The 72,089-nt window shown below is 39.6% G+C and overlaps 4 protein-coding genes across 5 annotated transcripts; 2 read left to right on the plus strand and 2 right to left on the minus strand.

Moving 5' to 3' along the window:
* Positions 1-1,645: 1,645 nt before the first annotated feature.
* Positions 1,646-25,545, minus strand: atp6v1h (ATPase H+ transporting V1 subunit H). The gene is made up of 14 exons (XM_083929090.1): positions 25,498-25,545; positions 24,218-24,368; positions 22,559-22,658; positions 21,951-22,040; positions 20,842-20,955; positions 19,510-19,614; positions 17,809-17,868; positions 16,747-16,844; positions 15,320-15,512; positions 12,870-13,048; positions 11,674-11,799; positions 10,326-10,427; positions 8,978-9,091; positions 1,646-2,011 (listed from the first exon to the last, which is right to left on the minus strand). Exons 2-14 carry the CDS (start codon positions 24,319-24,321, stop codon positions 1,942-1,944), a joined length of 1,455 nt encoding a protein of 484 aa, XP_083785216.1. The 5' UTR covers positions 24,322-24,368; positions 25,498-25,545; the 3' UTR covers positions 1,646-1,941.
* Positions 25,546-28,331: 2,786 nt separating this feature from the next.
* rgs20 (regulator of G protein signaling 20) lies at positions 28,332-38,647 on the plus strand (the record flags this gene model as incomplete). Its single annotated transcript, XM_083928382.1, has 5 exons — positions 28,332-28,520; positions 36,019-36,185; positions 36,941-37,015; positions 37,438-37,672; positions 38,459-38,647. 5 exons carry the CDS (start codon positions 28,332-28,334, stop codon positions 38,645-38,647), a joined length of 855 nt encoding a protein of 284 aa, XP_083784508.1.
* A 4,901-nt stretch (positions 38,648-43,548) lies between these two features.
* Positions 43,549-50,512, minus strand: tcea1 (transcription elongation factor A (SII), 1). Of its 2 annotated transcripts, none has more exons than XM_083927963.1 (10): positions 50,246-50,512; positions 48,639-48,701; positions 48,453-48,558; positions 47,400-47,499; positions 47,092-47,237; positions 46,918-46,974; positions 46,159-46,313; positions 45,316-45,462; positions 44,565-44,636; positions 43,549-43,897 (listed from the first exon to the last, which is right to left on the minus strand). In XM_083927963.1, the coding sequence occupies exons 1-10, from the start codon at positions 50,318-50,320 to the stop codon at positions 43,889-43,891; spliced, it is 930 nt and encodes a 309-aa protein (XP_083784089.1). In that variant the 5' UTR covers positions 50,321-50,512; the 3' UTR covers positions 43,549-43,888. The 2 variants fall into 2 exon arrangements, with proteins under 2 accessions (XP_083784089.1, XP_083784088.1); XM_083927962.1 differs by having other exon boundaries at positions 47,092-47,240.
* A 3,959-nt stretch (positions 50,513-54,471) lies between these two features.
* Positions 54,472-63,205, plus strand: LOC310957863 (uncharacterized protein; the record flags this gene model as incomplete). Its single annotated transcript, XM_083928601.1, has 4 exons — positions 54,472-55,143; positions 56,525-56,684; positions 57,300-61,385; positions 61,527-63,205. The coding sequence occupies 4 exons, from the start codon at positions 54,472-54,474 to the stop codon at positions 63,203-63,205; spliced, it is 6,597 nt and encodes a 2,198-aa protein (XP_083784727.1).
* Positions 63,206-72,089: the final 8,884 nt, after the last annotated feature.

Here is a 72,089-nt window from a genome sequence, read left to right on the forward strand (position 1 = left end):
TGTAAAATCATAATAGAGAAGAAGGAAAATCCAGCAGAGACTTTTTTCAATGATCATGGGATTGTTAGGGTGAGTTATGTCAAGCTAACAAAATAATTATTTGGATTTTTTTAAGCAACAACAGAAAATAATCACATAATTACACTCAGGGCCTTCCATGAAAGTGTTTTGATGTAAACAGCAAACTGTATTGTTATTGAGGGTTTAATTAAAGAGAAACATTTATTCAGTACTTAAGTCTTGGTAGAGAAGGTACAAAAAACAGCCTTGGGGGTTGTTTGTTAGTTCAAAGCTTGGATTCAGTCCCTTATCAACACCGTATACAATTAAATCAAAACACTTTCCAACTGCTGCCTCTCCTCCCTATAGGAAGACTACTGTATACCTGACAACCACTGTGTGATTCTGAATGAGCTGAAATAGTGAAGGAAGAATCTGTGTACAGTCAAGGTTGGATGAAAAGAGGGCAAACGCCTTAGATTCAATTTAAATTCTGATAGCATAGCACAACGCACAGCAGTATTTGAAACCTTAGTTACAAAATGGTTTTCCTTTAAGAGCCACTCATCCACAACAAATGGGCTACTGTAATTTTAGGGGATTGTAGATTGTATATAGGAGTGAATAATGTTTCTGACCTTTCTCTTTCAGAAGAAAGAGAACAAAGCTCTGCACTGAGACAGAATTTCCTGCAAGACGTTTGGTTCTGCCATCTTTAAAGTTGCAGTTGGTAATTTTCTATAAAAAATATGTTTCTTTCCATATTTGCTGAAAGTGTCACTATATCCTGAAAGCCCAATGAGACGGGAAATCTGTGAAAACGTAAAATGTAGCTTTCCTTCTGCTCCTTACGTGCTCTCAGAGCCCTCTCTGTGTGCGCCTAATAGAGTTACTGCAGAAATGAGTCATAAAACCCAGAAGTAAGAATTTTTGCACTTATGGTTCCTTCGTTTCAAAGTCAATGGGGTTTTTGAATGGGTTTTCTGTTAGATGTGACGTTAGGGGGGAGGGAGATACGCCCGTCTGGCTATCATATAAATCTGAGGAGAAGTGAGGGCCAGCGGCTAGCTGTAACTCAAGAGACCACGCCCCTAATTATTCATAACCTTTAACCTTTAATAAGACAAAAACTAACCTGTTACAAAAAAATTCACCCCCCTCAGTGTCATGGAGATATGACCTAAACATACAAACTGTAATGTTTTTTTGTACCAGGCCTTAAATAGGTTTAATTATGCTGTGAAAACAGCCTGTTTAACACGGGGGTCAATGAGAAACTACACTATTATGAAACCTGCCCCTAGTGGACACTCTGAAGGCTGCAGTTTTTGGCACTTCCATATTGGATCAACCAGGAAGTCACTGTGCTTAGGGCCGAGGAGTCTCTGATGCAGTGTCATTGACTGCTTGTGATATCCGATCAAACTGTGAAACTAGGCAGCGCTGATCAAATACGAATCATTATTCCGTTTCTCTATTGCCTATTTCGTGCCGTTTAACTGTAAAATGAAAGTTTATTACCAAGTCAAGCCAAAACCAGGCAGACTGGCTTAACTGCAAGATCAATAATCTAACCAATCCAATATCAGTAAATCTCTTTGTTATTCAGCAGATGTAAGACACAGGAACACCATAGATACACTTCTTTATTTTGATACATACAATGTTTTACACATAAGACTTAAATAGGTTGCAGTTTTTGTACATTATCACAGACGTAAAGTGCGACTCTAATCACCACACACCATCACTTAGCTGAGAGGGCACAACACGAAGCACAACAGTCATATCATAACAGCGAGGATCGAGGAAACCACACAGTTTGATTTTCAAGTCGTTACACAAAATGAACAGCTGATTATTAAAATGGAAAAGAACAATGGACATACAGTACACATTCATCCACTCAGTAATACTCAAACGCACATGCACAGGAACAGTTTAGCTTCGGGCTGCCACCGCTGGAGCTTGCTGCTGATCACTGGACTGCAGCTGTCTTCCCAGGTACTCCCTGCAAAAAAACAAAGTACAATAAATTACACATCAGCACTCCCAACAGGGACCCACTTCATGCTGAATTAGATGTAGTTTCATTCCCATCCACCTGTTGGATATTAGTATCCTTTAAAAGGATGCAGTGTTTACATTTTACATACACTGCTACTATATAATGTCAAGGAAAGCTGTAATCTTGGTTACAGATGTTGTTTAATTCTCCCCAGTTTCAGGCCACATTCCCACTGGAACATGCTGGTTGTGTAGGTTGTGCAGTTTTTGGTTTACATTGGTTTGGTTTTGGTTTATTGGTGATTTATCCCAGTAGAAAGTGCTGCTGTAGTGCATTACAGTCAGTTGCCTGGCTGCAATGACGTAAACTGGTGTCATAGCATGGCTCAGATACCATCCGTCTTAGGCCTAGTCCACACAAACACAGGTATTTTTTAAACTGAACTTTTATGGCCCCCCCGGTTAAAAAAAATCCCATCCACACCAACGGTGTGATAAAAATATCCCTGTCCACATGAAACCACAAAATCCGTCAGCTGTTCACGTCTAGAGTGCTCCATAAGCAGCTTACGGTTTACTGTCGCACAGTGTGACATCAAAAAATGTCGATGTCAAACAATGTCAAACAATTGCGGTTTTCATTGGTTTTCCTGTTCACACATGACTGCTGAAACCAGACTTTTCCAAATAGTTAGACCCGGACTCCGCTTACAAAAACCTCCGGTTTCAGGAGCCCACAACTGCAGTTACATGTGGATGAAAGGCCAAACCATGCAGAGAAACACGCGGTACAGAAAATACCCACGTTCAGTTAGTGAAAGTGTTATTTATGCCTGTCACAATTTCCAATGTGACATCTATAAATGCTTTGTTTTGTCTAACAAACAGCCCCGAACCCAAAAGAAAGGAATTACAATTATATACTGCAATACAACGAAAAGTAGCAGCAAATCCTCACATTTGAGACGTTGGGACTAGAAAACGTTTGGGTTAAAATAGTTGCAGCATAATTTTCTGCCAATTGACAAATCAATTAATGGATTCACAGATACAGCTCTGTATCAGGCTATTTCTTGGCAAACTCAGGGTGTCAACAAGACTACTATACAGATTAAATAAATGACATAACACTAATGAATGATCGGTGAGCTTCAGAGATCTGCTTCATATTGAACAGACAGACATGAGAGTGGTATTAATCTGTTTCCTAACGAAATCTATTTCAATTCCCATCCATCTAATTATTGAAGTGGAAGAGGAGGTTTTAACCGACTTTCAGTAACCAAGCTTCTGACCCAGACATGATGTAAATGTGCAGATATAATACCATTATTTTGAAAGGTCACACTTCTCCTTCAGGTTTCTTCTTGGCAGTAACATTTCTATGATATAAGTCACGGTACCATGGCACTTACCTTACTGCTTACTGAAATATCAAATGCCTCTCACAAACCTAAAGATCGAAAGGGCTGGCAAATACGTTCTGACGATGGAAATTATGTTTTTTAAAAACTCAAACTCAAACCACGGAGTGCTGATAGACATAATCTCTCTATATTTCCTTATATAAACCATTTCCTACTTCCATTTTTACAGGCTGCCATTCCCTCGCTTTTACACTACAAAGACAGCAGCAAAATACCCTTACTGATTCTTACTGTTTCCATTTTTGTCTCTGAAAATGCAGCTGATTTCCAATGAAAAACCCTCCATACCTGCACTTGATTCCTCTCATTGTTGAGAGTCACATATTTTCTTGATAAATCAAGCAGGTATACAAAGTTTCAAACTTCAGGTTTAAAAGCCTGGATCTGCCAGTTTCTGTTTCTGGTAGAAACGGAAACTTGCAGATGCTCCAAGGAACATGATCTCTCACAACTGCTCTAGATTAATTAAACCACAACAGGTTTTTAGCCTTTAAGCTTCACATAACCCCATTTCTATAACTTACTCACATGAGAGCTGAGAAAAATAGGAAAATATATAAGTTAATGAAAAATCTCCACACATCCCTGAAACTCTCAGTTAGACCTTTCACTGGTCCTCAAATAGCAGCTATATATTCATTTAGAATATCACCAGGGAGTTAATAAAGGCAGATGGTAATAACTGGAATGAGTCAGACTTATGAAGTTCATACTTCTGCAGCCAGGGCTCTGTCTGATGCACATACCTGCATCTGCTGTGTTAATAAATACAAAAGGTTCCTGATTTCATTTGAATTAAATCAAAGACTATATGATGCTGTGTTCACACTTAAAAGAGAAGTTTAATTTCGCCTTTACTCGCACAAGTTTGGCCAAGGGATCATATTGGGACCATTTGTGTGTCTCATGCTCCGGTGTAGAGCTGTAGGCACCAACAATGTCTCTTTCAGTCATCAACCATGGCTGAAATAAGCACTATTGCTCCTGGATACATATGAAAACCAAATGCTGTCATGTCTGGGTTCATAACATCATCTGGAGGCACACACAGCTGCAGAGTGTGTTCCTTCTCCAGGAAGTGCTGTTTCCAGTGCTACTTTATGTACAGATTTTTCTGTGATTTAATTCCAATAAACGGATCAAAAGTATGCCAAAACAACTACATCTTGATGTCGATTTGTAAAAAAGTCAGAATTTATCAGGTCTGTCCGTAAAACAAGTAACAACGACAAGAAAACAACTTCTAAAAGGCTTGTTTTCCGAATAGAGCTTGGATCGATCAGTTATGCAAAGTTGGTGTATTCGAGTCATTCCAGTTACCTGGTGCGAATTTGCGTCTATTTACGCTGCATTGACTTTGAATGTGACTATGTGACCTAATTTACAATACGTGGCAGAGGTGCTATATGATCTGAATAGTGTGTTGTTCTTCTCTTTTTCAGTTTATAAAACCAAATAAGTCGAGCGTATTTTGCTCATTTCTAAGAAGCAGTATCAAATATAATGTAAAAGTACAAGACAAAATGAATCCTGAAGCAAAGAGCATCCGGTCAATGGAAATCAACAGAACATTCTGTTCTAAGATTATTTCAGTAAAATGAGAACTGGAGGAGAACAACCCTTGAATTCTTTTACCAAGGTCCATTTCCCGGGCTTGCAATTTTCCCTCTGGCTTTTTAAAGGTGATCAGATATGAACAGAAATGTTGGTATTTCCTGTCCCCAATAGCCTGGGTAGAGCATGAAATGCAATGTCTTAATAAATTGTGAAATCTTCTTCTGTGAAAAGGGCTGTGCTTCATTCGTGACACTGAGACCAGTACAGTTCAGCACAAGGACAGTGACTCTTGATAGCTGATGGATTTGAACGAGGGATGAGCGCGAGTGATCGATTCCTCGAGTAGTTGTCGTTTCAAATTAACTTGATTGGTAAACAACTTCACTCAAGTTTTTTTTTGCAGCATCACCTCTTGCTTCTGCGCTTAACCTGAGACATAAACACCTTCTATTTTTGGAAGCGGCTTGTCGCCTCACCATGCGAGAGAAGTTGTGTGACCTACATGACGGGGTTACTGTGTGAGGCAAAGACAACATGGAGGGGGAAAGCAGTGATGCTCGGGGCTGCACCTTCGCAAGCACAGAGACACTGGACAGCCTCCTCGGGCTCTATGAGATAGAGGCTTATTTCAGTGAGCCATGCACAGTCTACAGACCAGAACTCAGGTCCGCCAAACACCGGGACTCGGACCTACGGAACCTACATCGGTACTGTAAGACGCCAGGGCGACTGTAATATCAACGGCAAAGTAAAGTTGGCCTTTTACTACAGCTTCTGGTTAAGACGTTGGTGATAATTAGGTTCTGATCCGAGTTCTGTTGACAGGCTAATTAGAGCCAGTTTAAGTCTGCCAGTAATATTATAAACCAGCCCCGTAAGTCTGAACTACTCTGGTCTTAAACTTTTTATATCCACATTTAACTCTTCGTCACTCATCTATTCAGTGTTGCACTGTTCTGTATTGTCCTTGCTAGGTAGTCAAATAAATGTTTATAATTTTACGTCGTTGTGAGAGTCTTCCCTTCTGTGCAGAAATTGATGGCCGGATAAGGCTGTGGTACGAACTAACGCGTTCGAGATGAGACTGATAAAATTTAAATAATCAATTACTAACAGGTATTAAACCTTCCCCAAAGTTTAATAAACATCCTGTCTTATTTTGGTGTGGTTCCCTACTTTGAGGTAAATTAAATCCTAAATTTTCCATAATTATCCATATTTCAGCAACTAATATATTCTAATATAATATATACTAATATATTATACCCATAATACGTGTAGGCTTACTCTCCTACAATACCGACATTCTATCACAACTTTTTCAAGTTTCAAAAAACACATTAAAGAAAAAAACTTCTCAAAACAGACTGAAGGGCAAAATGTCATTTCTCATCTGTGCTGTTGTCATGACAGCAGGGCGATTCAGTAAGTAAAGACGAGAAGATCTTGTCATAGAAACAACAGCAAGGCAACCCACTCAAGGTGACAGTGGGAGTGGTGCGCTGCTTTGAAAATATCCTTGATTTGTGGCTGAATGACACCTCACCTTTTACAAAAATAAACTTCTTTCTCATTCTGCAGCAGCATTCAGAAGTCTGTTTTCATGAAGGCCGTGAGTGTAGGCAGCACATGATCAATGTGACGAAACAACCTTGACACATAACCGGCAGTGCCCAGCCCAACAGAATGAAAAACGATGGCATTTTCTCTTTGCCATTATTCTGCCATTATACTAAATAAACACAACATATTATTCATTGTTCTTTTGCGTCCAAAAGTGGTGAATTGACAGCTCTCACTTGCGCAATGTGGTGTGTCATGCTCCACGGTGATAGGCAGTCCGAAGAGATAAGGGGATTGAGGTAAAAAAAACATCACTAATTGTGCAGCCTATTTGATTTTTGGTGCAGGAAAGTCTATCAGATCCTATTTCTCTACATAGCAGCAAATACAAGCTCTTTCATTAGTAGGTCATATGCTCAATCCCCATTGTTTTAAGTTTCTCTTTGATAGTAATTTTAAAGACAATAGACAACAACTTTAAGAAAGAGGCAAAAATGGAGGCAGCGTTGTAGACAATAATGGTCTATGAGACCATTAAATATTATTATAGTTATAGAAAACAGTTTTATATCTATGAAATACATTCTATGCTCCATTCTGGTGCATCGTAGCACAAATTTTTATAACTTTACTAATAACTAAACTTCAAGATTTGATGGTCAAATACTGTATACATTTTCAGGTATCTGGTAACTCTAGTCTCTAGTCTAATTAACACTCCACCAGCCCTTTCTGTTTCTGCAACGGTTATCTGATATTTCAGCCTATAAGATGTCATTATAGATTTAAAAACAAATGTATTTCTTTTTATCTTACTATGGAAGTTGCACTATTCAGGTTGAGGTCGGGAAATGCATCTTGCTTTCTATTGTAGGTCTCTAAATGGCAATCTGCTTTTCTCTCTTCAGCCACTGAAACAAGACTGAAAACATTTGGTTTTCTGCTCACACTTCAGTGAACATATACTTTACGTGGAACATTAAGGTCACTTAGATGGGAAAACAGCACTACACTATGATATGAGACACAATACCCCCATCCACAGTTGCTCAGGGAGCAGAGTGTGTTTTAGATAGTGACAACAAAACAAGCACATTTTCACTTGTTGCTTGATAATTTTTAGTGTTTCCAAGCAATCCAGTAGACAGAAAAAAGCAAACAAAGATAACAGGCATGTTGAGTGTTTGGGGCCGGAGAATATGAGGAGTGGCACCTTAACATTAAAGTATTGACCAATGCTTCAGTAGAATAAATAAATAAATTATATATAGTCTGTGTCATGTTGATGGTCAGATATCTGAATAGAGGCTTTTAAAGCATATACTGATATTGATATATAGTAGTTTATTTATAGACATTTCAAAGTTGTAAACATAAACGTTCTAAAATGTGTCCAAGTTTGATTCCCGTTGCGGTGTATGTGAATGACCTCAGCTAACAGCAAGTTAACAAGGACTAAGGCTGTTGCCTAGCAATGGAATTCCGTTTGAAAAGGTCTCCAGTGTAATATTTCTTCCTTTTTATACACAACACATAACATCAGGATCACTTTGCTAAGCTTACTGGCTGCAGCTTCATATTCATTGGTATAAATCTTCACGTCTAACTCTCGGCAACAAAACAAATGAGCGCATTTCTCCAAAAATGTAAAGCCAAACAGCCTCTCACCAAGCATTAGCATAGTTAGCATAGCATTAGCCTAGTTAGGTAACTGTTGCATGTGCTAAATAAGCTAAACTAAACAAGAAGGACCAGCAAGCAAACGGTTAAGAACACCAAATCAACACTGACTCACTTCTTTGTGAGGAAAACAAAAGCAGGGAAACAAATGTCTTGTATATTTTTTTATGCTTCTGTTGGACATCACTGAAAGGAAGCAACAAATATAGACTTTGAATACTGATGCAATAAACACATATTTAAGTTGTCAGGTCACCTTTAAAGACCTTACCATGGTCCACCCACACAGGTGATTTAACTCATTATGCTTGATTAGACCCTTTTTATTAGGATTGTGTGGGAGCGTGCTGAAAGGGGGCTTGGCGGACATCTATGTGAATCACCTATTGGCTTTGTTGGAGCAACTTCTTATCAGTACACAGTCCATTAACCTAATTGGCAGCATATCTCCGACCAACTTCAAACAGACGTCTAATCAGCCCAAATAACTGAAAATACCTGTGATGATGCGCAGGGCCTTAATCGTTTGTATGCACATGCTTAATGTCAGAAAGCCTGGTTCAACTAATACAAAAAGGTAGGGCTGGGCGACAATTCAATATGATCATTTATCATCTTTCAAAGGAATCAATGGATATCTGGATAAATAGGGCACGTATCACCTGGCCCTACTTTAAGTGTTAGTTTCCCTCATGACAATGTTTGAATGCATGACATCAATGATGCTACGGATGTGTTCTTACCAGTTGTGGACCATGAGCTTCTGCACAGCCAACAGGGCGTTGTAACGGACTAGCTGGTCCTCATGGTGCATATGATTCATCACCAGCTGTTTTCCACCAAGCTGCTCAATCACCCTGAAGCAGGAGGGGTAAAGGAATACTGTGAGAAAGCCTTTATCTACACAGAAAACAGGTGCTATTTTCATGTCATTCAGTGGTTCAGTACCACGTAATTCAATCCAGACTGACTGAAATTCTATATATATCTCATGAAGGATCAAGGGCCTTGCAAAAGGAGAAGTGCTCTGAAGAGGAAAACAGACCAGCATAATGCATGTGACAACACAGTAAATGGTGTGACCAGACAAAGAAAAATAGCGGAACTTAAAGGAACACTGGTGCTGTTACATATGAACTGGGTGCATTAAATGTAGTGTGATCCAATTAGAAATGTACAGCTAGAAAGGTGGCACATCAGCCCTGAGACTACAGGGAAATAAGATTGATATGGGAGACGAGCAAAAACAACAAAGTGTCTTTAGGTTAACAAATGTCAATGGAAACTTAAACAATATGTGGAGAGAATAAGAGGGTGTCCAGACAAGAACTAGCAGCACCAGAGGATTTAAAAAGATGGAAGCGGACACCCTAAATTTCAGCATTATCTGACACAAGTAGACAACATAATCTCATAATTCCTGTGAGGGTTGTGAGGGAACAGAGTGAGCTTTATGTGCGAATGTCACATCAGTCTGTTCAGATATAAACAAACGTGGCCAACAACAGACACATTTGGGCACTGGCTACTTTAAAGTTGAAGTATTTTACCTTTTAAATGTGAGCAGTGTACTACCACAATGGGGTGCCATAGTGTGATACTCTACACATAGGAACTTAAGGCTTTGATTCACATTGGTTTTCGGGTATCGTCGCCGATATTGACTAATTAGCTGGATCGGATATTGGATGAATGAGGTCGATCCAGCATTCCGATCCAGTAATTTATTTTTTATTAATATCATACAAAGCAATACAGTTACAGCGATCTAGTCACGTCAATTTTATGTTGGTAACAACAGTTAGGGTTTTATATTACATTTTAAAATATCTAGTTGCAATGCACTTTACGTGGAAGTTTTATTTATTTATTTTTGCTGCTAATGTACACTTTGTTATTCGTTAATAAATAATAAGTAGATTTATGATTTCAATTTGTTACCTTTTTTTAACAAGGCTAAATGTTTGTCAAGCCTGATGCCTTCACTGGCATGGCAGGTATAAGGTTTATTCATTCATCAGTAGTATCGGGTCGGTATCGGATTGGATGAGAAAAAACTGGATGAGTGCATCTCTATTTTTCATGCCTTACCGTTTGCCACGTGGGTAATGCCGCACGTACTCTCCGATGTCGTGAGCTGCCACCGCTATGACTTGAGGATCATCAGACACCTCCAACAGCCTCGTTAAGATCCTATTGAAGAAAGGTAGATAAAAGAGGAGGCATTTGAATGCGGAAAGCTGTCTACATTGAAAGGCAGATTCCATTCACTCTAGAAAAATCACACAGTCTAAGATTTTTCTAAAACAAACAAACAGAAGATCAGCCAAAAGATTTACAAAGTAAAAAGTTTAGCTACGATTCTTTCATCGATCAATTATCCCAATTTTCAGGTTCATACTTGTACTTTGGGTTTCTATTAGAATGAGTTGGTTTAAATTCTTTAATGTACTAAAAACGTAGTATTTCTCTCAATACTGTCCGTCTGAATATACATCTATTCATCTGTCTGAGATACTCTGTTTTAGCGCGTGTCTCTTTAAGGTCCCCTCACGAAAAAGTCCATTCTGCACTGATTGCTCACGCATTCTATGAAAGATCCGTCATTGCAGCCGGGGAAATGGTTGTAATAGACTACCATGAAAAATCACCAATAAAGGCTTCTGAGCCAAAAACTACACAAATGGACATGTTCCAGCAAGAACGTGATCCAAAACCGGGGAGAAATAACAACATCTGCTACCAAGATTTCAGGTTCCCTGGGTTAGAATGTAGTTACATGTAACAGTAGCCTATATATAATGTAAACACTGCAGTGGCGTGCCTGGAACAGATGACGGGAGGGTTTACACATTCTGAAATCTGAGGTTCTTGCTCCAGGGGTTACTTTGACATATGTTTACTTCATTATTTGAACCTTTGGCCACATTTAATACAACCCTGTTGAAGCGCAACCTGAACTGTAAAATGTAAATAGAAACAGAATGTGATTTGGAAAACATTGTAAGCCCATATTTAATTGAAAATAGCACAAAGACAACATTTGGAAACTGAGAACTTTCTTTTCATTCCTTTCATTTTTGAAAATGATATGTCCATTTTGAATTTTATGCCAACAACACATTTAAAAAAAGTTTTGAATTTGACAACAAGAGACTGGAAAAGTTGTTATATGAGAAAATAAAACCCCTGCTGGAACAGCTCACAATTAATGATTTTCACTGGCAATGGCTTAGTAACATGATTGGTTATACAAAAGGAGCATCAACATTAAGAATAATGTTCTCAAATTAAAACTGCAAAGTAATTGGGAATTTCATTGTCTGCATTCACTTAATTAAAAATGTATTTAATTCACTTCTTTAGTGGCAACATCAACTGTATGGTAAAACATATTTTTTTGCCCTTCTGTCTCGATACAATACACGTTTCATCTTACTTGAGGAGCTCGTAGTTCTTCTCATTTAGGCGGACGGCGTTCTCACGCCAGAACCTCTCAGACTTGTGCACTGGACTCCATTCCAGGCGGCCAGACTTTAATTCAGAGCTGTACTCATCAAATGAGCTGTTGATAAAACAAACAAACAAACACATAAAGCATTAAAGAGTTTTGGTTTCCCAAACAAATAAAAAAGGGCAGCTCAAGGATCACCACTTTTATCTATCCGTCTGTAAAAAAAGAAACTTTCTTTTAAGCCATCTGTTGTGAAAAGCAGTGGTTTGAGAGGTACAGCATATGGTCTAGTTGAAGACACTTTAAGGCAGACAATATAGTATATATATAGACAACAAATAGTTTTCCATCCCCCTAGTGTTCCCAAGTGGTCGGAGCCACTGTAGCAAATGCAGCCAGATAGGGATCACTTTCTGTTTTCCTCGGAGCTAAGTCACCAACAAAACAGGACATACTGCATTTGTTCACAGAAAAACTGCAGTCGCTGGATTAGTTATTTGTTCCTATCATTAGCGACATGGCTACTGTCCAAAGCAAGAAACACCTCTAAGAATTCCGATTTGAACCAGGTCTCAGTGCTGAGGTAGATGCAGAGTAGAACACCTGGCAGTATTAATAAATAGACAGGTTTGATACTTACTGGTTAAGCCTAGTAGAAAACGGCTCTCCCTGTTAATCTGTCCATGTTCTGGTTAATCTTTTGCCAGTATTGTGGTGTTCCGTTGTTCCACCGTCCGTCATTCATGCTACCTGATGATAGCTACTGTTAAGATATTTTTTTGCGTTGTAAGTGTTTTGTTGTTTTGCCTCTTAGCGAACTGCTTCCTGGTAGCATTGATGCAATATAGTGATTTTTTGTGAAAAGTAAGAATTAAGTAGTGAAACGCTGCTGTTGATGATGATGTGGAAGGCAATAAATTTGCTGTCTTGGATCATACTGCAAAGCCTCTGCGTTATTATTTCATTACCTCCATAAATACAGGCACAACTCAAGTGCTTTCCTCTTCTTTTGTGACGTAAAGAATGTCAATATTTTTCCGGGAGCTCGTACCCGATGGTAGAAAGTGGAATTGAGGCTTATTGAGAGCCAATCTAAATGCTTAGATTAATGTACAGCACTGTAACATCCTCTTCTTTGAAAGACTTGTTCCAAGCATTTATTTTAACAGAATAGTGCATACCTGAGATCCTGCACGCTCTCTCCCAGCCTCTCCAGTAGGAACTTAATGTCTTCAGTGATGTCCTCGTCGTCATACTTCTGCTGCTCGAGGTTCTCCAGTTGCTTCAGCACCTTGCACTGAATCATGGCAAGTGCGTACTCCTGACGAGTCTCACGCTCCGATGACTTCTCCAGAAGATTCTGTCAAAGAACAACAGCATGAGGAAGCTTTCTGTCATAATATACAGCGGTGGAAAGTAACTAAATACATTTACTCAAGTACAAGTACAATTTTGAGAAACTTGTACTTTACTTGAGTTTTTACATTTCTGTTACATTATACGTCAGAGGTAAATATTGTACTTACTTCATCCATCAATTTTACTGGTAACATAACAATACAAAATACTTTTAAAAAAAACATGTAGTTTTATAGGTTTGGATAACATAAGATTGTATTGACCCCTGGGGGAAATTCCCAAGCTACCCAGGAGATAAAGTTTATAAAGAAGTTCAAATTTGCATTAATGCATTTATACTTATATTTCAACAGTATAATACACAATATTCTGAAATGGGCCATTGCTGCATACTTTTAATAGAGTATTTCAACACTGTGGTATTGCTACTAAGGTACAAGATCTGAGTACTTCTTCCACCACTGAGAATATACAATTAAATATAGTGTGATAGAGGGGTAAATCCACCCACTCCTAATATGAAATTACATTATCCAACCACTTTGGTCAACTGTGGTTGTTTTAAATGTGCTATACAAATACATTTTGTCTTGACTACAGTTATGAATTTCTTCCAAGGTAGATGAGGCATCTTAAAATACACCTCTTAAACCTAGTTTCAATTCCAGATGTTGTGAGTAAGGCATGAAGGGGATGACTGAAGACCTAGACTCCAATAAGAAAACAATGTCAAGTATTGTGAAAGTTATTTCTGTGGCAAACACCAGTTCAAAAAAACTCAGTCTCAATCAACTCAAACTTCTATTGAGGGCATATCTACAGCCGACTACAATCCTCTGACAATTTCTGCTTGCCTTTGACAGAGTATGGTAAAAGACATTTCATGTTTCTTCAAACAACTTTTAGTTCCAGAGTTTAGTTACTGCAAACACATCACAAACACAGCAGTGCTGCCTTAGAGGATGTGTTCAAGGACTCCCAGAAGGTCCGACTAATTTATATCGCATTGCAAATCCGGTGAGGCGAACAGAATAATATGCATAATTAGGACATTTGGGAAAAACAGCAAAATGCACAACAATGTGGAATATTTTTTGAAAAAAAAAAAAGATTTAGTAAAAAAAGAGCATTCTTATTACATGAGGTAATCACACTTTAGGGAGCCCTGACAAAACATCTTGTTTTCGTAACTCTCCTCACTGTGTCAAACACCGAGACTGCGTGGTATTTTGAACACCTCTCGGGAAAACCCATTCAACGTCAAGATGTTTCAGGGTCTCCCTTGACTGCCCACCATTGCTTTTAATGAGCTTTAACATAGCAGTCAAACTGAAGTACAAACTTCTTTCACCAATTAAAAAAAAACAAGCCCCTTCCTTTTCTGGCCGCATTCACAAATGCTTGACTTGACAGCTCTGCTGGCGTGAGGTGTGATAAATGAGCTTTGGGAAAATTCAAAGCAGGAACACATGCGGTTCACTGAGGCAAACATAATACAGTACAACACATTCTCTAAAATTCAGTGGACAAAAGACACAAGAAAGGTATTCCATCAGGAGCACAGATGCCTATTTACTGAGGTTACAATGACAGTGAAACGCTAATGATGCTGGCTAAGAGAAATGCAAGCAACCTAAAATACCTTCTTTAAAGTTGGGTTCGAAAATCAGCTACAACTTTTCTCCACTAGTAAAAGAGCTCATGTTTCAGTCATGAGATAAATGGCATTCACACCATTGTGCTGTGAGCAAGGTTGCTGAGGCTGTCTGATGTTGCCAGTTTGGACAAACGTTGAATATCACTGAGGTTTTTCCATTTAAAAGTCCATATTTCTTCTTGCTGTAATTCATTTGACAGGAATATTTATTTGTATGCTCAGGGTGGGTGGGTACAGCAGGCTGTTGACTAGACAAATGCAGTGTGTTATAGCAGAGAATTATAACAAAAAAAAAAAATCAATAGCTCCAAGTTTCAACAAACACAAAAGGACTTCAGACAAGTGGTTTCGAAACTTTATCAATGAACAATAAATCATGTGCCCTTAATTACGGTGACAGATCGTTTCATCAGTTGCTCCAACGGGCCCTTCTGCATATTAAACAGGTTTTATATGGTGATTCCAATGGTGTTTATTGTTATTCTACAGTTTGATACTTTGGAAAATGCAATATAAAATGTAGCTAATATAAATGTTACAATGTTTTCTATGTTTTATTCAGCGAAAAATGGCATTTTAGAGATACACACACCAAGTGAGAAATTTTCCACATACCCTGAAGGCAGCCAGAATGATTCGAGTGACCTTCTCTTTGACAGACTCCTGGAGAATGTCGGACAGGGCTGGCACTACGTTGTAGCGTCTCAACTGCTCACAGAGCTGAGGACTGAAGGCCAGGAGCCACACACAGAAGATCATCTGGTACTGGAGCTGGAAGCCACACTTGTTGCTCAGCACCGCTGTGATGCTTAAACAGAAAAACATATTGCAAAAGAAAAAACTCAGATGGACAAAAAATACATTGAATTCTGAGAAAAGAACCCTCATCTGTATCTACCATCCATTTAATACAGTAGCTTTTACTGCTTTTCTGAGAATTAAATATTCAGACGGTCATTAGATAACCGAAGAGCTGCTCAAATACAGAGAACTAAACACTGTAGCTAGGCAGTGACTCATACATTTGAGAAATAGCTGGTAAGTGCAGAGATGTGACATTCATAGATAAGCAAGAATTACAGAATCCATATCAAGCAGTAAGGCAGGTTTTACAATGCTGTATATAGAAATTGAACCCGGTAACCATGGCCAAAGATGGAAGGAATTAATTTCTAAGATATACAATTTGAAAATAAGGAAGTGCTTGATGGTTCTTTTTCATTCACTACAAACTACTAGGGACACACTGATTCATCCGCAGCACATCAGCTTTGGACGATATTTGTCCTATGGCATGATGATAGTGACCAACGTGTGTCTGCTGTGACATGTCAGTTTTGCATTAGCTAAAAATGAAAAAATGTAAAATGATTGCGTTTACAATTTTGACTCTCCACATTATCCCTTTTTTATGTCCATTTATTGGTGGTTGACGATTTCTTTTTTATCATGTTGCTGTTGTTGCATTTTAATGTATAAACATTTGTTTACATATTGCCCTTGTTACATTATAAAAGGACAAACACGGAAGTTAGTCAAAATAATATGAACATAAACAAAACATTCAATTCAATTTTTGGGAGAAAAATGAATCGTTTAGATTAATTGACCGATCGATAAAACAATTGCTATAAAAATAGTCTTTAGTGGCAGCCCTACATCAGAGCCCCAGAGACATGAGAAAGTGAGTTTAATTTGCTTCCACCACTAAGGACATTTCACCTCCCTGGAGATGTGACAGGTACATGAGGTCTTTTTAATCCATCAGTAATTGGCTTTTTATAGAAAATGTAATTTGGCCTGTTACTAGCTTTGGATCTGACAGGGTGGCCCTCCAGTTTTTGGCTTCTCCTTCTCTCTGTTTTCTCTAGATGGTTTGGTGGAGCTGGGTGATGATGACTTTTTTGTACTTATTTAGGTTTTTTATCATTGCTTATGTACTTCATTCTAAACTGATTGCTGTCCAGAGCTAAACTGCCCTACAATAAAATCTAGATCGTGAAGAACTGTAGGAACCCTGTTTATAAGGAGTTATCACTCACCAGTTGACTCCATCAGCCTCCACCCAGGCAAACCTATACTCATTGACCCTCAGCATTAGCTGAAGGCACCCAGCCACACACTGGACGTACTGAGAGCTCTGCAAAGGACAGAGGCAAACATTTACTCAAACAGAAGCGTGATCCTTAGCAGTGCGATCAGGAAAACAAAGCAAATGTTAGAGGGTCAAGTACAATTAGTGCAGTTCTGAAAAACTGGAGTAGTTGACAAGCAGATACAGCACATAGAAGAAGGCCAGTCCAATACTTGCATTAACGCCAGCGATCAAACCTGAGGCATTGCACATGCAGTCTATCGTATTATACATCAACACATGCTAGATCACAGACCCAACAGTACAAAACAGAGCAACAGCAGGGAAAAGTGTCCCATCACACCTGAGCAGAATAATGTAAATTGAGATTAGAGTGGAGGAAGCTGAGAGGAGAAATTAGATCACATTAATCTGTTAATTAACAGAGGTTGCAGGAAAGAAAAGAAGTCCATGAAGAACAACAGACAGCAGTGAGGACAGAAGAGTGGAGGAGTGGACGTTACCTGGTTGAAAATGCAAAGGAAAAGATGACGTTTAATTATCATATAGCGCTCATGACTCATGGCTTTCTGAGCATACACTTCCCTCTCAATAATCACGCTATGCTTCCATGGAGTCTAAAATGGTAGGATGCTGCTGCTGTGCAAATTATTACAATTTCTCCTTGTTATCCAAGTGTACGGGAAACGCTGTTTGGCATGCACTTTCAGCATTAATGAGAAGTGGCTTGCTGCATGCAATTTCTACAGTTAGAACCAATCACTGGCAGCAAACACCATGCTGTCTAAAGGGAGGATTCCTCGCTCTAACAGAACTCGGGACTCCGGCAATCTGCAATTATTCATGAAAAACCGGAGTGCAAGAACAGGATGGGAGAGATAAAGAGGGGGAATAAAAGATGTGAAAGTCGAGTGACACCTAGCAGATGCCAACCCTGTAATTTTCTGTTTGCTTGGGGTTTGGTTTGGAAGCGCCAGATTGACTGAAGATGCACTTCACTCATACTCACTTCACTGGGGGAAATAGTTCCTGCTCCTGAGCCTGATTCTGGACCTGTACCATGTAGGTTCTAATGAGAGATAAACAAAACAAACAGGGGCAAAAGTGTTCACATCCACATCGCTTTGAGCCAAGTTACAGTGCCACTACACTGTATGTGCTGTAAACTTGACCACAAATGCAATTCAGTAAGAGCGGATGCTCACTGATCTGTTGATTGGCTGTTAAGGAGAGAGATGTATAATAAAATGCAGTTTCAAGAAGCAGTTATAGTTTAAGGACATATCTTGCAAAGACACTGTTTAAAACACAGAAAGAGAGACTGACAAATTCTTTCTTTTGGAAGAGCTGACGACTATATCTGAATTGAAGAACACCTCCACCTGTTTTAGAAATACTGGTGTGCAATGCAGAAGCACAAAGGTGGAAAAACTGTGAATCACTATTGAGCCGTTTTATCAGCCCACTCTCTGGTGCATACAACTGCGAAGGCAGAGCCGGCACCTACAGGGCAGCTTTCATCAGACCATCTCAAGGTCTCACAAGCCTGCCTGAACTCAACATGAATAAATGCATTACATTCATTCAGACAAGGTTTTGACCATGAGCCCAAACAATGAAATTTAATGAAGGGAAAATAAATTGAGACAGAAAGAAGACATTACTTTGGATGTTTAGATAATTAAATCACTTTGAAAACCGTTAAAATGTTCAACTACATTTGAGAAAGAAGAAGCCAATGTCTCTCTAAGCAAGAAATAAAAAAATCAGTAATCCATGAAATCGAATTAGTTATTCATTTAAAAACTCAATTATATGGTATACTGTGTATACCAGTGGCGGCTGCCGGTCTTTCAAGGAGCGGAAGCTCATTTTTCCAGCCTACATCATAAATGTGTTTGTTTATTTATGTGTAAATTCTACCTTTCGTTCCTTTTCAGAAAATTATCTGTGACCTTGTCGTACCAACTAGGCGTCTTTTCCAGGCACTTGACCAGTGCCCTCTCAATGGCCAGCAGAGGTAGGCTGCTTAAACGGCCTTGGCCCAGCTGGAGCTGCTGCGCCAGGCTACTGTGAAGTGTGACCGCCTGTGAGTGTGAGTGACGGGGGGAGGAGCTCCGCAGCTGCCGCTGCTCGTTGGGGAGAGAATCCGCAGAGTGACAGAACAGAGTCTCCAAACCCAACGCTTTTTTTTTTTTGGTGAATTTTAGGGGAAGCTGAACTTCCCTTGCAGTCTTAGAGCAATCGCCACTGGTGTATACACAGACACAAAATTTGATTTTTGAAATCATGCCGCCAAAAGGAAAAATCCCAATGAAATGGATCCTTCCAACGGTACAATAATCAAACTTTTATATTTCAAATTAGCATATACTCCACTTCTTGATAATTACCTTGAATATTTTTCTTGAAAATGAATGACCCGGACAAGAATAATCACCTTAAATCGCCACCATCAGGCAACACATTTCCCTTTACCTTATACAACTATTACGAACTGCACTATAGTAGTAGTCTGTTGTTAATCACATGAAACTGTGCACTGTAAAATGATAAAATGTCTGTTTCGCATACAGTTAATGCCCTTTCTGTAGTCTTAAAATCACTGACAAAAGTCACTGAAACCACCTCAGTAATGCAGCTATTTAGATAAACAGATTTTTTATATACACATCAAGATATTTTAGCAACAACATTCAGATTTCCATACCTGGGAACTGAGTTGGCTTTTGATCCAGTTGAAGTAGTAGTTTAGATCACTTCCCTCCATCAGATCACGACCCCAGGCAGCCAGTTTAGCGATGATCCTTGCCGCCTAATTAAGGAAGGATATTTTCAGTCAAAACAAATCATATTATATATATATATATATATATAGACATACACACACAGTTATAGATACACACACAGTTATCAATATTATCCCGGTATTGTTAAAATGTGCTGAAAATTCAAACCTGCACAAATGAAATTGGCTGCACCATGTACTTTTTGTTTTATAAACGGTACACCATGAGTTTTTCAAAGTTTGGTAATCACACATTTTTAATGATAATTAAAATTGAAAACAGTAATACTAACCATCAGGAATTTAAAGGCTGTTAAAACGATAAGTGTTTCCTCCCTGGATATGATTGCTATCATTGTTGTACGGCCTTGTTCAGGTTAAACCTTTTTTATAACACGAACAAATAGAGAATGAATACTGTAGAACATTATTTTATCATCTAGTTTGACAGTCATTCATTACTGAAAAATGAAATAAAAAATACTTAAAATAGATATTTTTTCTGCATTTTCAGCGATATTGGAGGTAATTCAGATACTGGTTACAGTATTGGAACAACTCTTTAATAATCTGCACTAAAAGATCATGTTACATGGTTCAACACCAGGGTGAGGGACAATTACAGAAAATAGAATAAGAATGGAGGCTGGGCACATCGAGATAACAAGTACTTCCGAGTACCCCACCAAAGTACTGACTAAAAAAAAAAAAGCTCTTCTGTACAACCACATCGCGAAATGACTGAAGCCACATCAGCTATTTCATAATCAACCCTCATCAATTCTGGCTTGTAAAGTGCTTCCTGTAATGAAAGAGTTACAAATTCTGTTCTCCAATTTTCCTCTTGTCAGGAGAGGATGTGTAGAAATACCAAGAGCTCTAATTTAAAAGCAAGAGTCAGCATGGAAGTTGGATTGATTTAAACCTGGGGTAGACAGTAACTCAAGTATTCTGAGAGAAAACTAAACTTCTGCAGCTCCTCTTAGCTCTGCTGCTATCACCTCATGTCGGAAATTAAAAATACCATGTGTTTATGTTTTAAGCATGGACTAGAGAAGTTTCTCTACCTTTTCAGAGCCCACTTACTGTGCGTACGTCGACTTTGTTTGATAGATGAACAATGTTCCTCATGATAATCAAAACCATGTTTGCCAGGTTTATGGCATTGTACTGGGTTAGACATGCAATAACTATTCTGATGTTACACGAGCAGCTTGAAATATGCGAGGGCTCAAGAAACAGCTCCTAACTCACCATGTGGACAGTAAAAAGGTCCTGACGATTCAGCATGGGAAGGAAATAGGACCAGGCAGTGTTCTTTGTCTTTTTGGCGTAGTCAAAGAAGATACTGACCCGCTGATGGTTCTCCTGTGTAACAGATGAATTAAGATGGTGGATGAGCTCCTGAATTGTAAAGGCTTGTTTTCTGCACAGCTGGAGTAACTGATTGACTGCATGAAACACAATATATATCTTTACAACCAGCACATTAACCATTTCCACTCCTGTGTCCTACAAATGACTTTTTGTCTTTCAGAGGCTGCAGCAGGCTCAGTATTAAAGATAGCGATTCTGGGTAACAAATGGTATAAACCAGAGACATAGGAGCATGAGAATGGCCTTCATATATATTTCCATCATAATGTTCCAAACCCTTATACTTTATCCCCTGGCTTGAGCCAATACCCATCATATATCATCAGTTGGAAAGTGCAGCTATTAGTGCCAGTCATCCCTCTGGTACCTCAAAGTCTTCTGGCATTGAACTAACCCCTTTAAGTACAAACTTGGTGCAGTTTCTTCAGAATGTGTTTTGAAAGGTGGAGGGAGCTTCGGACTGAAAAATATCACATGCTTCAGAAGAAATGAAGTCCAACTCTGTATAACAGATTACTTAGGTTGTGACTGCATGTTCACTAATTCAACTAATTTACCTTTTCTCTTAACTGTAACTACTGTAAATTATTGAGTACTTATTTGAGCTACATTAATCAAGCCTACTGAAGGTTTGTGTTAACCAATACATTCATACTTGTTTAAAAATGTACTAAATGTAGTAATTGTATGTTTTCATTTTGTGGCCCACAAAAATTAAACCCACCTTCAGTTGTGCCAAAGGCCAAACACAAAGGAGAACTTCAATATTGAATTGCCCCATTTCCTCATTTAAATTATTTAATATCATGACATTGCCCACAACTTCGAATACACATAAAACATAAAGCAAACTTCTTACTTGGTGAGGGAAAATTGTGTGATCCTCATACATTTTTCTGACCATGGTCCTACTGTCTTCTCAAAAAATCTATATAAATATATGTGCATGCATGTCCTATTTGTCCCGAGTCAGTGTGTCTGTGTACCTGCAGAGTGTCATCAATCAGGGTCAGGATGTACTGGACTGTCTGCTCCTTTGAGATGTGAGCCATCAGGTTCAGGAAAGTCTTTGCACACTGAACAAAAACAAAATACATACATACAAAGTCAAAAAGACAAAGCAAACAAAAAAAAAAATCAAGAGATTAATAACTAAGCAAAATACTTCTGTTACAGGATAAGAGTGCTTTCAGATCAAAAATAGCACTACAGCAAAAACAGGGGGTGCGGGTAGAAAATAAAAAATTAACCAGGAATTTTAGTTTAAAAAGCCAACACATTGCATGTCTTTTGAGGTAGAATTGTACAACTGAAACTTTGACGTTGCCTCAATGCTCACATGGTAAATTGTGCATAAGTACAATGCCCAAAAGGTACACACACACTCCTTCCACTTAGTATGTGCATTTTAACACATAGGCACCAGCTCTGTCAGTCCAAAATAAGTTAATGAAGGAAGATACCTGTGTTTTTTGCTGCAATGCCATTATTTATCTTCTGCAACCAGCAGCCTTTATGCTTAGTTTGGAAGGTTGTGGACTTAAGTTAAAAACAACTGTAAAGAACATGAACAAAACAAACAAGTACTCAATACCTGATGTCCTTCATTGGTCAGAATGACCTGTTTCTCCTCAGAGTTGGCAACCTCAAACTTCTTGATGAATTCACAGTCCTCTGCTGAGATCATCTGACTCCTACAAAATCATTCATAAGACAATGATAATTTAGCACAATGCTACTACAATATGTGATACATTATATTTATTTCCTGACTTTGAACAACAGGCATTACTTTATCAGTCCCGCAAGGGGAAATTCATTTTTCACAGGACCTATATACATGCATTAAATGTCGAGCGCCCTATGCCCAGGAGGTGAACTGACACCTTTCCAGCTTGGTCCATACGGGGACTATGGGTTGAGCTACTGTAAGACCCTGTAATGGATTAATAATATAGAGTGATGTTTGTAACAATTTAGCATGAGGAACAAAATATTTTCTTTACCATTGGAACAAGACATACGACATACATGTATGCAACTGACCCTCTCACTAGAGGACAGGGCTTTATTATTAGCATGTTGCTTCTAATTGCAAAAACAGTTTGCACAATAATGGCAATTATATAATCTGGAGATACCACATGTTCTAGTTAGACAAAACACACCATGGAGGGTCCATGGAGGTACCTAGTTATAGTACAAACATGTGTATAATCCAAACTAAATAAACAAAGGAATCGTTTCATCAGATGTTTTTTTAAAGAAATGATAATGTGACTCACAAGTAAGATCTGCTCTATTAAAACATGTGGGCTCAAATAGGAAGTAACACCCAAGACAATGAATCACAACACAGGAACTGCAGCAGCTTTAAGAATGAAACACTGCAATTAGTATGCAGTTATAACACTTATGTATTCAGAAAGATGAATTTCATGAGAGCTTAAAGCTGTGGTCTGTAAGATTTTGATCTAGTTCATTGTCTGTTAAGACATCAGTAAGTAAGTCATCTATCAAAGAGAGAGTTAAAACAATGGCGACTGATCATTTGACCCACTAATGAAAACACTTTGTATTTGCTGCTTCACATAGAAGCGTCTGTGGTGACTTTCCTGCACCTAAAATCAAATGTGCCGCACAGTTAGTGATGCTTTTTACATGGTTCCCCTTCTTCCTTTGGACCTCCTATCAATGTGGAGCATGTGAAGGCATCACGCCACATTGCGCAGCTGAGAGCTGTCAATCTACCGACATCATACAGTCAACACTGTTTTCGGTTTTGAAAGGAACTCTGGGAGGTGAGGTCCCAGATGTGCGCCTGCTATTACATCTTAGCTCTAAAACAACTAATCTCAATTCTTATTTCTTTCGGAATACAACTTTAACTTGTCTTGTCTTGTCTTGTCTTGAAATAACACAGTATCACAAGAAAATATGCAACTTATAGTGTACAAGTGAGCACATAAACATCTCTATATCATTACAAGTAGACTTCAGAAGCAGAAGAAGAATGTGGACACAATATTAGAAATTACTTTTAACTACAATGCAGTCCAGTAAAAAAATCACCACTAAAGAATAAACATTAAGCAGAATTATCACCTTTTGGAGAACTACAAATGAAAATGTATAAGCTTTGTTAAAGTAGAACTCAAGGCAGAGATGCTGTATTAAATTGTATTAGATGTTTACAGTGTGTCTAATAAAGTGTATATTATACATTATATGTATATTAACATGAAATACTTACTGCAGGTAGGACTGCCAGTTGACCTGATTGGCCCGGACCTCAGCTGCCTTTGCAGCAATGATGTTGGTGGGCACAGCAGCGTCCACAGCCCCGCGGATATCCATCCTGTAATATGTCCACTACACCACTACACTATGAAGAAAAACACCACCTGGATGGAAACACCAGAATTAAAATCAGCACAGTGTAACTCAACATCACTCACTTGTTTGGGCCTGTTTGTGTGCACAAGCTGCTTATGGTAGATAGTGCACATTAACCACAAACACATAACTTTAGCCCAAGATACAACTCCGGTTGCTGATCGCCACACCTGAGTCCAATAACAGCCCCTTCAGCATCACACTAAGACCACCGAGAGCACCTCAGGAGCTCTTTTCTACCTGTGACCATCACACTGTACAACTGTGACAGTTACTGAGAATATTAATATCAATATAATGTTCAGTATTACCTTTCATCCTCATGTGCAATGTTTTTCAATTCCAATACCATGGGCTGTATTATGTTCATTATCATGTGCAATATGTCTCGATTACATGATGATATGTCATTTGCACTTTACTCCTTTAGACTATATATTTATATTTCACCTTTCTGCTGCACTTTTATTTTCTCATACTGTTATCTTAAGAATGTCTTTGGGGACTAAGAAAGTTATATCTGATCTTATAATAAATTAAAGACATATTGACTAGTTTGGTTAGCTGGTTTAGCAATCTATTATACAGGAAGCTCTGGATACAACTGGTTTACAGTTGAACTTAACAATACCGTGGATATTCTTGACGTGTGTCAGAAATATTTACCTTACATTTAACCCTCTACGTTTAGCTAATTTTGACGTTAATGAGCTGAAGTTGGAACTGCTAGTTTTCAGCAGGTCATTCGAGATGTAGCTAACGTTAGCTTAACACAATGTCACGACGTGTCATAATGGGTCTTCTCGAGATAAGCCAGCGCAGTGTTTATCATGTGACATTAAGCTATGTTAATGCCGTATAACAAGTGTAAAGCGTACATTTAAAAGGGTCAAATCACGTCGTTAACGGCGACCTAGGTGACGCCGTTAGCTAGCAAAATAAGATGAGGATGCTAACGAAAGCTACTTGTGCTAACCTAGCTTCGCCTCCATTCTGTCGCTAATAGAAAACGACACCGGTTGGTGCACGGGTAATAACATTCACGATCACAGAATCCAACAAATGATATAGTTAGAAAGTGTTAACATGTTAACTGAAAACGAATAACGGAGAAAAATGTGGGTATGAGTTACTCACCTAACTGTCCTGAGCGAACAGCTGACTGACTACAACACGGTCTATCATGTGACAGTCACATGCGCCTCAGCCTGACAGCACCAGACGTTTTTACCTTTAAAGAAAGCATTTCCAACTGAATGTCGATGGAAACCTATATTTTAGGTGTAATTGATACAGTTCATTAATATTAACATACAATAACAGGCAATAGATACGTTTCGAAATAATCATAGAACATATAAACAGAAACAGAAATTGCTACAGGCTTAATGTCAGAGGCGGTTCTAGACTCTGTTGGGGCCCTAGGCAAAAAAATCACATGTAAACAGGTAACTAAAATCTGCATGGTTGGAAATAAAAGAGGGGGGATTTTAGTTATTTTGAAAATGTGAATATTAACATGAAAAAAATAGAATAGAAGAACAATAAAACTTGGGGGGAGTAAGGTGGGGCCCCGATAGGGAGGTCAGGTCTGCTACTGTCATCGCAAACTTTGTACATTGTCACTGATGTAGTTTAAAGTTTGTCTGAGGCTCCCTACCCTTACAGTTGCCTGCCTTGCCTGCTCCCAAGCTGTGCGTCTGCCTTATGTCATTTAACGTTAACATCTCAAACATCAAATTAATAATTAATGTTATCCACCAAGGACCTAGAATCACAAATCCATACCTTCATCTTCTCACGCCTTGACTACTGCAACTTCCTCTTCTTTTACCTCAGTCAAGTAGCCATGTCTCACTTGCAATCAGTGCACAATGCTGCAGCCAGGCTGTTACCCAAATCAAGCCGCAGATCTCACATCACACGAATCCTCGCATCCCTTCATTGGCTCCTCATATTAGAATTCAAGATAATGCTCATCCCATATGAGGCCTCACACAGTCTTGCTCATTCATATACAGTACATATTTCTGAATTCTTTCATCCCTTCACCACCTCTAGACCAATCAGATCATCCGACCGAGGTCTCTTATCCATACCCGGCTCTCTCTGCAAATCCATGGCTAATTGTGCATTTGCTTCTAGGGCCCCGTCCCTCTGGAATAAACTCCCTCTGTTAAATCAGCTGAGTCTGTTAACTCTTTAAAAAAAACAAAAAACTTCTCAAAACCATCTCTATCTACATGCTCTGTGTAAGGGCTGTACTGTAATTCTATCTTTATATGTGTCCTCTCCGTTTGTAGATGTATGCTTCTTATTTTCTTATTTCATCTATAAATCCTGTGACGCACTTTGTAACTTTGTTTTAAAAGGTGCTATATAAAAAAAATCGTACTTGCTCACTACGTATATAGGCCCATCTATGAAAAAGTAGCATACAGATATCAGTCAAAAAGTGGTTTTGTGCACATACCTGTAGGGTAAGAGGGATATTTTATGAGCGTTTTTATGGAACATTATAGAAATATTAATGTCAGTTTGTGTTTGACAAATAAATATTATTTGATTAACTATTTATAGTGCTGTGACCAGAATTGGCTATAAGCATATCAACATATCCTTATTTTATTCCTTTTTTCAGTCTCCTAAAACGCAATCTACCTGTATAAACATGGTGAAAATACAATGCTGTTGTCTGATGTCAATATTCCATTTCATATAGGTGCTGTTGAGTCCTGCAGGACAATAAAGGCTACAGCAACTTTTGCAGCCGCAATATGTTGTCTCGGCACCTTGTGATAATAAGAAATTTACTCGTGTAGCACTTGTCAGTAGGAAACCACAGTGTTGGGCATAGGAAAAAGAACTGTTAAAATGAGTCTAAAGTAGTTATTTAAAAGTTGTTACAGATATGGCTTGTCTAAGATGGCGGGGAATTTCATAGCTGAGGAGTCCAGACTGAAAAGGCCCAGACACACAACTATTGTCTGTGGTAGTTAACACCATGTAGAAATTAAGCATTTGTGTGTAATTAGGATCTACGTTTACAACCACAAGTCAGTGACTTACAGCAAAATATGATTACAAGGTTGAAATGACCACTTGGGAGTTCTAAATCTGTCTAAGTCTATGTGAATGATTCAGAAACCTTTTTTTTAAATAATTTATTGCTCAAAAATCTCATAGGGGGGAAAAAGTGAGGGCTTCTGAAGTGAAATATGAAATTGATATAACCAAAGGCACTTTCTGTAAATAGTCCTGAGACAACAGCCAACATCCTGGGGCTCCAGTCAATCAATTACAATCTGCTGTGTTATCATTTAAGGGTGGACTTAAAGTTTGTGGCTTTGTGAGGATGACAGAGAGCTGAAGTCTCAGTGCTCACACTGAAGAGCTTTGACCAGTGTTTATCGTTGTGGGTCTGTAATAAATGAGTGACACGACCAAGTACAACACGTTAGAAGCTTCTCAGTAAAACGCATCGGCACCACTAACTGTCTATCTATATTAACGGTGCTGGCCATATGTTTTCCCTACAAAGTCCATTTACCAATGTGTTTTAATCCATTCTATTACATAGGAGTTCATCAAGGAGCATATACTATCACAAATGAATCCACGTCTGTCTTCCTCTCTGTCCAGCTCACTCAGACACTAAGACCTCCTGGCTTAATCTGGCCTAAGCTGGTGAGACGCAGTAAAGCATAGAGGAATCAGGATTGCATCCAGTGGGGACATTGCCCTAATCCCCTTCTGCCCTCTCCTTTGTAAACACTCTCCTCTGCGTCAGGGTCACTGATGCTTCTTCCTCTCTCTCTCTCTCTTTCTCTCTCTCTCTTTCTCTGTGTGTCACAATGTGCTTCAAAACGGACTTCGGAAAAACATAGAGGAGAGGAGCAAGGAGTGTGGATTTCTCATGATCTCAGAGAGACTTGAGCCTCACGTGGCGAGTGAGGCCTCATGGTCGGAGCATGCCATGTGCTAGAGCGGTGAGGCAGTGGGAGATCAGGCCCACGCCTGCTCTGCGGGGGATCAGACGCACCAGGTCCCTGATGTGGCAGCGGATACGGGGACTGGTCCAGGCTTGTCGGCATGGTGTGGGATATCACGTGAACTACAATGACCCGGTCCCGGAGGAACAGGAGATGGTGTGCCTTGAGGTATGGGCATGTTGTGATGTTTTTTTCCCTCTAATAAGCAATACTATAATACTAAAAAGTCACCAACCAGTCAATTAAAACTACAGTATACAGTGAAGTTGACTTTATTTTGCTGTTGGGGTACACACTTCAGTAATGCTCTGAATCACAACACAGCGTGCTAATCAGTGTGTTACTTATTAGTTGTTGCAATGATCAGCAGCCACAGATAACAAAATAAGACACACAAGTCTGTTGCTGGTATAAATAGTTCATTTTGAGAGCCTAATCAACTTGTGAGGTTCAGTGTGCCGACATATCTCCACACATCTATGAAATGTTTTTTGTTTCTTATTATTTATTACCTGCAGTAATTGAAATATCCCTCATACTATTGTTGTCGTTGTTGTTGTTGTTGTTGTTGTTGTTGTTGTGACCAGATTGCTCTATAGTCTGAGCATCTGCTTCCTTTTTGCTTCTTGCCAAAATTCTATTTAGGGAAGTACTTCTTGTCTGAACGTAGCCTAAGAAGATTAAAAGAAGATGGTTTGCCTTGAAATAGTGTGATGCCAGTCATTGGAAATCTAAATTTAGTTGCACAGTCAGTCACACACAGACAGTCACACGGACAGACAGATGGACAGACAAACAGGGGAAATATGTCAGCCAGTATCAACACCCCAATGCATTAGTTGTGGAGTTGTGATGATTGTTAGTTGTTTCTAACAGTAGTCTGAAAGTAATGTCCTTCTTACATATTAGCTATCAATACACATATTGGTCTATTTGCGAGGTAGAACTGGAGCTTGTTAAATAGCTAATATATAGATATATACAGTGCCTATAGAAAGTTATGATACCCTTTTGAAATAGTCACTTTTTCTGTTTTACACCCTGAAATGATAATACATTTAAAAAAAAAATAGATCCGGCCTTACAACATTCCAGTGAATTTCTTTTTTTTTTAATTTCTGAAAAGTAATAAAAATAAAAAACTAGAATTTGGAATTTGGGTTAGAAAAGTGGTGAGTCCCTAGATTTAATACTTTGTGGAGGCACCTTTTGCTTTTATTACAGCCATCAGTCTGTTTGGATATGTCTCCACCATCTTTGTGCACGCTACACGGTGGTGTAGTGGTTAGCACTGTGTTGAGTTTGCATGTTCTCCCCGTGTCAGCGTGGGTTTTCTCCGGGTACTCCGGTTTCCTCCCACAGTCCAAAGACATGCACGTGTTAGGTTCATTGATGACTCTAAAATTGCCCGTAGGTGTGAATGGTTGTCTGTCTCTGTTCGTCTCTATGTGCCCTGTGATAGACTGGCGTCCTGTCCAGGGTGTACCCCGCCTCACGCCCAATGTCAGCTGGGATCGGCTCCAGCACCCCCGCGACCCCGACCCCGGGATAAGCGGTTGAAGATGAATGAATGAATGAATGAATGAATCTTTGTGCACCTAGACTGTGAAATATTTCCCCATTCTTTCTGGCAGAACTGTTCGAGTTCAGTCAAATTCTGTGGTGAGCGGCAATGGACTGCACTCTTCAAGTCCATCCACAGATGTTCTGTAGGATTCAGGTCAGGGCTCTGACTGGGCCATTATAGGACATTCACCTTCCTCTCATTTACGCACCGTGTTGTTTTTATGGCGGTGTGTTTTGGGTCGTTGTCATGCTGGAGGTGAACCACCTGCCCATTTTCAAGTGTCTAGCAGAGGGCCACAGATCACAAATCAAGCTGGAAAAAATATAATTGTTTATGTATTATCATTTCAGGCTGTAAAACAAAAAAAGTGACTATTTCAAAAGGTTATCATGACTTTCTATAGGCACTGTGTGGTTGAATACAGTCAAAATAATTAAGAGACCATACCTCAATAGCAGTAAAAGTATATGGAACACAACCATAAGTGAATGAAAAGACTGTGATCCATGACATTAATGCGGAACTTCAGCCCCAAGTCGGAGCCTAACTCCACCCACTACATAACTTTGATAAATGCAATAAATCCTCTTATTAGAGGCTGTTAACGTTCTTATATCACATGATATAGATAAGTCCCAACCGGTCAACCCTATATCTTAGCATTGGACTTGAAAGGTTAGGGCTGAGAAAATTCAACTTATGTAATGTGTATTTTTATAAATCTGGTAAGAAATGTCAATATTAACAACAGCATTGACGTGCATCATCACAGTACAGTCATATAATTTAGTTTACAGCTCAAAAACAGCTGTTGTATAAGTGCAGTACCTTTTTTAAAAAGTGCATCATCATTTTAGCATTGCAGTTCTATAACACTGTCAGATCCATGATTGACTTATTTTAATTCCATGCATTCTTCTTCTAAATGTGGTGCCTACACTACCCATAATGCAATTCGGCTGCAAACAGTTTGGTCAGAGATTTGGGTGTGTTATACTAGTAGCGGTTAATGTAGCCTCGACTTGCTAGCTCCAAGCAGAGATGAGGAGTGGACCCCAGAGGTCTGGAAAACTCACTTTTTTCTTTACTTGTAGTCTTCAGACCCAACTGACGCTGACATCGCTTAAAAGCGACTGATCAGGTTTAACACAGCTCCCCCCTGGAGCCATAAAAGGCAATATGACACTTTTTTCACATACATACATACTTTGATGTGTAAAATCAGTGAAAACACACACACACACACACACACACACACACACACACACACACACACACACACACACACACACACACACACACACACACACACACACCCACGTCATATTCACACTTTCACACAGACATTCCTACTGATGGCAGAGGCTACCTGGGAAGTACTTCCTGTCTGAATGAAGCTCATATCATAATCATTCAAACCACATTCACACACCCATGCACAACACAGAGAGGAGGAGCCGGGGATCGTACCGCCGAAGACCACCTGCTCAACCTCTGAGCCATAGCCGCCCACAATGTATTTTTTTTTATTTATTACCTCGCTGTAAACTGAATTTCCTTTAGAAGGGCAATAAAGAAATAAATGTTATATCAACATTGCAATAACAATCACTTTGTGTAACATTTATCATGATGACTTTCAAGAAAAAGGTCAGATGAAATCAAAGCAAGATACTGTGTGTGTGCAAAGCTACAACAATGTTTCTTCTGCAAGGCTCTATAATGTCTTTGAATGAGCCCAATAGAATTGTGTTTACCCCCAACTGATGATGGTAATTTGGACAATCAGTTTGCATGGAGACGTATTGCCTAGAGTTAGGTTGGTAATGTGTAAAAAAAAACAACCAAAAGAACAGATGACTCTGTAACTTGGTTATGGGGATTAAGACACTGATTGCGTTTTATTAAATTTAGCCTGGCATTTACATTACTGACCGCAACTTGACTAACACACCTGGGGTAAATTCATTAGAAGAACAATGTCAGCAGGAAATAAAAATCAGATTGAGAGAGATTGTTTCCTCTATTCTGTTGCCATCTGTATTGCTGATTGAACGACTCATCTTCACCTTCAAAATGCGCACAGCTGCTGTACATGATCTCGTGAGGTGTTAAGGTGGTAACAACACTTCCTCTTCTGCGCCTATCTGCGTGTTGAGTTCCAGCAATTTAATCTACGGTTAATTCTATCTTCCTCAAAGCACTGTGATGCTTTAAATCCACACTCAAAAGACTTTATTCATCATGTCCCCCCAGCTCTGGCCTCCTTCTCTCCTGTGTGACCTTGTGTGTTCAGACTCCCTGCTCTCGTTGGCATTGTGCACTCAGGAAAAAGTATGTGTGTTGATCAAAATAACAACAGTTGAAGTATCATTTGTTGCTTGCTTGTGTATGTATCAATCTCTCATTGCTATTTGTGGGTCTGTGTTGCATAACATGAACACAGGAGAAGGTGTCAAATGAAATGTTGCGGAGGAAGTCACATGTTCATATCTCTAGAGGGGAATAAAGATGTGAGGATGCTCAGGGCATGCCCCAGTTCAGCGTAGTAATTAATCTGGACAGGACAGAAATGTCTTCTTCCCCCGCTCTTGTTTTTGACACGATAACAGAAAAATTTGAATGCCTAAACCTTGAGTTGTTCAATAGGAAGTGTTATATAGTACCAGGTCTATGCGGACACTGTGAGAGCAGCTCTCCACTAAGTTTCCCATTTCCCATTTTGCAGTACTTCTTATTAGAATTAGGGACAGGTGACATTAATTGCCATGGCATCATATGGCATCTTGACTAACAATGTGACACAGACAGCACAAATGTGTTGAAGTAAATTAAGTAGAAAATTATATATATGTCATAGTACCCATTTGTAGAATAGGCAGAGTGCCATCTGGTGTTTGTGCAAAGTAAAACAGTATATGCACCTTAAGGCTATATATAAATAAAGACATAGAGTAGATTTCATTGAAATGTATATGTTTAAATGTACATCCCACTATCTCTAGCTTGAATTTGCATTGCATATAAATTAAACAGGCGCAGTACACGAGTATGTCAAATGTTAGCAATCATATTGAAGAGATCATAGCTTGCAAACATTCACTAATTCATATTACCATGAGGCTCTATGAGTCATTCAGTGCTTAATCATGTGCATGCAGAACATCATGCCAGTGCTGCAGTTCTGGTTACCTTCAGATGGCAGTGTTGTCTTCTACATCGTGGTTGCAGGCCTGTACTGCAGATTATAAGGCACAGGGAGCCTGCTAATCCTCTGTAAAAGAGTTTGACTGAATCACTAAATGCTCAAATGCAACACGCTGTGTATTACTTGGCAGGGAGAAATGGGAACCTATGATTTAATTGGTTTTAATTATTATTTAACAAGGACGACACAGATGAACATTGTTGCATATGGGAGAATGCAACAGATGTAATGTCTATCAGTTTTTTAACTAAATGGCAGCTTCGACCCCTATTTAATTCAGTTCACAACAACTATGGACGCTACAGATTCAGGATAAAAAGGGAACAGATAAAAAAATTATCTAATGTGCAGTGTGTGTCTGAATTGCTCACAATTGTGTATGCATTGAAATAAGGTCGTGTGCATGAATGTATGCAGTATGTGCACATTACACTCATTTACTATTATTAAAAAGCGACTTACAATAAGTGCATTCAACCATGAAGGAACTACCCAAAAAGTGCAAGAATCGGCAATAAAAGACGGATCAAATCAGCCAAAACAGCTTCAACAGTTGCATTTCTTTTTAGAAATAAGTTGGGTTTGTTTTGGATGAATCAGTTGAGAATGTGAAAGCACTAAACTGTCAGCAGAAATGTACGACTACACGTCACAAATGGTGTAAGACTGGCTGTCAAAGTCACGCTATCCTTCAGAGAGCCTTAGTTAAAACAAGTGCTGCAGTCTATCAGCTTCTGGCTGTTTCAGCACCATAGACAGCGACTTAAACCGAAGGCTCACTGCGCATGTGCCAACGAAATTATGGCTTTTTTTGGGGGGGGGGGGGTATTCCTGGATATTTTTCGGGTTTAGTAAAATAGCTGTAATGTAACAAGAGCTCAAGTAAAGTTCGTGGGCGTTGTCCTGCCTGGTGCGTTAGTTTGTCGGCTTCATTTCCCCGTCCTTCATCCCTATTATAAACTGATATGCAGCATTTGGTGCTTTGAATAGTCCTTCTCTCGCGTACAAGACAGGGTAAAGGACCTTCACTGTAAAAAAAAAAGAAAAACCCTGTGCTATAGGCTACTGTCGTGGTTTACGCTCTTCACTTGGATACTACGAGCTGGAGAGAAGACGCATGCGTACTGACTTGAAGCAGCCGGTCGAAAAAAAAGCCTTATGTGCCATCGGATGTAATCAAGGCAAAGAATTACATCTTCTCGCTGTGCATACATGGGTGAAATTGTAAGTACTTATAGCAAACCGACGTATCGTTGCACGGACATTTCATGAGCGGAGCATTTGAGGCCGTTTTTCCCGGTATTTGAAATGACATGTCACTATCTTGCTGTACAGTGGGGGCTTTTACAGATCGGCAGTGTCTTTTCGGTGGTTGTCGGTTCTTCATGGTGGCACTTTCCATTGATGTGTTGTGCGAGTTCCTAATGCAATTGGTTTCTGCTGGTCAGATCGTTCAGGAAGCATTAAGGCTACATCCCACTGTCGTTCAGGTTGCTGCTAAATTGAGATTAAAGAAGAATGGCGATTTATTTGGTGTTATCATTTATCCTTTGGATGTATACGACCACCCCACCCCCCATTTCATCGTCTATAGTCGAGCCATAGCGTATGCCTCTGCAATTGTGTCAGCTCTGAAGTGTCCGACACCTAACGCGTAAAATATGCCGTTTGGCAAGACGCACGAAATCTGCAGCTGAAGCCTGCATTGAATCTGAGCGAAACCGCGCGCGGATCCATTTTAGAAATGACCAAATGGTAGGCTATTGTATTCACTGAAAGGCTGTGATTGCTGTGGTTATAGATTTGCAAGCTGCGCCTTCGCCCCCCCTCCCTCCCGTGTACCAAATCTCCTGACATTTTCCCCCTTATAAAGCATCGGTTCTTGTGTCAGGTAGGATAGCAGCCGGATGATGCCGTGTGTTGGAAGCGACAGATTTGTAGGATCTGACAGGATTCGGCAGCGTCTGACCTGGTGATGACACATTTGTTAAAAATCTGACAAGAAGTCATTCTGTGAGCATAGCCTGCGTGTATCTATAGGCCTGCAAACCTTAACAGGGATTCTGTTGAATCACTATAGAGCTATTAGTTCCAATTATAACACAGGGATACCCCCGTGGACATGATTAATGTAGCTGAAAAGGTGCATGAGGGAGTGACACCTAACAAGTGAACCCCCCCCCCCCCCCCCCCCCCCCCCCCAAAAGACAAATAGGCCTATTTACATGATTTTTTACATGCATTTAATTTGTTGCTCCACTTGGGCCCAGTGCGCATTGCGAATCCTCTAATGCACTGCTTACACTCAGGCTTTCACAAATGGGATGTTTCAAATTTTGGATTGTGAACATTGAGCCCCTGGCCTACAATCCATCCCTTTTACACATGAAGTTGGTGTGAAGGTGTATAAAGGAACATTCAGCCAGTTTGAGATCAGAGGGACTGAAATTTGCGGGGTGGGTGCATGTTTGACAGCAAGAAACACAAAATCAGCAAATTATTCTTACCTACTTTCCCCCCTTACTATAGAGCAAACAGCATTCCATTACAGTGACCTCTGGGCATGCCAGCACATGCTCAGGCCAGAGAACATCAGCACTTCACTTCATGTACATAAAAATAATACAAATACATAGGTGTCAAGAGGTGAGGGGCAAATAAAATAAATCGAATAAACCTGATGAGTGTGATCAAAGTGCTTGTTAAAAACGGATGAACTATCAGGTCACACTGGTCTTTGGTCTCATCACACTGCTGTCCTTGCGCTGGCGCTGATTTGTGTGGTGCACATCCCTTGCAGGTCAAGAGATTTTTTCTGTAAGATACAATCTCACTTAAACATTATTCCTGACATCTTAACACTAAACTCAGTGCCTCTCCTCTGACTATAGCCCATGGGATCAGAGCGGATGGAGATGCGAAAGAGGCAGATGTCGGTGCAGCAGGAGTCGGCAGCAGGGGGAACTGCACCGGCCCAGCAGGGCCAGCCGGGCCAGGCCAACCCACGGGGCTCGAATGCATGTTGCTTCTGCTGGTGCTGCTGCTGTAGCTGTTCCTGGTAGGTCCTCCTCACTCCAGAAGCCGCTTGTTTCTGTGCAGCACGGCCGACATTACTGCACACAGGACAGCCCATGCCCGAGCGTTTGTGTCTCAGCAGCAGGCTCCAGCTCGTCTTATGTTCTTGATATTTTACGCATGTGATCCGTGGGCACATATTCTGCAGCAGCCCTACTGTAAAAGCACACATCAGCAATGTTATCAGCTGAGAATAGGAGAAATGTGAGATCTTAAAATATATGCAGCTCAGAATGCTTAGTGTGAATAAAAATCAGACACATTTACAAGAAAACCCAGATTCAGACATTCAGCTAAACAAATAATTGAACAAGTATTAAACAAGTATTCACTGACATGTATATATATGAGCGTATTTATTGTTGAGTAATAATAAGTAGTAGAGTAGTAAATAATTATTTTCTTGATTTATTGGCTAATTGGTCTAAAAAATTGTAAAGAAGAAAAACAAGTTCATTGCAATTTCCCAGACCCAAGCTAACGTGACAAGCCAACAGATTATTTGATATTTGAAAATATGAAACCAACTACATTTTTAGCACATTTGCTTAAAAAATGACTTCAAAATGAAAAAAAGATTGAGTATCAAATCAGTTGCAGATGAATGTTCGTTTAACTGACTTACTGTTTCAGCTCTACAGGTGAGAGTTTGTGGCAACGACTGACAAAGACTGCCAGTATAAATTTAAATTCTGATGATGATTGGCAGTTCATGAAATATTGGTATGTCATTATTAGGAATGAAGACCGGGATGAAAGGAACCAAAAGGCTTCTTATGACGTCAAGGAAGGGACCGCAGACTGTGAAGACTGGTCAGTTGATTTCACTGCACAAAAATGCCAAATCCAACCATGTTAGTTGAAGTAAATGTTAAAGAGCATGACTTTTGCACACCTGTAGGTCAATGGGTATGTGGCAGAGGACTTAACACTCACGATACTGAGCAGAAGACTCCTGCACGCTGTCCTCTTCACTTGCAGTCAGAGATATTTATTAGCAATGTTTGGTGCACAAACCTTTGTCAGGTTATTTTACAAGACAAAGGAGAAAACTTTAATCGGTCGGGTGGCCCTCTTGGACCAATCATGCCACACTACAGACTGACATCCTGTTGAATCAATATTATACACTAATTAACTAATTAATAAATATCTCTGACTGCAAGTGTAGAGGACAGTGTACAGGAGTAAGTAAATTAAATCATTCACTCCCCTGTTGTCCACGCTTTCTGCAGCCCGATGCCCACACTGGAGGAGGTGCGCTCATGGGGGCAGTCGTTTGACAAGCTAATGTGTTGCCCAGCGGGGAGGAACGCCTTCCGACAGTTTCTTCGCACCGAGTTCAGCGAGGAGAACATGCTTTTCTGGTTAGCCTGTGACGAGTTCAGCAAAGACACCAATAAGACTACGGTGGAGGAGAGAGCCCGGGTCATCTATGAGGACTACATCTCCATTCTCTCACCGAAAGAGGTCTCACAGCTCTTGATTTGACTGTTATCAAAATGTGTTGATTCCAAGAGTGAAAACTTCATGATATCTGTTGAATGTTCATCACACATTCTGTCTGACGGAGAGAGGAGAAGACCGTCCCTTTCCTGTGTCCCCCCATTTGGACCTTATGTTCTGTGGTCGACAGCGAGTCACAAATCATTTTTTGGTCCTGTTTGAATTGTGCCATGAATTACACATATGATGTTTGTCAGACAAACTTTCACATAACGACACCTCTAAAGCTCATTAATTAACACATTGTATCTGGTTTGTGTAATCCGTATGAAAAGTGAAGTACAAGTAATGAATAATTAAGAAAAAGAAAAATTAAAGAAAGATTAAAGAAAATTTTAGAAAAAAATAACAAATTTGCTTTCCAAATTCTCGCCTCTGAGCAGTTGCCAGGCAACCATTGGAAACTACTGGACTACTGGAAGTTGCAGCAAACGGTCATTTTTGTGCTGTAGACATTAAACAAATGAGATATAGCCTGTTAATTATTGCGCTTTAGAGTTGCTAGTAGGTGGTCTTTAGCCAGAGCCAGGCTAGCTGTTTCCTCCATTTCCATTCTTTGTGCTAAGCTAAGTTAACTGACTCCTTGTCCACTTCATTTTGACCATACAGGCATTAGAGTCATATCAGTTTTGTTATCTAACGCTCAGAAAGGAAACACATTTCAAAATGTCAACTTTTCCTGTAAGTTAGTCATTGAATAGGTGCATATGCCGCATTCTTCCTAATTTCAACCCTGTTCTTGACTTCCAGGTCAGCCTCGACTCCCGTGTGCGTGAGGCGATCAACAGGAACATGCAGGAACCCAACTTGCACACGTTCGACGATGCCCAGCTGCAGATCTACACACTAATGCAAAGAGACTCGTATCCCCGCTACATGAACTCCGCAGCCTACAAAAACCTGCTTAACACTCTGTCAGAGCAGTCCCCCGAATCTTAGGGTGGTGATGACCTGTGATATTTTAACTGTCTTTATCCTCCCAACCCCCCCTTATTCCCTTTTTTAAATTTTTCTTTATATGTTCAGTGTAGGACTACATGAACCGGGCCTCTGGCCTGGCCCCTCCCAGGGATTTCAGCGCTATTGTGATCTGCACCTGACCGAAGACACTCAGGTCTCAAAATCTCCCGAGGGCTTGACATCACAAGTACTGCTACAGATCCACATAGCAAAACACTCCAAAGGAATATGAATACATTTTGTTTCTGTTTTATTTTTCTTTCTTTTGATAGAAATAATCTATTTTATTTGTGTTCAGAGTTTTTTATGGTCTGTTGGTTTTTTTGTATGATTGTTAGGGCGGGGGGCGGGGGGGATTCCTACTGTAGACTATATATTTATGAGTTTGTAAATAGTAAAAATGGAATTGTGGGTATTTTATGTCGAAACACCTGGTTCTATTAACTGCGTATGAAAATCAAAGCTCAAGTCAAAGGCTACTTGTTAGCTCTACTTGCAGGCAGCTTTGTGGGGTACTGTATGATTTTACCTTGGTTTCACCCTGTTTTGTTACCTAACCGCACACTTTGGTACCTGTGAAAGCGACTTGGCAACTCCAGTTAGTGCAGAAACTGTGTGTGATCGAAACTGCAGCCAGTGTGGTTATCAGTGAAGTAACAGAGCATGACAATAGTGTCACGGTGCCCAATTTGTTTCCATAAGAAACTGAAATGCATGATGGAAGGGTATTTAAACTTCCTTTACTACATCTGAACCACAGAAGATTGCCTATTTAAGACTGTTTTTTATTTATTTATTCAAGTGTTACACAATGCACACCTCAAAGGTTTAATATAGTTTTTTTTCCAGTGCGACATAAAAACCTAAGTAATTCTATTTACCAGATAAAGTATTTTTATCTATTATCTATATTTATCTATTGCCAATACAGAAAAACCAACAAGTACAAATTATATTTAAATCCTACAGCGGAGTCAACTACACTGTGAGGTCACTGTCAGAAAATGTAGAAATTAAGGGTCCATAATTTCTCATGATTTCCAGGTATTTTCAAAGTAATTTGGTACTAATTAAACCCAAGTAAATATGAATTAATTATACATAGGATTGAAAACTTAAAGGAGAAGTACAACATTTTAAGGAAATATGCTTATTCACCTGCCAGAGCTAAATAGGAGAATTTTTCTACCTTTCTCATACTTGTTGGCTAAATGTAAAGCTTTGATTGATACCACTATCGTGTTTGTACAGTAAGTATGAAGCTATAGCTAGCAGTTGATTAGCTTAGCTAGGCATTAAAACTGTAAACAATGGGGAAAAAAACACCCTGTCTCTGACCAAAGGAAACAAAATCTGCCTTTCAGCAGCTCAAAAGCTCTATAATTAACACAATACCTTCTGTGTTTTATCCTGTTTTCCTGTTTCCAGTCTTTATGCTAAGCTAAGCTAAGCGGCCACTGGCTGTAGCTTCATAATCATCGTACAGGCATGAGTAGTATTGGTTTTCTTATCTACCAAAGCGAATAAGCTCATTTACCCAAAATAACCTCTTATATTCTACATTTCTGTCAAATTGTACATTTAACCGGAGACAAATTTAACATTTTTTTGTTTGTTTAGCTGTCAATTGTTTAAAAATTTGAAGTGTATCAACTTTATTTGACCAATAACTAGTACTTTATTTTTTTAGGTAACGTCTTGGAAATTAGCAGGAAATTACTTGCAAATTAGACGGGTAAATAATAATTATTATATATTATTGGAATTTGTTAGTGACATTTTTTTTTACCTGCAATATGATATTGACTTCTTATTGAAAATGACGCTGGGGTCCGGCCAGGTCAGCAGCAACATCAAAGCTACCATGGAAACTGTGTTCATACGTTTACCAGTGTTTCCATTGACTGAAATTGGAGTTGCCAAGTATTAAAAAACTTTTATTATGTATTCTGATAGTTTTAGTTGAATTACTTTGTTGCCTCACAAACATGTCACTCAAAGACAAGATCCTCACGTGGGGAAGTGCCTTGACATTCAATTTTATGACATCTTTCTCATGGGCAACAGTTGTTTTCAGACTCTTGCCATAAGGGTGGTTACTGGAGCACGAGGCCAGTTTACTGGAAATGGTCCCTCTCTTTGGCCAAATCATTGCATGTGTTTTGTCTCGATTCCTTAGTGGTGGCTACATCGGTTCATTTTGGTAGCGCTACCAAACAGAGCGCGGAGTGTGATGACAACACGTCTTTATTTGCCGAAGACAAACGAGAGATGGATAGGGCTGTTTGGTCTGAACTTCTTGCCAACCTGTGTGCTTCACGGTGGCACTTCTACTTGTCTTAGAGTTAACTTTAACTTATTATGTGCAATTTGAGCTGATGGATACACCGCGCAGATCAACCTCAAAACACAATCTAAGCCAATGGTTTGGAGTGATGCCTATAAATGTTGTTTCTTCTTCTGTTTACTATATGAAATGTGTTATTTTGCGCTGAGTTTACTGAAGAATACATTTCTAAAAAAAACAAATAATGTGAATGTTTACAGTATATGGTTTAGTTCCTTTTCTGCTATTCTCCAAGAAAATAATGACTTGTGGGCATTTTGATTAAGATAAAATAAAGCACAATAATTTTACTGACTCTGGAATGATTTGATCACAGAACCACACGACACGTTTTTTTTTAAAAACAACCACAAATCCAGATACCGTTCTGTCTCAAGTCACTTCATCTTGTGGTAAGTGTTAAAGGGTTTTACTCTGTCAGATAAATTAATAAAAAATGTGATAAAACATGATAAAAATGTGTAAGTGTGTTCAGTAAAGGATGATGTTTTCTCAAACATATTAGGGTCCTTCTCCATCAACCAGATCAGGTAATTGAAATTAAGAAAAAAGCACCAATTTGGTTCATGTTGTTCATATGTCATCAATCATTCATTCATCTTCAGCCGCTTATCCCGGGGTCGGGGTCGCGGGGGTGCTGGAGCCAATCCCAGCTGACATTGGGCGTGAGGCAGGGTACACCCTGGACAGGACGCCAGTCTATCACAGGGCACATAGAGACGAACAGAGACAGACAAACATTCACACCTATGGGCAATTTTAGAGTCATTAATTAACCTAACGCATGCATGTCTTTGGATTGTGGGAGGAAACTGGAGTACCCGGAGAAAACCCACGCAGACACGGGGAGAACATGCAAACTCCACACAGAAAGGCCCAGACCAGGATAACCACTACACCACCGTGTGTTAATGGCAATACATATCTATTGAATGAGTTACAACTAAGAGGGTTCGTATAGGTTTTTTTAAGAAATACCATCAAAGCTTTCATCATCACATCTAAAATGTTACTATGGATGCAATAGCCAAAGGTCAGAGGCCGTGTGCACATTCTGAGAACAGATGGTTGCCCTCATCATGACACAGAAGAGAAAAATGCCCGTTTCAGTTCTGTCACTCTAGCTCCGTTCCAGTTCGCTCCGTGTCTGGTGTGAGGGCGTGCCACAACTTCAATTCTAATTGGAAAATCGACCAAAATCAACTTTCAATTTCATTTTTTTTTTAGAAGAAAAGCGGAACAGGCGATTCAAATCAATTATGTGGTACTTTACCAAAAAAAATAGGGAGGGTTATAATCACACTTAATACAATGTAGCCTATCTTTTAACTGAATGACAGGACTACAAGAAAGCCTTATAACAGCATGGTCAGTGCTGAAAAACTCCAGTTTCAACTGAAAATTGATTAGAATCGAACCTTTCAATAAGTCAGCAATCCCGGTAAATACTGGGAAACGAAAGCGTCTGTGTGATCATTACAGTTGTGATTTCCAACCCCTGGCTTGTGACCCTTGAACTCTAAGGGCGCACTCTCACTGTCCTTCTGTACTGGGCCAAAACCGTTTTTTCAGCTAAAGCCTAGTACGTTTAAGCAATGCACCCGTTCCGAGCATAACTGGAGGTGGGCTTTTGTAGAGCAGTTTGCACATGTACGAGCACAAGCGTGCGCACGTGTACGAGCACGAGCACAAGCACGAGCCCTACAGCGGGAGCGGTATGTGCGCCTGTTCGGACATAGAAAATAGAAAGACGGACCATGCGCGGACATTAAACAACAACAACAATGGCGGTGAAAGGTTCACGTTGGTGTGATGCGGAGGTTGAGTGTTTACTGCAGATTTGGTCGATGAAAAGATTCAAAAACAGTCGACAAGACGCACAAAAACTCTGAGGTCTATGGAAAGATTTGTAAACAAAGCCACACACACGCGATCAAGAAGCATTGGCGGAGGCCCTGGCAGTGTGAGTACAAACGGGGCTGGGGCGCGGGGGGAGAGGGAGGGGGGACAAGTACCCTAAAGCACGGGGCGCGGTGGGACAGTGTGAGTGCGCCCTAATGTTCAATTTGGGGCTCTGGAGACCCTACGTATGACTTTTCATTATTTTATGAGAATTGCTTATAACCATGAATAGCTAAAACACATTGTACACAGCTTAATAGTGTATTAAATTTGGAGCCATTATAAGACATTTTAGCCACGAATCCTGCCTCAAATTCAAATATTAAACAGACTTACTCTTGTGTGACTGGTCTGGGTTCAGTTTGTGTGAGGGTTAGGCAGCACAACTGCTCGTCAACATGGAGTGGTTGCACCTGGCAATTAAAAAAAAAACCTAGAGAAAAAGGAAACAATTGTGTGTGTTCCCTGGTTCTGCCAATGACATTATCCTGTCCGTTTACAGATTAATATGCACACATCACTTTGATGTGAATATTCCACCAATAACAACTGTATACTCCTCCACACACGGAGAATGAAGACTAAATAAAAGCACGTCTTTTTATCAAATGGATTACACTTTTATTCGGAAATTAAATAAAACAATGCAATATTGTGAGGGAAAAGCAAAAAAAAAAATTGTCCAAAGTGTTAAAACTACATATAAAAAATGCAGATAAAAGAGAATGAGACAAGATTGATCGCATATATTCAACAGTGACAAAACAACTGGTAACAATAGTAAAAGAGGGTGTTGGGGGGACTGACAATGAGCTCAATCTATTAACAGGATATTTATTCAAACGGTAACCTGTGGCATCTTTGTATGGCATGTTGTGTACTATGTACCACAACATACAAAGCTCCAATCTGTTGCGGAGAGACACAACCTGGTCCAGGAATTTTGCTACTTGTCGGAGTGCCGTGCCGATTCAGCAGAACTAGGACAGAAACAAAACCACAAATAAATACCCAGATAGTAAATTATTTACATTAAACACTGATGATCACGTCATATATAAATCCAAATGACATTTATCTTTATGAAACCTTTAAAATCTGAGCAGCCATAAATGTTTATCTACAAATCACTTATGGAGTATTAAGAAAATAATTCTTCATGTCTCTTGATTTAAAAATGTTTTGGATCAATGTTTTGTGTTTCTTTAATAAAGTTCTAAGAAAAAAACATGTCTGCTTTTTGTATTTTTTTGTTTTATTTCTGACAATTTAAATACTTTTATTAATTATTATTGTTTAATGACTTACATAAGCTATTTTCTGTTGAGTGACTGATTAATGAATCAATTCATCATGTCAGCTTTAATTTGTATTCAACAATATTTAGCCTTCAGCAGGATGGAAGTTTCTGTTTAAACTAAGGCTAAATAACACTGATTTGAGGTCAGACATTAAATAGAAGGTTTGGAGGTAATTCTGCAAGGAGAGTGGACAAGGGCAAAATTGCTCTAAATTCTTTAGGAACTAAAACATCTTCAAAATATATGAATCGATCTGCATGGAGACGCATACAACACAACGAGTCAGTACATAGGTAGCTGATGGGTTTAACAACTGAGTCAACAAAGGCCTCGTAGACCAACATACCTTCCATCTATTTCCGCATTCATTGCAGAAGACAAACGTGGTCATTGGCTCATCAGCACTGCGAGTTTGAACCTGAGAATGAGAAAAGCATGCAGCAAACATTTATTACAATATCGTACTGAACAAATACCAGTGTATCACCAATTTGCACTATTGAGCATGCAGTCATACCAATATTACAACTGACGTTAAATATAATTAAAATTATATAAAAATGTAATGTCATATATATATATATATTTTTCTATATGGTTTCTATCATAATGTCCAAAAACCATCCGCCAAACTGCGTTATGGGAATATTTAGGTCATTTGGACGACACTTTATATTGTGATTCTTGCATGTTACGTAAATTTTGCACTAAAGTTCTTAATAACAGAGGAAATACTCATCATTTTTTTATATTTCATAGAATATTCATTAACTGAAAAACCATGCTATAAAATATATAATTATCGAGATATGAAGTATATCTATATGGAGATAGAAGATTTTGGCCATATCACCAAGCCCCAATGCACCATGTTGAGTGAATGAATTTATATCAACTTTTTCAGCAAAGGCACAAAATTGTGATGTGCAGAACCCCAGGTGTTACTTATGTGTAACAGTGGTGAAATTGTTTATAACCACACCTGCACATACTCTCTAAAGAATGATTTAACAAGATGTAATCTCTTGTTAAACCAGTTTCACCATTGACCATAACCTATCCTTGTCTTACTGCCACAGTTAAATGGTAATCTGTACCTGTGTGTAGGTGCAGCACTTCCCCTTGCACTTGCCACAGGTGAATAGATCAGTCTGAGTGCCACCAGTGGTGGCCATCTGGTGGTCCCTGACGGCTTCTTTGGTCAAATTCTTTCTCATTTCTTTCAGCTCATCACTGGCCATTTCCTACAAAAACAGAAAAATGTAAATTATGATGCCTTTAAGCACATTACTATCCGTCCGGTTGTGTCCACGTAGTGTCTTTTTCTGGCAGAAAGACACTGGCGGGCTGCTGAGAAGCGCTGCATCCCAATTGCGGTGTTTTTTCATTTATTTTGACAATGACATTAATGTTAGCTAGGTGGCTATAGCTATCAACAAGCTTTCAACGCGTATGGTGATGGAGCACTCACCGGCACCAATCAGTGTCCGGTCGAGATTTGCAACTGGAAAACCTGGGCAAAGCCGCAGAAAAGGCGGCTGGCTCAGAAAAAAATAAGTTTTTCTCTAGGCAGCTGCAAACGCTCTCTCCTTGTTGGGAACAATTGAAAAAAAGATGCTCTGAAAAGTTAGTTATTAGAAGAATTTTCAAAAACCGTGTTGGAATTTCGATACTACATACTGTGTGCCACTTCCAAGACCTTTACGATTAGATGTGCTATACTCGAAATACTGAAAAAAAAGTTTCCTCCCCGTGGTTCTCACCAACTGTACCCCAACTTGCAAATGCCGGCGCTTTGTCAAGGCCCTGTGCATCTGAGACTGACACACAAGGAACCTACATACATGCTCTCTATCTTAACATTGCAAATATTTGGTGCTGGTATATTATTATTCAGAATGTCGAGTACAGCCCCTTTAAGTCAGAAACAACCAACGCACCTCTGCGGTCATCTTTGCCATCCGCTCAGGGGTTACACTCCCACATAGCACAGTCCTCCTTAAATTAGGGTTCTTCATATCCTTCAAGTTTGAGATTCGGCTCCGCACACGATTCTTGTATTTCATGTCTGTGTTCTTAAACTCTTGAAAGATAAGTGATAGTAGGTCAAGGAATACAATTTGGTATTATTTTGTATTAAAAAAAAAAAGAAGAAGAAATACATTCTTTTTGATCAAATTGAATTTTTATCAAATTAAAATCCTTTTAAATTTTGTTTTGTTTTTTTCTCTCTGTTTAAAAATAATTTAAAGTCAAAGGACATAACCATGGGCAGAGGAAATGGTTAAAAACAGGTATTTTCACCAGTTTGTGACAATGAAATTAATGATTTAACTAAATTAAGATAAGAAGATTAAAATAAACAATGAGGCTTACCGCGAAAACACTCGAAGCAGCGGCGAAATGTGGCCAGCAATGAGCTTCCATGCAATCTCTATGAAAACTTGCGGTGGCCGCTTCAAGTTTAGCTCTATTCGGCCAAATTAAAAGTTGCAGATAGAACTTCCCACTTGAAACACATGAACACGCCTTCCAGCCACAGATATGCAATCATTGCGGCAAGCAGCACTTTGCCACTGCTTGGTGTGTTTGACATAATGTGCTTATTTGTATCACTGGCATCAAAAAAACAATTATAGAAATAATTTAAAACAAAGACATCTGCTTCAAACACATTTTCTATTTGCTTTAAAGGATATCATCCTCGATCTGTGCTCCAAGTTCATCACAATCGGCCCCAATAGCAATATGATCATCTGAAAAAGGGTGGATATAAAATGTTGAAAAATACTGTAAATAAAGCCAATAGTGACCAACCACAATAACTTAATCCTATAATGAAAATGTCCAAATAATTGTAATAGCGGGATGACCTCCAGCCTGCAGAGCTTGTGTCAGCATCTCTCGGCACTTCAGCCTGACAGAGTCAGAGGTGCCGGGGGCACGAGGAAAGGTGTTGATCAATGTGTTGGTTGAATTATCAGCAGGCTCACTCTTGCTGCTGAAGTTACTGCTGGAGCTGCTTTGGGAGTCATGAGAGAAGAGAACTTCAGCCGCTGAGGCCAAGAACATTTCAAAGAAAAATGTGAAAAAAGTAGAGACAGCCAGATGGCAAAAAAAAAACGTGTTGACCATCAGCAATGATAAACATATAAAAAGATATCGGTATCTTTTTTGTTACCTTTCTTCTTTTGCCTCTGGGCTTCCCTGTGAGGGAGAAACGGGTGTCGTTTGTTCTTTCCTTTTTTCATCTGAAGGTTTCTCTCCGCCACCGGGCTCATCTGGAGTACAAGTGGCAGAAATCGAGCGAGTGAGAAAAAAAAACAGAACAGAGCTACACAAGAGAGGGACAGCATAAAAATGAACAACGTAGGTACTTCTGCATGATTGCCAGCTAATTAGATCAGCATTAAGAAAAAACTCCTTTAATGGTTCCCTATAATGTTTTATAGAGTTGTATCGTGTTTCTATATAAAATATGAGGGAGAAGAGTGACAGACTTTGTGGCATTTTAGCCAGGTACAACTGTAAAACTCTCTTCAAACCCAGCATAAACGCAACACAAGTTAAGTTAGCATTTAGCAGCAAAATATCACTTCAGTAGAAGCAAGGTGACCTTAATGGCAAGTGAATATACTGTCATGTGAGGTAGTAACAACATTTGTGGTAACCAAGTGTGAATTGGTAATATTTAAATCAAATTTGGGGCATAAGATAAGAGGGTTAGGGTCATTTCAGCAGCAGAAATCAAACACAAATAATATTACGATATCATAGATAGTTTGTGCCGCTGAACACCTTACATACTCTTAACACTGTGGGCTGGGAATAGATCAGGGTTTGTACACCTTTTCCAAGGTTAAATACAAGCACTTTCAATGTCAATTTTCAAGCTTTTCCAGAACCTTACAGCTGTGGTAAAATAACATTTCTATGAATACGTATATACTGTATAGTGAAAAAGATTATTTTACGTTAGCTATTTGTTGTGAAAGAAATGCAGATACAATTTCAAGCACTTTATCCAGAATTCAAGCACCTTTCAAACTTTGGAAACACAACAACTGAATTCAAGCATTTTCAAGGATTTCAAGCACCCGTAAGAACCCTGATAGATGACAGGTGTTTGGCAGCTGGTGCACTCATGCTTTTCAATAAGCAAAGGATCTAAATTGGGTTGGACCTCATTAAAACAAACGCACACGTTTCAGTAGACTTGAAAGGCAATAATTACCCAAAAGTTTCTTCCATGATTTGATCAACGACTTGGCTAGGGATGTCACCTCATCGTCTGTGCTCTGCTTGCGGATGGCGTTAACGGACATCCCAATTCTGGTGGACTGTGGAAAGACTTTGTGTCAGTGCTTCAGGGTTTGAAAGCATTGACTGTGAACCTTTAAAAAGAAATTAGAAAAAATACCTGAAGTAGCTCGAGAGTCATGGGGATACTTCGCAGCTCCTTCAATAAGTCCAAAGCCCCAGCCTGCAGAGGGGAGAGCAGGGAACGGAGTGAGTGTGGTCAGATTTCACAAGTCTTGGTTTCTCATGACTCTTGGATAAACTTTATTAAAAAAAACAACATAAACTTAATTATCAGTGGCCACAAACAAGTGTTAGTACTATGTAGTGAAATCTCACTTTCGCTTTTAACCCATCTTAATTAGGGGTTCGGGTAGACAGGAGGAGCCAAGGATCAATCCTCCAACCTTGTGGTTTAAAGCACCACTCTATCTCCTGCACCACAGTTGTTGATACACTAGACAATTATACGGGAGTTAACTCGTATTTATAAACAGTAATATTTCCTATGCTAGAAAAGTAGAAAAAAAGTTGTTATTCTTTTTTTAATAAAAGTAATTACTTTACAATCGAAGTTGAACATTAACATTAAGTAAAACAATTAGTCAATGAACTGATTGAAAACTAAATTGCAACTATTTTTGATGATTGATTAATGGTTTGAGTGAATTTCGCAAAAATTACAAACAATAACAACAATATTTATAGCTTTATTTATATAGCACCTGTAAAACAAAAGTTTACAAAGTGCTTTGACAAACAGAGCAAAGGCAACAGCACATAGAAACCCATAGACATAAACATAAACATAATTAAGGCAAGTTAAATGAAAGGACACTTTAAACGAACGGTAAAAACAAATAATTAATAAAATTAACAGTTGTTATGGTAACAAGACAGTAAAGAGAATACAATAAATAAAGTAAACAAAAGGACGAAATTACATAAAAGAAAGTCTATAAAAGTGTGTTTTAAGAACATTAGGTTGAAGTAGATTCTCAAAAACGCTGATTTTCCTTTTCCTCTTTTTAAAAAATTAAATAAAAAACAATGAATCAACTAAATATATTTCATTCTAGGACTGTAGGTTTGACAATTGAAGACATTTAAATGTTTCACTTTGGGGGTTTTTGACATTGTGTTAGGCATGATACTTACTATTTTAAACATTTGTAAAACCAAATGATTACTTGAATATAATCGGATTCAACACTGTAATCGATCATGTAGCTAATCGTTAGCTGCAGTTGGTACACTGGCAGAAGCTAAGCTAACAACAGTTCACGTTAAACGTCCATAACACTCACGTTACTTCGCCTTTTGTATTTATTTCTGATTTCCTGCTTTATTTCTAACTAACTACGTAATTTAACTTATCTTAAAACAACTATATCCAACAGAAGTTATGAAGACTAGCAAGGAACAGTGAGCTGCTAAGTGGCTAGCTGTTAGCCACACACCGCCGTTCACATAAACAGACTCGCGAGTTAGCTCTTAGCGGCTAGCCAGTTGGTTACAAATACAGACAGCTATGTTAGCAGCTGTTCAGGGTAACCGTTAAGTAAGCGGTTGGGAGAAATACCCGCACACAGGTGCGGGGTTGTGTTGACAAAGACTGGGTGGTCAATAAGTAGTCAGTCAGCAGCTAACCCCATAAACAGCCCACTAGCGCCAACACCATCAGCCGGATCGGCTAAGCAGCAGGCAGGTAACATCCATTCTTCTCACCCCGTTTTTCTTCTGCGCCATTTTATCCATTTTCTTCGCAATTCTGATGATCTCTTCTTCCTCCTTTTTGCCCATGGCGACTGATCTGATGAAATCCCCCCCAAACCTGGATTTAAATGGGAAAGAAAATGCGCGACAAAGAGGAACACGAGACTAGAGTGAGAGCGGCAGCGGCGTCTGCTCGAGGGACCGCACTGACCCTCCGCTGTGTAGCAGACCTGAGTAGTCGATCAGCATGATGATGAGCTCAGGGGGAGTTAATCAAGAGGCACCAAACTCCTCAGGGAAGCTGTCAGAGCAGTAAGTATTAACCACTCAGTGCATTATTCAGACAAAGGGCTGCCTTTTTATACCCAGAAGAACCCAAGATTTCCTCTAGTTCTGCGCAAACATCTGCCCTGCTGCTACCAAAACAAAGCCTGTATTTTGGCAATATCACTACCTGTCAACAGATGGCGCCAAAGTGCCACTTGTAGGTCTATCTCTGCTTGGGTCAACAATGGAGTCTCGCTGGAACCTTTCAACTTTAAACAAGGTTTTACATTATGTCTGTTCAATAACTTAGTTTAAGGAAAATATAACTCAAATGGTAGGCTATTGTGCTGTTTTTTACCGAATCGCAATATTGTAGACACCTATAGACTTACTAACAAACTAATAAAGGCATTTAAAAAAAAACATTTTTTTCTTTTAGTGGGTTTTAAGCCTTTTTATTACAGAGGACAGATATGAAATGGGGTGAGATAGAGGGGGAGAGAGGGGGAGACATGCAGCAAAGGGCCGTAGGTCGGCGACAAATCCACAAGCTGTCTCGAGGATCTTCCGCCTCTTTACATGGGGGCGACTGCTCTAACCACTGTGCCACCAGCCGCCCCAGAGAGGCATTTTTTGAGTATTTTGACATATGTCTGTCTGTCCGTAGACAGATTTTGTCACCACGAAAGAATCCTAATCATGCAAGAAACAGTCACACTTTACAGAGGAGTGTGTACTTCAAAACAAAATGAAGGTTGAGTTTAAAAATGGATGTGGCCGGAGCAAGGGGCCTGGGTCCCTCCACTTTACGCCCCTGGCCCGATAACTACAGGTGTGTAGTGGAGATCAAAATGAAGGTCAAGCTCAAATATGGATGTAGTCTGAGTAAGGGCACCAGAGGTATTGGTGAAGGAAGTAAGGAAAGAGACCATTTTCTGCAAGCAGCAGTTGACTTTATCACTGTATATTCATTGAAATTAAAAGTCGGTGGAAGAGCTTCAGTCTTGCCAAGGACCTTTGGTAGGACCCCTGGCATTTGACAAAGGCATGGCTGTTGTGCAAATCATACCTGTGACCTTTGAGTAGCAGGAGCTTGGCCAAGATGATGACATATTGTTGATCTTCTGCATTTGTCTTGCTAATTTGGATCTTAGGCTACTAATCCAAACAGATCAGCATGTGACATTAGCACCTAGTGATTGAAGGTTAAGCAACTACTGCCAACGATATGAATTATTGAACCAAGAAAAAAAGAAACAAGTTCAAAACTATACAGTAAACACTACAAACAGGTGAAATACTGTTCCAAACTTCACATTGTGAATGTTTTGTTGTGTATGTTTCATCAGTTTACAAGAGATTATGGTAACACCCTGGCAAAATTATTAATGAAGCTTTTATTTCATGCCAGTTTATCCACACTTTACATACATAATGTAATGGAACCTTCTTGTATATTGAACTCTATTTGACCCACACAGGCCCTTCCTGCAATTCCCCCACACACCTGTCTCCCTCTTCCAGGAGAGTGCACATGCTAGTGGGAGGTATTAGCAGCTTTTACTCTGTCAGAGGTAGTTGGTAATTGGCACAGTGTCTGGTAACTCTTTAGTGACACAAGTCCCACCCCCAATTAAATCATTAGCCACTGAACACAAGTCTAAAACATGGTACAAACACGCCGTGTTGGCCTTTCAATTTTGGATACAAAGCTGCAGTATATCAAAATTATGATCACATTTCTTATTAATTACATTCGCCAGTTTATTCAAGAAGTGCACATAGAATAGAATAGAAATACTTTATTGATCCCAAATTGGGAAATTGCAGAAACATGTTGATACATTCTGTGTTCTGAAATCTGACGGTGGATTTCCAGTACCTGCTGTGTGGTAAAAGTGCTCCCTAAAGACCTTATTCTGCTTCATGCGATCAGCAAGCGCGCAACATCTTTAACCTAATCCCTATTAGGCCAAGAGTCTCAAATCTGATTATGCAGGCTGTTTGCCACTTACAAACAGTCCTAGCTGCCCATGGTGTCTGTTTGGACTATAAAGATTTATTAATATCATTTTACATAGAGTTCATAAATCTTCCTGATCGTTCACCACCTCCTTACGCATTTCTTTAATTATCCTGGTGCTCACTAATCATTTTATTGCATTTGTTCACTAATTCACTCAGTTACTTTCTCACTTATTCTTTTAGTGCAAAAGACTAGAAATACATGTATGGCCGATGGGACAGAAGACTTTTGGAACATTTTATTTTTAATTAGCCATGATTTAAAACTGTCAGTTGGACATAAACAATTCAAGTCTTAATCCTTCAGTAAAGTTATCTTGTCATTTATGGTTGAATCTCATATTGGTAAAAGTTCAGTCTGTTGCGTGACCGTTCCTCTGTTTCCCTCATTTGTTATCTTGATATGCTGATTAAGTGTAAGCAAAGATTAAGCAAATTGACCCTGATGTTGCATGTCCCAAAATAGCCCTCCAACGCTGCTGAGAGGCTTTGACCACCGCTCGGAGGTATAACGGTTGCGCTCTTTAGCTGCTATAATAAAGGTGAAATGTAAGAAATAGGGTAAGTCTTGTTCATTTAATTTCTTCTTAACATGTTTTATTCAAATTTGTTCATAAGTCAGTCATTTTTCAAGTATCTACAGGGTAATTTGTCTGACTACTTGATATGTTTCAGGAGTGACTTGCTTCTGTCTTTGTCTGTCTACATCTTCTGTAATTGCTGTGTTGTTCACAGTAACAATACGGGTTATTATTCTTAACATTACTGATGTAGAATATGTTATAAAACATTCTTCCTCAGGCTGACTATCTTCCCTTTACCGTAGATTATGCTACTAGTTACGAGACCTCCGTAACAGGATAAACAACAAAGGCTCTGCATTCTTATACAAGGTGTTCTTTTAATGTACAAATTATGCTCTGTTTTTAGCCCTACTAATATAATGTAGTTATAATGTCAACACCCATATTATCTATCACTGTATTAATATACAAAATACATTAGTATGTATAGAACCAAAAGCTTAAGAATATTACTTATTACAAATAACGTTTAATAATGATCAATAATTAGTAAATGTATACTCCTTACATTGTCTTTCGTTCTGAGATGATGATAATCATGATGATTACAATGACGATGGTGATGATGGAAAAATATTCAGCACTGTATTTGGACTGGGTTTGTTAATGCAGCGCCACATCTCATACCACTAGACAACCATTTGTTATCACAATCTGGTTTACATTTCATTTTGACAAGAACCAGAGTGATTTCAAATGTTATTGTATCATTTGTTTAAGTATGTTTTTCAATCACGATTATTGAATGGTCCATTTGCAAGTGAAAATATGCAAGTAGATGATGTAAATTGTGTTATTTAACAAGTGTGGAAAGGCACGTGGGAGCAAAAACTCACACAACAAAAGTTATCTCAAGACACTTTCATTATAGAGCAGGTCTAAACCATACCCTTTAATTTAAGGAAAAACACGGGAAGAAACTTTGAGCAGAACTACCTGTAAACTAAAGAATAGATGATCCCTCTTACATCAGGACGGCTCAACTAGAAATAATTTAACTTCTTTAAGAAAAGCTGAGGGTTTGTAGGATTTCCCTTGTCCCACTGTTTATAAAAATGTTTTTTTTTTTTAATTTAGTTTGTTAAATGATTTAAAGCACTGAACTTTGAGGACAAGCTGAAAGTGCACCTTTAACATGTTGCATTCAAATCAGTGAGAAATAACATGTTTTATTGTGTACATGGCTCTATAGGGAAAAGTTAAGATGTCTACATATTTTTTTTCTATTAATCTGTATAATACTCAAAAGACAAAGTTTTGGCAGAATATCATCTTAAGCCCAGCTTGGCATAAATTGAGCATAACTGAAGGAACAAATGATCAGCTGTCTCCCGCTCTCTGCTTTCTTTCTAGTCACACAATATGAGCAACACACCAATCCAGGAGCCACCTGCCCAGGAGTTTTCCTCCGGCAGTGGGCAGACGTTACCCTCCCGACCCTTACAGCCAATCTCTGATCCCTCAGCTTCTAAAAGAGTATGTTTCTACAAAAGCGGTGACTATCAGTTCAGTGGGCATCGCATGGTCATCAGTGCCCGCACCTTCAAGACATTTGATGCGCTTCTGGATGCTCTGTCCAAGAAAGTGCCTCTGCCATTTGGAGTAAGGACCATCACCACACCTCGCGGGACCCACCTGGTTAAGACTTTAGAGGACTTGCATGATGGTGGATCATATGTGTGTTCTGATCAGAAACGGGTGAAGCCATTAAAATTGGATGAAGTGAACCGACGGCAGGTACCTTGGAATACAACCAGACCCCTCAGCATAGGGCGACACAGACGACAAGGAGCCCGGTTGGGTCCTTTCAGCAGAAGGAATGAAGTCGTCACCAACAGGCCAGCAAAGGTCACAGAGAGGGCGGCAGTACGGACGCCAAAGAAGCTTGTAGTCATCAGCAATAGGGATCCCACTGTTAAACGCACGATTGTGTTGCAGAGAAGGACCGCACCGACATTCGAGGCTTTACTGGATTACCTTTCCCAGGTTCTGCAGTTCCCAGTGCTGAAACTGTTCTCTACAGAGGGCAAAAGAGTAAGTATTTGGTAAACTAAAAAAATGGAGAATGGTTGTGGATACAGCTGCAATGATTAATCAAATAATCAATTAGTTGTCATTTATTCAATTAATCGCTGACTACTTTGATAATCGATTAATTGTTCTAAATACCGAAATACCCTGATTCCAGCTGTGACTATTCCTGGTTTCTCTCCTCCTCTATGACAGTAAACTGAACATCTTTGAGCTGTGAACAAAACCAGACTTGACGGTTGACAATTTGACTGCATCATCTTAAGCTTTGGGAAACACTGATTGACATTTTTCACTTTTTAAACATTTTAGCATTTAACATTTTTTAGACCAGACAACTTATCAGTTATAGAAAATAATGACCAGATTATTATTGGTTGCAGCCCTAATTTTGGGTCCAACGCTGATTTATGGCAACTCCTGAAAATATACGAAATGAGTGAAGCTTAATCTGGTGTGTATAAAGTTTTTATGGGTAAATATGTGCTTCAAAAGTTGTTTGTAATTTTGTGAAATACGGTTGGTTTTCTTGGTGTTAGGAGTTAGGTGAGAATATCAATAGTTGTAAACTGTGAGCATGAATACAAATTAACTCTCTTTCTCTCTCTCTATTATCTATCCATTCAACATGGAGATGGAGCCAGCAGCCAGTTAACTTACTTTAGCATAAATAATGGAAACATGCAGCCAGAGGAAACTCTAGGAAGTCACTGTGCCCAGCTACGATATATACACCAGCTGCTGTAAAACGACAAATTGTTATTTTTATACTTTTTTTTTACAGATCAAGATTTGAACATGATCAGGAAACACTTGATGGAACTGACGATGAATTGTTGCTGACTGAGCTTTTAACATTGTAGCAGGCTTTGATTTAATCTCAGTTTTGAATTAAAAAAATATCAATAAGAAATAGTGGTGATACTATATTCATGTACACAAAACTGCCTAACTAAAATAAATAAGTGTTAAGGACTTAATTGTAATGTGCATCTTTTACACAGTTGCTTTACATATCATTATTATTTTTATTAATTATTATTATTATTATTATTATTATTATTATTATTATTATTATTATTATTATTATTATTATTATTATTATAATATCCAAACAGGAATATAGGAACAGGCCATGGGACAGACTTCTTGTTGAATGAGTGTTGATAACCTTTAAATGCATCTTAGTCCTCTTGAGCTGTGATCCCTGGACTGTTTTAGGACAATTTGTGGCCCAAAGAAATGTCAAAAAATGCAAATTGAAAGTCTCTTCAGTTTACATGTACATGTATGTATCTGGGAGTGCAATAAATAAAGTGAGCCCATGTATGCGACCAATTCAAAGTTCCTCATGTAATGAAAAGTGCTTCTGCTCCTCTTTCAGACTGATGGCCTTGCAGGACTTATCCTGTGCTCTGGAGTTGTTGTGGCTGCGGGCAACGAGCCATTCAGATTAGGGAACTTCAGTTTTCAAGGAGCGGGTCAGATGGCACAAGTAATGTACATGGACACTGTGGAGCCATCTACGTTGCAGCCCAGAACTCGTAAGTGTTAACCGGTTCTTCAACTGTAAATTGACACACAACAGTCTTAATGTAGAACATCCACGTGGTCCTCTTGTTATTTAGGATAGCATAGACAGAGTAATTACAAATGCAAAGAACACGAGGGAAGAATGAAAACTTGACCGGTGGTTTCTGAGCTTTTCACTGTATAGATACAAAGATTTTGTCTCCAGAATGCATTAAAATGTCTTATGGTGATGTTCACAGGGACTTTCATCTTATTGAGTTTATTTTAGCACAGCTGGTGATCAGTGTGACATAATAACAGAATAAAGAATAGTACAATAATCTACAATGTGTAGGTCATACGTGAAATTCTGTTGAATTTCAGTAATTATTCATTTTTAAAGAGTTATTTTGCCCAAATTGTAAAAAAGGCATATTTATTTACTGATTTCAATATCTAGCTGTTGCAGATCATATTGGTTTTATCTGTCCTGGTTTTGGTATTTTCTGCCTCAACCTCAGAACAATTGAATTGCCTTAAATTAAATATCGATATGAAGACTCAATGATGCTTTTTTCCTTAAATAAGTTTTTGTTTTGTGTTTCTTTGTTTCTTCCACTCTCTTTCACAACCACCTCCAACCAAAGAGTACAACAAATCTGTCTCGAGCGGAGGGCGCTCAAGGATTTTTTCCTTATCGTCAGAGAGATATATTGTCAACCAGATAAACACATCTAGAAATGGAAGCAAAAACGGCCACGTGCGACACCACAATGGGTCATTTGAAACAGAGGTCAACCATCGTCACACATCCATGGAGACATGTGAAAATGGAAGGGTAGACAACGAGCATAATGCTCTCAATGTGCCTCGGGACGATGACATTGAAAAGTCTTTCCGAGTGAATCAAGACGGCAGCATGACGGTGGAGATGAAAGTTCATCTGACCATTAAAGAGGAGGAGATGCTCCACTGGACTACAACACTCAGCCGCTCAAGCCTTAGCAAGGGGACAGTTTGTGCCTCAATTTCTGAGTCGGGCAACAGCTCACCTGACTCAAACAACGCCATTGCCAAAGGTTCCTCTAGCAACAGCGAAGATGAAATGAAGAAAGAGAACCATCCCTCTGAATCTGGAAAGGGTGTCGGCTTTAACGGCGAGCGAGCATATAACGGCTACACTTCCACAGCCTTGGGAAAAGCAAAAGCAGGTTTCAAACGCACTCCTACGCCAGGTCCTCGGCATGTTACGGAGAAGGCGTCTGTTGAGAGCGTGCAGACATTGACAGAGTTAGGGGTTCAGGAGAGCACCATGGGACATTACTCCTACATGGAGAGGACATCTGAGGGTGACACAACTGAAGGATTCTGCATTGTCAGACACAGCAGCAACAGCAGCAACAGGCCGGTCCCAAAACCTCGGAAAACGACATCTGCGGGGGCGAGCAACAAAGGCTCACACTCCTCCATCAGGTCATCAGGAGTAGCTGAGGTCCTTCAACTACAGAATAATGGGGTGGAGGTTACAGAGACTGTAATGCATATTTTTGAGAGTCAAGGCTGCTACGACAACTATTTTGCAAATGAGGAATATAGTGCAGACGGTGTACCTTCACACGGTTCCACTACAGCACCAGAAAGTAAACCATCCACTGACGGACGGCGTTCATCCAGCAATGATTGTGATATAGATTTTAGCTTGCAGCCACCCACTACTGACGCTCTACAAAGGCAGAAAGAGGAGATGTTATCATTGTCATCAGAGCCAACTACGTCACGTGAGATTACTGCGACAAATTCCCAAATACAGCAGACAGTAAGAAAAGACAAAACTAAAACTAAAAGTGATACAAAGACAAAGATGATTAAACCTGCTCAGAATCAGAAGAGTTCAACTTCAACAAGCAGCTCAGGTAAAAGGAAAAATGAAAGCATCAAAAGCTCCTCAAAAAATAGCAAACATTTGTCTGACAAGCTCAGCAGCAAAGCGAGTGTGGGGAAAAAGACTTTGAGTTCATCAGAAAGTCTTAAAAGTGGTCAAAAGAGTAGAGGAGAAGAAAAGGCTCAAATTAAGAAAGTGAGGAAAGATGAAAAGACTTTATTAGGTAACACTGAAAATGTGAGAAGGACTCCACCTAAAAGACAAACCATGAGTAAAGAAGCTGCCCGATATAATGGTCATAATGTTAATACCCCAAATGAGAGGCCTCAAATGAAGAAGAACATGTCAGACATTTTACAACCAAAAACGTCACTTTTGCATGGGAAAAAGACAATTAGCAAGCCCAAATCCATGACTGAAAACAGAATACCATCACCTAAAAAGTCTGTAGAGTTGACCGAGAGTTTTTCCTTGCCTTCTCTTAATCCTTCACCCTCAGAAATCCAACAATATGTTGAAAACTGGTTGGAGAATGTCAGCCCAGACCCAGTGCCATACACTGAGGAGGCCATCACAGATGCATCAGGGCCTCGGCCAAAAGTTGTGTTTCAGATAGGCGACGATGATGAATCAGATGAAAAGAGCGAAAGCCAGACTCATCTAGATGAGTATGATCCATCGCCCGATGATGCTGTTAAGACACCATCTTGTCTATCAGTACCTCGTCCTCACGAAACTACAGCTTTGCCTCATAATGAACAATATGTGAGAGGTTTATGTGCTTCAATGCCGAGTGTCAGAGTCCATCCTGAGCACCAAAGGAGCAGACTGAGGCCACACAAATCTGCAGAGACCATCGGCCCGGCTGACAATGAATCACCTTCGTCTGCATCTGACGTTTTGGACCCAAAAGCAAATTTAAAACCTATACTGCGGGAACTTTATTCATCTATTCACTGCATCAGAAGTGCATCTGAAACCAACCTGACATCCAACCTTGAGAAGTCCAACAGCCTTCCTGATTTTTCAAAACAGGTGGCGTTAGTGTTTGGCTCGTCATGTAAAGCCTTGGTGTCATTCTTATCAGTGATGACTCTTCGAGATAACATAATAGGATCTACGCCAGGACCAAGCGACCAGTCAAGAAGCACCTCGGAGGCCATGCTGATGATGGAATCCCTGCAGAAAATTTCGGCCATCGACGACGAGGAAGACCTGAGGGCAAGTTTGACGGATCTGCAGAGCAGAGCGTCTTCTCAGTTCAGAGAACGCTGGAAGGATTTCCAGATTCTGAGGGAAAGGCTTGACAGTGAACCGCTGTCTCCCAAAGTTTCAGAGACAGAATTTGCCCTGGATCTTTTCTCCGAAGGGGGCGATGCATTCGAGGAGATTGAAGAGCTGATGGACGAGCTGAATATGCCGCAAGACCTTAGAGAAGAGATATCTTCAACAGTCCAACAAGCCAAAAGTTTTTACCCTGTAGAGGAGAGCACTTTTATAGAGATGGAAAGAAACCAGTCAGACTCAGAAGAAGATGTGGAACAATTTGTTGAAGAATGCAAAGATGAAACACAACCAGAGCTTGATACTACCTGCATGGCTGAGGACATACCTCAGACAGAACAGGATCGTGATAATGAAGAGATTGAAAACTTAAAGAAAGTGCAATCTGTGTATTCTGAACAGGCCAATATGGTGACTGGGTCAGAGGAAGAACCTGATAAAGAATCAGAAATATCACAGACAGAGAGAGATGGGAGCTTAACAGACAAAGAAAATGACAAGGAAAAGGAGGAACAAGTAGAGGAGGTTAGAGAGGTGGTGGATGACAGAGAGGATGGGCATTCAAAAGAGATAGATGATGAGGATGATGAGGATGATGTTGGAGGTTGTCATGGAGAAGAGAATGAAAAGGGAGAAGGGAAAATGGAGGAAGAGTCGGAAGTGGAAAAAGGAAGTATAGAAGGGAAGGAATCTGTTCAGGAAGTAAAGGCAGGGACAGAGGAGGAGATGACAGTGGGTGAAGAGGAAGAGGGGGAGAAATTAGAAGAAGCAGAGGAAACAATGGATGAAGAAGTTCAAGAAGCAAGAGAGGATGAGAGTGTTGAAGAGACAGATGAGAGAGAGGGTGTTGAGACAGATGGAGAGGAAGTAGGGATTATCATTGAAGAGGAACAGGAAGAAGAGGAAGACAAAACAGATGAGGTTATTGGAGGGACAGATGAAGAAGAAGAAGTAGGGAATATCATTGAAGAAGAACAGGAAGAAGAGGAAGACAAAGCAGATGGAGTTATTGGAGGGACAGATGAAGAAGAAGAAGTAGGGATTATCATTGAAGAGGAACAGGAAGAAGAGGAAGACAAAACAGATGAGGTTATTGGAGGGACAGATGAAGAAGAAGAAGTAGGGAATATCATTGAAGAGGAGGAGGAGGAGGAGGAAGAGGAAGACGAAGCAGATGAGGTTATTGGAGAGACAGATGAAGAGGAGGAAGTAGGGAATATCATTGAAGAGGAACAGGAAGAAGAGAAAGACAAAGCAGATGGGGTTATTGACATGACACATGAAGGAGAGGTCATAGGAAATACCACAGAAGAAGTTGATGCTTTTACAGAAGATGTTGAGGAGGAAGCAGAGGAGGAAAACAATGTGGAAGTTACTGAGGTGACAGATGAGGAACAAGATGTGGAAAATATGATTGAAGAGACGGAGGAGGAAGAAGAAACCGTTGTAGTAACTGAGAAAGATTTAGAGGAGGAGGTTATTGAACAGAAGGATGAGGAAGATGAAGATGATGTTGAGGAAAAAGATGAGGAACAGGCCAAAACAGAGGTGGTCAGTGAGGAGAACCGTGAAGAGGAATTTGAGGGGGAGGAAGAAGAAGAAGAAGAAGAAGAAGAAGAAGAAGAAGAAGAAGAAGAAGAAGAAGAAGAAGAGAAAGAACAACAGCTGGTAGAGGATGGGGAAGCAGTTGAGGTTATACATCTAAAAGAAAGGAGGATAACAGACGAGGAAGAGGAAGAAGACATTGACAATAATGTAGAGGAGGAAGAAAAGTGTGGAGAGGGTGAAAAAAGTGAGGAAGAACGGAAGAAAACAGAAACTAGTCCTGAGGAAGAATCAGAAGAAGATACAGAAGTTGTAGAGGAGATTGAAGAAAATATGAAAACAGTGCAAAAGTTAGATCAAGAGGAGAGGGAAGATGATGAGGAAAATGAAAGCGATGAGTTCAATGAGAGGTTAGAAGAGGTGGAAGAGGAAGAATCAAAGGATGAGGTAGAGGAAGAAAATGCTACTGATGATGCAGACAGTATTGCCGCTGCTACAGATTGTAAAAACCCACTAGAGGAGGCCTCGTATTTGCAGCAGCAGAGTAGCTGCGATGATGCAAATGTGGATGCAAAGGTATCAGAACACAGCATTGAATCACCCACCAGATATTCCTCTGAGGGTCAGTGTGAGGATGATAAAGGTAATGGGACAGACACTGTTCATGAACTTGAAACAGACGAGGAAAGGGAGCCTCATGAGGGAAGAAGCAGCAGTGTAAATCATCCCGTGGAAATATCACAGGAATTACTTGACTTTGTTAACTCTGCCCTGCAGTCCTCTTCACTTATGTTCACATATGACACTCAGGGGAAAATCAGGATAGAGCCAGATATGGCTCGAGTTACACAAACAAAGCAAACTTTTTTTCCAAAAAGTAGAAAGGATGTTTCTTACGGGTTAAAGCGTCTCCCGAGCCCGAACACCTCAGACTTGTCAGATTACAGGCCAGAAACATCAGAGAGTGGTGGATATAAAACTCAGGAGTCTGTAGATGTTGTCACAGAGAGTGGAGAAGAGGCTTCTCCAGTCTGCAGACGTAAGACCGATGTGGGCCGAGGTAACTCAAAACTGCCCGCTGCAAGCAATACAGAAGTCTTGCAAATTTCCCGATCAAAAAGCGGAGGGAGTTTCTCTTCATATGACTCAGGTACCAAAGCCTCAAAGGAAGATCTGTGTTATTTCAGTGCTGCAAGCTCGCAAAAGGCAGAAGCCGAACATGCCACGGAGGCCCCACAGCGCGTTTCTTTCACCCCAGAAAAAGACTCTGACGGGGTTTTGATCGACCAAGGTAGATGGCTGCTCAAGGAGAATCACCTCATCAGAAAATCTCCTCCAGTCTCTGTGGGAATGTACGGTCATTTAGATAGCACATCTTTAGATACAGGTAAGGAGAACTCTAGCGAGGATTCCCCGTCGCATTGCAAAACCAAGCACAACCCTCTCGCAGCCATATCCTCATCAGAGCTTGAGGAGATGGCAAAGCCTCAAACTCCAAAGTGCACCTACTACAACATGTCACATGGAAGTGATTCGGACCCCTTTTTGGATGATACCAGTGTCAAAAGTGGGAAGAAAGATGGAAGCAGTGCGAAAGGGAGAGGCTTCAGGGTGTCACCTACGATTGACACAACCAAAACCTGGGCAAGTAAAAATGGTAGTCTGTCTTCATTTACATCAGTTGAGTTTAAAATACAGGACAGAAAAGTGCATCCTGAGGGGGAGTCCTCAGCTGTGACAAGGGCAAGGAGGACATCTAGTGGAGGACAGGGTGTACTGCAGCCACAAGACTCCCTTGACACACTACGCGTGAGATGTGGCCAATACTGTCCCATACTATAGAAGCAGGACATTTATTTCACAGAAATATTCACACATGCCAGTTCTGTGCTATTAGTCTTCTTGGCTGTGGTTATCTTGTTGTAATACAGCTAGAACTGTTTTGTGTTTCGTCAAATAATCATGAACAAAAACTTTTGTTGCAGTCGCACCGGACATGCGTGATGATTGAAGACAGTTGTGCCTATTTATAGTTTAATAAAATAAAAAAATGTTTACACAGGTTAACTTCAAAGCTGTGTTTTTGGTGATGGCCGAGGAGATCCATCCCAGAGATAATATCATTACAAAATGTAATATGACAATATAAGCAAAAAAGAAAAAAAATATATTTTTAATGATTTATCGTCTTGACTGTACATCATTGTATTATCTGTTATTACAAGTACTAAAGTCATTAGTTTCTTATTACTGCATTATTGAGTATAATGCATTGAGTCAGAGAAATGACTGTATCTGCCAAGGAAAGCAGATTGTATCTCTTGTTATATTTTATTGTATTTCTTTTTTGGGTTCTTCCAGTGCAATGTTTGTTCAGTGACTACTATTTCCAAAGACAGCTGTGCACTCAGGGGTTTAACAAAGAACTACTGTATGTCAATTGAGAACTCATTATGCTGTTTTTGACTCTAAGAATTATGATTCAATATTCAATAAACTATGTTTTATTTTAAAAAAAAGAAATGTTTATAGTTGCCATAAGCCTTGTAAAACAGTTTGAAGCCAGCTTCTCTCTAACTCAATTTCCCATGTTGGAAATAGGCCTACAGGCTTTCTGTAATAAGACATCACACTTCAGAAAGCTCCTTCCAGAGTTACATGACATTATACAATGGTTTTCACAGGTGAGGAAGTATGACTGATAAACTCCTCTTAGAGTGTGAATTAGAGGATTAATTACAGTATGTGATTGCACACCAATACTCACAAGGTTCTTCTGAGTTTACTACGTTACTGCATCAATAGTGGAGGAGCATTGAGATAATATAAGCTAAAGAGCTAGTTAGCATCATGGATCTGGTTACCAGGTCACAGAGGTTTCAGTTTCTCTAAAAGATGATGATTCAATAATGTTTGAAAACCCAGAAGATTATTTCAAATACCTTTGCTCTGAAGGTATTTCCAGAATATTTAAAGACTCTTCTAACTACCTGGATGAAAGATAAATTGTATATTAACCAAAAATCTCTTAATATTTGAAATGAAAGAATCCTCAGACGTGATTACTTTAGCTAATTTTAGCTAATGTGTAATGGTTTGTATATTGCTGTTGCTATGTCACATGAAGGTCAAATGACCTCATTTTTAGCACCACCACAAGATGGAAATGACTTCAAATTCCCAAAGTGACATTTGGTTTTTGTTCAATTGCCACTACAGTGATGACAAAGGCTTTCAAAGTCTGGATATGTTTGCTCCATTTAAAAAAAAACAAAACAGGCATTTTACATAATAACATGATTTACAGGTATAGAATGTTTAAGCAAAACAATATATTTTATTAAAAAAATTTGTACAGAAATAAAATGGAAAGTAAATAAAAAGGGAAATGTATACATTGTATCAAAAGATGAATGCCTACATTTTTGGAACATTTAATGGCATATTAAGGGAGACACGGCGTGGGGTGGTTAGCACTGTCCCCTCACAGCGTCCTGGTTCGAATCCCGGCTGGGGCCCTTCTGTGTGGAGTTAGCATGTTCTCCCCGTGTCTGCTTGGGTTTTCTCCGGGTTCTCCGGTTTCCTCCCACAGTCCAAAGAAATGCACGTGTTAGGTTAATTGATGACTCTAAAATTGCCCGTAGGTGTGAATGGTTGTCTGTCTCTGTTCGTCTCTATGTGCCCTGCGATGGACTGGCGTCCTGTCCAGGGTGTACCTCGCCTCACGCCCGATGTCAGCTGGGATTGGCTCCAGCCCCCTGCGACCCCGACAGGGACAAGCAGTTGAACATGAATGAATGATGAATGATAATGGCATATTAATTCATATCAAGTCATTTAATTTTGAGTCTGGCATGTTCAGTCCTCCACAGTGGGATACTAAACTGAACTGTATTTAAGAAAAGATAGAAATAGAAAAAGAAGAAGAAGAAGAACGCACGCACTAACCCCCTGAATCAAAACAAAGATGGCGGCCCACCGGCTACCTGTATCATGACCTGGATAGTAAACAGAGTCGCAATTTAGCAAAATCTTTAACATAATGATGCGTTCCAGTTGTATTCGGAAGTCGGGATTTCCCAGCTCCCAGTCGGAACTTTCAACTGGAACGACCCCCATGGTCGGATTTCCGACTCGGAAAGTGGGACAATCCACACAACCCCCGAATTGACATTTAAAGATGACGGTTGTAAAGAAGCTCCTGTAATAATTATTTTATTAACACTTTTTACTATTTGTTGTCACAATAAGTCATCCGTATACATAGTATTGTTATACAGTATGTAGATATATGTAAATGCTGTCATAATGTAATTCACACTTTTCATGTGTACATGCTAACAACGGCTAACCGTAGCCTGGTAGTTTCAGATGGTGCTTTCCGACGTTGTAACTGAAAGGCTGATAACTCGGGTGTGCCATCATTCCCAGCTCCGACTTCCGACATCCGAGGTAAATTGAACGCACCATAATTATCTTTGAGAGAACCCGATTTTTACCCATGTGACCCAGGTGTAGGCTACTACAGAAACCACCACACTAAAGCAGAGTACAGTAAGCATTGGATTTACATTCATCAGGTGGATATAAACACAACTCCAGATTATTGCTGCGGTTACTCTGCAGCAGTTGGTTTCATTGTCAACTGTGTGCTAACTATTTAGCCATATCAATTTAAAAGGTGATGATATAAATATTGTGCTCACAACCACTGCTGCCATGTTGCAAAAAAAATATTAATAAAATTCAGTTAGACAAATGCAGACTTAATCTGGCACCACCTGATTACGTCAGAGAAGTCCTCTCAGGTTAGATTTTATTTGGCCGGTGTCTGAGAGAAATTTCTCTGGACTGGAGAAATGGAAAAAATCCTGTGCAAAACAAATACTGAAGACAATTACTACTGTTTTGTTTCTGATATGGCATCCTTAGCAAGCTAATTTCCTATTTTCTGTCTAGATTTTAAGTCTCTGTATGTTCCCGACATTGCCACCATGTCAAGATGCGATACTGTATACACAACATACTTTTTAAAGCCTATAAGAGGTAGGCAATATCTGTGCTTTAAAGAGGAATTAAAAAAAAAACAATCTGAACCCTATTTTCCCATGCATTTATGTGTGAGTGAATAATATGCGGTAACTAAACTTTAAAAGGACCAGGGTACAATGTCATCTGTCACTGACAGGCTCAAATTGTTATTATAAGTGTCTGCCTGTATTGTGAAAAGATGGTGAAGTCTTGTTCTGAATTCTCACAATGACTTGTTGCCGGAAGACAGCTGTTTATTTGACCAAGTTTGTTATGAAGTGCAGCTTTGTGTTAATCGAAAAGATTTTTTAATAAAAACAATGGTTTATTTTTTGAGCATTTCCGAATTGTGCCAACAATATGTCGAGATACACTTCCTGCTGCTTTCATAGACTAACGCTCCCTTAGGATACGATTTGCTGAAACTGGATCCTACCACTCCGGACACTCATCAGGATGACCAATACCAGCTAAAGAGGAGAAGAAATCCCACCAGAGCCCATTTTCCTAAAGAAAAATGCTGTTCCAAGAGTGGGGGAAGGTTAGTGCTTTAATTCACTAAAGTTAATGTGGTGGCCTGCATCAGTAGCTAAACATGAAAGCATGACCGGATAAGGGCAACTTCTCCATATTTCCATAATGTAGTCAGACAATTTTAATAACAAAGTGAGCGTGTCAGTGGCAAAAAACAAGCACTTTTAGCGGACGTATATTAATGATCGTTCTTACCCCGATTACATTACAGCCCGGTTTATGGCAGCCAGGCTGTAGCGCTCTCACTAGATAGTGGACCAATTTAAAAAAGAAAAGTTGTTCCCATTAGTCACTTACACAAATACACATGGGGAAATAGGGCCCAGGTTGGGAAATACAGAAATTTCCCTTTAAGCCTATTAAAGTTCATGGATGCACAGGTATACTCAATTTGGACATTGCAGAAAACTTTAAAACAAAATACTTTCCTGTTGCATTATTTACTCAAAATTCACCAGAGTGAAGCCCAGTTATAAGTATAAAGCAGGTGATTGCAGCAACGTACAATTTTGTAAGCACAATGGAAGCATTAGAAGCATTTTGCCATTTCACAAAAACAAAATCATAACAGTAATCCCGATTACATGTTGGGTGAGATACACACTGATGAACATAATCCCATTATGATTGTCTAGAAGCATCTCTGGCCTGTCGTCGTACTGGCCGGGCCGGACATTTGGCTTTCATAAGGTTGTTAACTAAGAGAAGCATGTGAATTCTAAATGAGGCTTACAAAATCCTGTTTATTCTTGGACGTAAAGTACAATGTACTGGAAAAAGATGTAACTCCAGCCCAGCCCAGACTCATAGGGGGTTTCTTTCTCTCAAATCTCTTTAAATTATCATGTCAAGGTGTCAACCAGGAGGATTTACTTCAATATTATTCTGGATTTGGAAACAAAACTGTCATGTTGAGGTATGAATAGATATCATAATTGTATTTTTTCCCTCCCCTTACACCTGAAGGGTTTGTCTTTCTCTTATCCACTCATCCCGAGGCAGGTGAGTGCACAGAAGAGCAGCTGAGTGTCATCTGTAGCTGTCAGTCGGTTGGAGTGACACCTCCTGATGCAGTCAGGCATGTGTAAGTGACAGCCTGGCTATGTGACCAGAGGATATTTTTCTTGAAATAAGTATGTGTAAGTCATTTGAGAATTTGATTCTGTATATTTGACAAACTGCGGGTACAAGCGGCCGAAATGGGTTTTATCAGGAGGGTGGCTGGAGTCTCCCCCAGAGATAGGGTGAGAAGTTCAGCCATCTGTGAGGAACCTGGAGTAGAGCCGCTGCTCCTTTGCGTTGAAAGGAGCCAGTTGAGGTGGTTCGGGCATCTGGTAAGGATGCCAGGGAGGTGTCCCAGGCACGTCCAGCTGGGAGGAGGCCTTGGGGAAGACCCAGGACCAGGTGGAGAGATTATATCTCCACACTGGCCTGGGAACGGCCGGAGATCCCCCAGTTAGAGCTGGTTAATGTGGCCCGGGAAAGGGAAGTTTGGGATCTCCTGCTAGAGCTGCTGCCCCCGCGACCCGACCCCGGATAAGCGGATGAAGATGAGTGATGAGTGATGAGTATTTGACAAACTGTACAAGATGATTTTGTGCTAATGAAAGAGGCAAATGCTGGGGAAGTTATTCTTTCCCTGTTTCCCCTCCTGGTCCCTGACCCAATCACTCCCTGCACTCACACACACACACACACACACACACACACACACACACACACACACACGCAGAGAGAGAGAGAGAGAGAGAGAGAGAGAGAGAGAGACAAAGAAAGAGGGAGACAAAGAGAGTGGGAGAGAGGTCTTTACAGTGTGGCCATTCCTGGATACTTTCCAAGGGTTTTGTCAGTCACTATGGAGATTGGGAAAATAGCCCCCGCAGTTTAATTCCTCTGTTGTTACCATGGTCGCAAAAGGTATCCAGTGAAAAGCTCCATTCCCTGAAATGAACGCCTGTCCTATTCTGCTCGTTTTGTTGACCACTGAAAGAAAAGTTCCAGTATGCTTGAGAAAAACTACTCATAGCAGAGGGAGAAAAAGGAAATTCCTCATGATAAACACAAGTAGATAAAGTATCAAGATTCTTTACTTAATTAAAAGTACTAATACAACAATATAAAAGTACTCCGTCCCAAGTATAAGTAGTCCTTCTTAAGTAAAAATACAGAGGTATCAGCAAAATGTACTAAGATTATCAAAAATAAAAGTACTCATGCTGTTGTAAAATGGCTCCTGTGTCTGATATACAGTATTATTAGACATTTACTGGTCAAAGTGGAGCTAGTTCAAACTACTTTATACGATAGTTTAATGCCGTGGTTCCCAACCAGAGGTCGGGCTTCTCCAAAGGGTCACAAAATAAATCTGAGGGGTTGAGAGATGATAATACACACTTGTATTCATTTTTGGGTTACTGGACTAATTCTTTTGCTTTTAAATGTGAGAGTTTTGCCTCTTTTGGTCTTGAAAAGTTTTTTAAATGAAACCATTAATATAGTATAAAGTACGAGAAATAGTTACTTGAGCTACTTTCAACCACTGATAATGACCGTCACACACAGACTTGACAAAAGCTCACGGGGGGCTCCCTGGCATGGATTTACAGCTTTTCTGTCTCACATTTCGATTTACTTCAGTCTGATCTCCATGCATTCACTGAGGCGCAACAAACACATTGTGCTGCAGCACTCCCTCCACTAAATCTGCCATGTCATGACCCACAAAGGAGCCAACCAATTTATCAGACAAAAAAGCAAGTGAAAATAGAAAAGTAACTTACAAAGACAGGGATACGCAGCAGCAAACTGCACATAGAAACACACATTTCTGCAACTTTATAAATACAATAATTCATTTTGAGTTTGTCTCTGTAAACAGGGTCGCCCCTGAATATGTCTCCGTCTGGGTTTCAGCTCTGGCAAATTATGTTGGGGATTATTGCTATGGCTACTGGGCCCGCGGGTCAGTGATTCACTATCATGGGAGGTGAAACAAAGGATGCCTTTTTGCTGCCGAATGCCTGCGGTTTTGAAGCTATGACACCCAGAAACAAGATTTAACTTATCTGTTGCCCTGTCTCATTACAAGCTGATGGACTCTGACTAATGTTGAGTCTTATTTGATTCTTCTCCTGGTCCTGTTGTACAATCTTTTTAATGGGCTCCCCTACAGTGTACTGTTGTTTTGGAGAAAAATAAGTACCTCGGCAACAAAAATAAAAGGACAAAACAATAAATTACAACCATTGCCAAGAATGGGAGCTATTTGGCCTAAACTATGGCACTGGCAAACACCAGGCTACAAACAATTATTACGGCCGACTGTCTGCATTCTGTCGCTTCAGTTAGGTGACAGATCAGCAATACACAATCCCTGCTCTGTTTGTGACAATCCCGGCCTCCTCTGTCTGTCTCTGTGGCCAACGCTGGCAGGCTGGCTCATAATGGGTCTGGGAGCAGGAATTTTTACAGCCCCCCTGCTTCTAAGTGAGTGTTGATCATGTGAATTTCCATTGCCAGTTTAAGTAATGGGGTTCCACTGTTTATTTGTACTGGGCCCCATGGGGGACCTCCAGCACTTTACATGCCCAATACCTGTAAACAAAACTTTGTAAAATTGGTGGAGTTCCCTTTGAAATTAAAAGGGAATGATGATTATAATAATAATAATGATAATAATGATAATAATAATAATAATAATGATAATAATAATAATAATAATAATAAAATCTATATGTAAAGCACCTTTCAGGACATGGAATGCAGCTCAAAGTGCAGAAAACGAAAACAAATCAGTAACACAGGTGTGAAACCAAGAAACACAAAAAGCGAAGATACTATATGAAAAAAATAGACTAATGAAATACGAAAAAGAGATAAAATAGGATAATGCTAGTAATAAAACAAGTTAATATTGATCAAAGCTGGTTCTACGTGACTTTGACTTTACAAACTCCTGACATTGTAATTTCTTTGCATTTCTTAGAGATTTATTGAGTAAAAAAAAAAGGCTCCAATGTCCTGCCCTTGTTGCTGCTGCCTTACAAAAAGGATTTCATACAAACAGTGGTATAAGTAGATCTACTTAAGTATAATGTAAATACATTTGTCCTTTCAGTAGAGTATTTCCATTGTATGCTACTTTAAACATCTATTCCAATTTTAGTTTTTCACATCAATACTTAACACACAAACCTTGCGATCAGTTTAGAAATATGATGTAATACTGTAGTTTTAAACTACCCAAAATTACCTCCATCTGTACCAGTGACAACATTAAAGTACTGATTAAATGTTAATACATCAATAATAATCATCTAGTTATATTGCTACACTGACAGAAGCCATTCTGCATGATGAGTACTTTAATTTGAATGGTATGATGCCAGTACTTGTAATATTGCTACTTTTATGTAAGCAAGTGATCTGAATATTTATTGCACCACGGTAAACAACAGAAGAAAACAAATGTACTGTATATATGTGGATTACAACAAAAACAATCTTTTGTTGATCTTGCAAATACTGTATAAAGTCATTTGTTTAATTCAATGACAAGAAGGATACATTAAAGCCCTTAACTTGTCCTCCATTTGGTTTTGACAAAGCCAGACTGTACTTTGATGTTGAGACCTAAAAACAGCACTTTTTTCCAGCTTATGATGCTTCTCAAAGATCAGATCAGGCGTACAGTAGCTGGGTTTGTCCCTGCACAGTCACATCTCAGGGGCGACATGCCAGCTTCAAACCACTGCAGCTGTCTGAACCTTGAGGCAAAAAATATGAACATTGCTGCGAAAGAAATATTTGAGCATTCAGGATGCTATCTAGTCCGCAAACATCACCGAATCTCTCCTTTCACGTTTCGCAAAGAGCAAAGCACACCCAGCACCACTGGTTCAGTGCGGCTGAGAGGTTTAGAGTGTCACCGGCTCAGCTCTGCTGCCCTGCGTCTCCCTTCACAATCCCCGAAACTCGGCTAGTCAGCAGCACTGCAGCACAGGCAGCTCTGTGCAGAGAAGGGCGAAAGAATGAGCCACAGGAAGATAGACAGGGAGAGAAATGTCTCCTCTGACACATGTGATATGTTTATTATTTGTTGCAGGTCACTCTAAGGAAAATGTGATCAATAGGAAGCAGTAAACATACATTTTAAGGCTGC

The sequence above is a fragment of the Echiichthys vipera genome (genome assembly GCF_963691815.1).
Source record: "Echiichthys vipera genome assembly, chromosome: 15".
In the NCBI taxonomy this organism is placed as follows: Eukaryota; Metazoa; Chordata; class Actinopteri; order Perciformes; family Trachinidae; genus Echiichthys; species Echiichthys vipera.

What these genes read in the sequence shown, in the direction of transcription:
- atp6v1h (XM_083929090.1), bottom strand. Translation starts at nt 24,321, where the DNA reads ATGGATATCCGCGGGGCTGTGGACGCTGCTGTGCCCACCAACATCATT. An exon ending in TGATTGATGACACTCTGCAG is followed by an intron (nt 20,956 to 21,950) that starts GTACACAGACAC and finishes TCTGTTACACAG; the next exon opens with GAGAACCATCAGCGGGTCAG. An exon ending in AAGAACTACGAGCTCCTCAA is followed by an intron (nt 10,428 to 11,673) that starts GTAAGATGAAAC and finishes TTTCTTCAATAG; the next exon opens with GATCTTAACGAGGCTGTTGG.
- tcea1 (XM_083927962.1), bottom strand. Translation starts at nt 50,320, where the DNA reads ATGGGCAAAAAGGAGGAAGAAGAGATCATCAGAATTGCGAAGAAAATG. An exon ending in TGACTCTCGAGCTACTTCAG is followed by an intron (nt 48,559 to 48,638) that starts GTATTTTTTCTA and finishes GTCTTTCCACAG; the next exon opens with TCCACCAGAATTGGGATGTC. An exon ending in ACAAGCTCTGCAGGCTGGAG is followed by an intron (nt 46,975 to 47,091) that starts GTCATCCCGCTA and finishes ACCCTTTTTCAG; the next exon opens with ATGATCATATTGCTATTGGG.